This window comes from Emydura macquarii, unplaced genomic scaffold, assembly GCF_026122565.2.
Source record: "Emydura macquarii macquarii isolate MOO-44397 ecotype Brisbane River unplaced genomic scaffold, CSIRO-AGI_Emac_v2 contig_791, whole genome shotgun sequence".
NCBI classification, from domain to species: Eukaryota; Metazoa; Chordata; order Testudines; family Chelidae; genus Emydura; species Emydura macquarii.
The window spans coordinates 107,852-178,860 of NW_027130928.1; the positions used below are offsets into that span (position 1 = coordinate 107,852).

Sequence of the window (71,009 nt, forward strand, 5' to 3'; positions counted from 1 at the left end):
CTGGTCCAGATGAGCTCACTCATCCTTAGAGGCCACAGGATGACTCCAGTTGGAGTCACTGGAAGCTCATGGCCGGAGAAAATCAGTCCTTTTGTTGAAGTCCCTAAATGTGCATTTGCGGTGAAATCCTGCCCTAATGGGAGTTTTGACATTGATCTGAATGGGACCAAGATTTCACCCTTAGTGTGGGACTTTAGGCTCCCTGCTGTGAAAATCATGGTTTCAGGTCCTGCAGCAGCGAGAGCTATTCTGTTAAGGTGCTGAAAGAGTCTGAAGTTTATGTGACATCCTGAGACCAAGCATGAAAGATGGGGATTTCAAAACACAGGGGTCCTGATTTTGCTCTCAGTGATGCCAGTGTCAATCTGGAGTGAGCCACTGAAGGCAGAATGTGAGAGCAGAATCTAGCCAGTCTGTAAAACCCTGTGTGATCCATTCGCGTTCTGAAATCTCAGGTATCACATATACCCATTGAGGAGATTATGGCTACACTTCTTAACCTGGCAGTAAAGTTGCTGAATAGGAAAATTTGAGTGAACAAGAGAAAAAAAACAAACAGACCAAAAAAAGGGAGAAACAGAGACAGACAGAAGGACACAGTAACAGTCAAGGAACTGGTTTTAACAACAAATATTTGTCTAAACTATTTACAATAAATCCTTAATCTCTATCCTGGAGAATTCCTGTCCTGATTGTTCTTGACTTGAACCCTTCCCGAGCCCTTAGCACAAACTTTACTGCAGAAACAGGCAACTCACCGAAATCTAGTGCTGCAGAGAGGAAATCTTCTTACTGTGACCTGAGAATCAGTGTACGAATCTCACATCTGACACTTGCAATGCTGCACAAGGACATTTATGATTCCCCCATACAGTCCCTGCAGACTCTGACGTTGGCCAGGACTCAGGGACAATTCCTCGGACTCTGTGAGCAGCGGGAAGTGCAGAAAACAGACCCTTGAGAATTTCAACCTAAGAGCCTCTCCTGGGAGAGAAGAAATGATTCACTGATAACACAGGCTCAGATTGTCATGCCAAACTGATTATTGAAGACTTGCTAGAGTTGTCTGCACTACTAAAAGCCCAGAGAAAAAAGAAGAACCAAGGGTTGGACGTGCTCATTTATCTATCAGCATTTCTGTGCTGCTGCTCGTTGTCATAGAATCTGAGCATCTGCTGCTACTCCCGGCTGATGAACCCTGTGCTGACTCCCTGAGACCGTGACGTGCACGTGGACAGGCTCTTGTGCATTCTTGTTTCAAACGTAGGATTTCCACACTGGGTAACAGTCCCTCCCATCTGATAACCTCTCTGACAGAGGGCAGCACAGATTGCCCCAGCTTAGCCATAAACTCCTCAGGGTGCAATATCCTGCCGTGGGGAAGTGCAGCTTCCTGAGCCCTGTTCAGTGATCAGCACCTGCCCTGAAGCCCGAGGATTGACATCCTTTGTCTCTTTATCCCAGCTACAGTAACTGCACAGGCTGTCATTGGGGTAGGGAGGATGCAGGGAGATGTTCAGATGCGAGTGAGGTGCCCATTGTCCATCCACATTCAATGGGACTCTGCTGCTCACTGCCCTTGTGCCTTTGACAACCTCCCCCTGGGGTCTAGTGGATCATACGCTGGTCTGGAACTCAGGAGATCTGGTCAATTCCTAGCTTGGTCACAGAGGCCCTATGTGACCTTGGACGTGTCATCTCATAATCTATCTGGGCCTCAGTTTCCCCTCTGTAAAATAGAGAAAGCACTTCCCTTTCTCAGAGGTTGTGAGGATAAAAAAACCCTTTAATTGTTGGGCACCCATATGGGGACCAACAGTGAGGAGAGGCATATGAGAACTTAGCGGTACAGCCGTGCTTCTTTATCTCCACCTATTTCCTTTATCTTATTTCCGGACTTCACCCCACTGTGATCTGGATACTGCACAACCTTCCCCACACACTGTGCATTCCTCCCCCAGTCAGTTCAGGAACAGTTCTGCGCCCCTATTCTCCCCCTCCAAAACTCCTGCTAAATCCCCAATCCAATCTTGTAGGAACTTTATTTGCTCTACAGCTTTGAAAGTCTCCTTGTATTGTTTTCATTGGCTTCTCAGCATTCGTGCTCCCATTTTCAACTGTTCATAGAATACGGCTGTCATCCAGCCCACTGAAAAAATGGTTCCTAACCTTTCGTAACTGTTGTTCTTCAAAAGGCGTGGCTCATGTCCATTCAAATGTAGGTGCAAGCTACACACAGCATGGGTGGAAGGTTTTTCCCTTAGTGGTATCCATTGGGTAAATTCTAGTGCTCACTGAAGTTGCACACTCATGACAATGGTACATGGGACCCTACCGACCGTCCGCCTGCTCATATCCTTCTTGCCAGCTAACTCCAACATAGAAGCAGTCAGGGGTGTGGGTGTCTTCGAATGGACATGAGCAACACAACGCAAAGAACAACTGTTAAGAAAGTAGAGAAGAGAGCACATCTCCCTGGGGCTAAAATGGGGGCCCTATGAGCCTTAACAATCCTAGAGTGAGAGCCCAGACTAGGATCAGCTGGTACATTTGAGGGTACAGCCTGTCCAGGCCCTAGAAAAAAAGGCTGGCAATTGAGTTGATGAAGACAGATCAGCAGCCGATCCACAAATGGAATGCCGAATCACAGCCAGGTGGACGCTCATCGATGACACCGATAGGCTCTGCTATTTAAGTGTAGTAAGCAGTCCAGGATGAATGGTGTGGATGACTGCAGGGATAAAACGCCTTAATGCACAGGCTTGATCGAGAACCTATTCCACTTTTCCAGGTACATCACTCTACTGGATGGTTTTCTACTCCGTAGAAGGATGTCTCTTGTGGGTCCAGACCCTGTCAACTCTAAGGGGTTCATTCATGGAGCTTCCAGAACTAAAGATCCAGAAGGGTTGAGAGCCAACGTTAATGAGGCCAGACTGGGGTTTTATCACGATCATGGAAGTTCCTTCCCTCCTGACCTTTAGCAGAACTCCGTGTATGAGTGGAGTGGGCAGAAACACACAGAAAAGAAATATGGAGAAGGAATATTCCTGCAACCAAGCCCGGGATAAAGGTTCAGGAAGGAGCAGAACTGCAGACACTTACTAATGTGGCTTGTTTTAAACAAGCCAGGATGGGAAACACCCCATCTTTGGAAGATGTTCTTCACGGTGTCCTGGTGAATGTATCTTTCACGGTTGCATAAGGATCTTCTGAAATTATCTGCTGGCTATCTCTGTGTGCCCGGAAGACAAGAAGTCTCAAGATGGATTGAGGAGGTCACACAGAATTCTCACGGGAGGAGGACTTCCTGCCACTAGGGAGAGGAGCGTGCTCCACCCTGTCTGTTTATTTAGAACATCGCTGTCATATTGTCTGTAAGAACCAAAACGCCTTTGCCCAGCAGGTGGTTCTGGAATGTGTTTCAGGCAAGCCGCTCCTCTCTGAGCTCTCTGACATTGATATACAGGAAGAGCTTCGCCTGGCACCAATGACATTGGGTCCTGAAGCTCCCCACATGAACCCTCCAGCCCAGCACCAAGGCATCAGTAACTAGAGAAAGTGAAGGGTGTCGTCTCGAGAATGGGACCCCTGGACAAACTGACCTTGGGGACTGCCACCAAAAGATGGTATCGGTTACTGAGGGAGGAAGTGTGACCACCATGTCTAAGTGGTCCCTGTCTTCTCCGTAAACTGACACTAGCCAGGACTGCAGCGGGCTGAGCCTCAATCTTGCATATTGCACGACGTGGGTGCATGTGGCCATATGCCAAAGGTGTTTCACACAATGTGTTTTGTAGTGGTAGGATGGTTTCTGTGATCTTCTGTGATGGTGACCCTGGCCTGGTACTAGATCTTTGGAAGGAAAGCTCTGGCTTGGACCGAATTGAGGACTGCCCTTCTGAAACCTATTTGAACAATTGAGGGAGTTAACTTCCGCACAAATATGAGCAGGCCTAACTTTTCAAAGCTTCTCTGTATCTAGCTCACTTTGGACTCCACCTGTCCCCTGATGTGGCCTTCGATCAGCCAATTGTTGAGGTAAGGGTAAACTTGGACCCTTTCTTTCCTCAGAAATGCCACAACGACTGCCATGCACTTGTCGATTATATCAAGGACTGCTGATAGGCCAAAGGGGAGGGCAGTAAACTAGTAGTGACCCTGGTTCACAGTGAATTGGAGGACTCTTATGTGATTCGGAAGGACTGAAATGTGAAACTGTGCATCCTTCAAGTCGAGAGCAGCATACAAGTCACTTGGATGCAGAGAATGGATAATGGAGGCCAAGGAGACCATGCAACACTTCAGCTTCTTCATGAATCTGTTGGGGTTTCGCAGGTCCAGGATGGGTCTGAGGTGGCCCTTGGCTTTTGGAATTAGGAAATAACGGGTGTAGAAAGCCTTGCCTCTTAGCTCCAGAGGAACCTCCTCTACCGCTCCCAATTTATGGGCTTTTGCAACTCCTGGATTAGAAGCTGCTCATGAGAAGGCTCCCTGAAGAGGGATGGAGAAGGAGGGTAGGAAGGAGGGACCGAAATGAATTGTAGGTAATATTCCAGTCCTATTGCGATTAACACCCTAGTGTCTGAAGTAATATGGGCCGACCCCTGATAGAAGTTGGATAACTGGTCCAAAAAACACAGGGGGATTAGATCCAGATTCTGTTACATTGTGCCATTCTCAGTCTCACCTACTAAAGTTCTGATTTCACCTGCATGATTGTCTCACGAACCCAGGCCTGCGAGTTGAGGAAAGATGAGCCCTTCTCTTATAGCTCCTGCCACATCTACTAGTAGATTTTTTACTCAGTTGAGACTGGTAAAAGCGAGTCAAGGTTCGTGATCTTTTATCACTATTGACTTTGATTCTATTGAATTGTTTTGTAAAACAAATCTAAATGTGTGTAAGGCAGCTTAACTTCAAACACAGTATACTTCCTTTCCTGTTGTAAAATTACAGTCTAGTGTTAGGGGCACTGTTAAACACATCATTTTCCATCCAAGAGGTGGCTCTATTTAAGTGTCAGGTGACTTCTGTATACCTTTTGTAAATCAAATCTAAAAGATGGTGAAGAACATTATGATCCTTTGAGATCAAAGGCAGGAGTTAAATCATGTCATTCATTATCACTTTGGATTCCTCCCATGCTGAGTGATGCTGACATCAGTTAGTGTGGAAAATCCATCCTTGATGCCAAGAGTTCTGAGGATCTCAAAGCGCTTCTCAAACATGAACTCATCAATCTGCACCACATCCCAGAGAAGCTGAGTCAAAAATGTAGAAATGCTTTACCTCAGTTCCCCCAGTGAATGTGAATCTGTGGCAAAGCCAGTAATAGAAACCAGAACTCCTGACTCCCAGGCTTTAAACTCTAATGATGGTTTGTCCCTGTTGAAGTGTATTTCCTGTCTCGTCATCTGCAGTATCTTTTCATCCTGTGTAATTTGGCCATAAAGAGATATGGCCCGATTTTCAAAGGAATTGAGCATCCTTTATTCCTGAACCCATCTCCTGCTCAATATATACCCTGAAGCATGCCAATAGTTCACCCTTCTAAGCTGATCCTACCTACATTAAGTACGGGTGTGCATATTCATAGAACTGTCTCATCCTTTTCTGGAATTACCTCAAAGAAATTTCATAGCCCCCTGCACAGACATTTGAGACAGGATGCACAGAAGACGTTGAAACCCCATATTCACTGCCTTTATCTCTCTCACTTTATCCATATGCTTATTATTTACACTGGCAGCGGAAGCAATTCCAGCAGCTAGCACAGCGACTATGCCCCAAAATCATAGAATCGTAGAATATTAATGTTGGAAACGAATGCAGGAGGTCATCTTGCCCAACCCCCTACTCAAAGCAGGACCAACACCAAATAAATCATCCCAGCCAGGGCTTTGTCAAGCCGCACCTTAAAAACTGCTTGGGATGGAGATTCCATCATCTACTTAAGTAACCCATTCCACTGCCATTTCCACACCCTCCTAGGGAAAAAACATGCAACCTAGACCTCCCCCACAGCAACCTGAGACCATTACTCCTAGTTCTGTCATCTACAATCACTGAAAACAGTTAAGTTCCATCCTCCCTGGAACCCCCTTTCAGGTAGTTAAAGGCTGCTATCAAATCCCCCCTCACTCTTCTCCTCTGCAGACTAAACAAGCTTAGTTCTCTCAGACTCTCGTAAATGATGTGCTCCAGCCCCGTAATCACTTTTGTGGCCTTCTGCTGCACTCTCTCCAATTTGTCCACATCCTTGATGAAGTGAGAGATGTGAAACTGGACACAACACTCCAAATGTGGCCTCACCAATGCCCAATAGAGGGGAATAATCACTTCTCTCGATCTGCTGGTATTGCTCCTACTAATGCAGCCCAATATGCTATTAGCCTTCTTGGCAATAACGGCACACTTTTCCATAAATACTACTATTATTTTTCTGTGACGATACTGAAGTTGGATGCACAATAGCAGCAATTCTTCAAATCCACGCAAAAGTCACAATTATGGCCTGTCCCCACTTTGCTCTCTTTTAGTTATTAACGCAGGCATGGTGTATCTTTCCCTTCCTGCTTTCGCTTTAATTCCAATCTGTAGTGACCTTTATATGGGATTCAGAGTTCTTTTAAGGTTGCACTGAGCTCTCTAAAAATTAAATGGCTCATTCTCTGATTTGACCATTTACCCCACTGTCCTGCAATAGCTTTTGGGGATGGACATTTTAAGAGACACAGACCTTGATATTTTTCTCCATTGTGGAGATATCTGAAAACTTATTATCCATCTGCTCCTTTGGACTCATCCTGGGTATCGTTGTCCTAGCTGTTCTCTTTCTTGGCTTTTTTCCTTTATGTTTAATGTCATGCTGTTCTGTATTTGGCTCATGGCCTCCATGTGATTCCCCCTGGGGTTCAGGGCAACCTTCCCCTAGAGTTTAGTATCATGAGGGTTTTAACCCCTTCACTCTTCTCCCAAATATCATATTGCAGGCCTTGATGAATCAACACGAGCCTAACCAGGAAGCCCCGTCTATATCTTATCCAAGGTCCCCTAAGGTAGGCTGCAACTTCATTTAGCGCCTTTCACTTTGAAATTGTAGTTGCTAAACCTTGAAAGATCTGCACTTTGTGACTTCCTAAACTCACTGCCGTGTTCTCTGGCTCTTCTCAAAATCTGCTTACTTTGCTCAAAGTAGTGTAGTGTTAGTATCATGTCTCTTTGTATTGGGTGGGGGAATATAACACGCTGAGCTCTACCAATAAGTGTTTTTGAGGCATCTCACATCTTTAGGAAGGTACAGAAGGCATGCTTTAGGAATGGAATAGGTTCATCTTTGTCTTCACCTTAAAGGAGAGCCCTAAGCCTCATGTTAATTCTTCTTTCTTGGTTCTCTCTCTCTTCTCCCTTCTCTCCAAGGTAATTTTTTTCTTTCAAGCAGCTTAATTTTACTCTGTAAGAGTGTTCCGAATTCCAGGCACTGCCTCATGCCTTTTTCTCAGAGCTATGGGATGCTGAACAACTTGAAACCCTTCTCAAAGATTCGTTATTGGCCTGAATTATCTGACATATTTACCTAATAATGTTACACTTCTTACAGTTCTCAAGGAGTTGAAGTGTCTTTGAGAGGCTGTGGTCTTAGAAACTTAGGTGGCTGGTCTCTCTCTTTACGGGGCTAGGGAATTCCTACACTTGAACACACTTATAATGGAGTTCCTGTCCACAGTGTCACTAGAATCTCTCTCCATTTTTCCCAGCTCTGACAGGCACTTTTTTCTCCATGCCGGAGGGGTATGGAATTTGTGAAATTTTTGTCAAGATTAAGATCTTTGGCTGCAGGGCTGGATTAACCTATTGTGTGCCCGGTGCAAAGATATCTGTGGGTCCCCATGGGGAACAATTGTAAAGAACTAGGCTGTTCTCGGTGGTGGCAGATGACAGAACAAGGAGCAATGGTCTCAAGTTACAGCGGGGGAGGTCTAGGTTGGACATTAGGAAAAAGTTTTTCACTAGGAGGGTGGTGAAGCACTGGAATGTGTTACCTAGGGAGGTGGTGGAATCTCCATCCTTAGAGGTTTTTAAGCTGAGGCTTGACAAAGCCCTGGCTGGGATGATATAGCTGAGGTTAATCCTGCTTTGAGCAGGGGGTTGGACTAGATGACCTCCTGAGGTCCCTTCTAACTCTAATATTCTATGATTCTATGACAGGAGATCACACAGAAGTTGTCTTTGACACAGCACACAGCTGTGCAAGATTTATTTACAAGTTCAAGTTGCCAATGAAGGTAGCTGCCAGTAAGGTACAAGCAATAGTAGCCCTGCAGCATATAGAATACACATAAATGTACGTAAAATAAATAGAGCAGTAGCCATGTGCAGTGGTTTAGTTTTTAATTACAATAATAGAAATGTCTTCAGATTTTTCGGCATGTCTTTGCTGCACCAAATATTTCAGTTAAACTGGAGAAGTCTACAGAGTGTGCCAGCTGTGACTGAATCGATAACAGAGTACGACTAAGTTTTTCTTGAATAATTGTAGCATCTAAAGAATTTTTTGTCCTTTTTAAATGTGAAAAAGACCATTCACCACTGCAGTGTGAGACTGGAAGTGCCAGGTTAAGACGTAGATCAGTAACGACATTTGGAAAGGCTGTTTCCAAATTATGCATGTTCATTATTTTCAGCACTTGCAGTGGGGTAGGCAGAGCTTCTGATAATGGTTTGGAAGCAATTTGCTTTAAAAGTGAGAACGTCTGTGCCTATTATACAAACATCTCTTCACTGAGGTCACGTGAATAGAATTCAGTTAAGCTTCTGGGAGATTCTAACAGCAGTACTGTCAAGGTCACCTCTTAAAAATAAGAAATGGTTGTTTTATTTCTGAATATGCCTGAAATCTTGTGTTGGATGAGAAGTGAGTTATCTGTAGTGCAGAATGATTCTACTTTGAACTTCAGGCAGAACAACAGCAAGTTTTTAACAATTATCAGCCACATGCTTTGGATGATGTTGCCTCTTTAACTGAAAGTTAGATGTAGAGCTTAAGGATGTTGCAGTTTCATGGTATTTCTGATGGGGTGGACATGGTCCGGAGGCTCTGCCTCACCCTTCCCCAGGATAGAGCAGCAGAGAAGTTCTCCAGGCAGCATAGAATGGTGGCAGTGGAGCAGCCAATCAGAGGCCAGAAGGGCCAGACGCATATAAAAGTAAGCAGCAGAGGCAGAGCCTTCCTTCAGTTGCTGCCTGGAACTCAAATGGAGAGGGCACGATGCCTGGCTGGCTAGAAGATCAGCATAACTGCAGATAGCTCACTGCAGACAGATTTGAGGCCAGGGAAGGCCGCCGAAGACCGGGTGCCTGACTGGTCAGTGTGGGCAAGCTAAGGCAAGGGGACTGAGCCCAAATCTAGCCAGAAGAGGTGAGGGTACTGTGATAGGCCCTGCTGCTCTGGTTGTAGACTGAGGTCAGGAAAGGCTGCTGAAAGGACAAACCAACTGAGAGAAAAGAGATGGGCCCCTGTTGCGCTGTTTATGAAGGGAGTGCCTCCAAGAATGAAGTGTTAGTGCTAAGGCCCCATATCAGGACCATGAAAAGAACTAGAGATTGTGTACCCCGGAAGGAGGGACAGTGTGTGTGGCTCAGCCGGAGGGCTGATTCATCAATGACACGCCAAGAAAACCATTGCCCGGGGAGGGGGTGGGCCCCGTGAGAGGTGGGTGCCACCTATTGTAAGACCTAAGAAAGGCTAGGAGCCAGTAGGGATACAGAACAGATGTAGGGGGCAAGGCAGGATTCACCTCTTGGAGCACAAGTTTAGCACACAAGAAGTGGCACCTCTGTGTGTTGGATCAGTGCCATGGTATCTAGCCAGCCCATCGGGTGTAGTCCACGAGGTCTGAGATTCTGGTGATGTCCGCCAAGACCAACTCCCACCAAGCCTCGGTTATTCCAGTCTCATCATAGTTCCTTGTCTGTACCAGGATTTCTGGTTCCTTCCATTTTTTTGGCAAGCCTCTTGTGTTCATGTACAGACACCTAAGGTAACCAGCCGATTGCCCTACTTTCTCAGTATGAATCAGAAACTGAAATGCCACAGTTTCTAAGAGAGCCCTGCGCGGGACTAGCCCTCCAGCACCCCATGTGGCTGGGGAATCCCACTATCACCCCATGGCGGCGGGGCAATCCAGGTCTCTCGTTTATCCCCTTCACCTAGGTGTGCACAGCCCTTCTGCATGACTCCCAGTTGCCAGGCAACTGGGAATTCTTAAATATAGTGTAACCCCCTTCTATGTCTGGGTTACTTGGGAGCTGGCAACACTCACCAGTGTGCAAGGGCGCTAAGGTTGTTAACAACAAAGGAGATCCTGAGTATCCCAGCGGTGATGTAGGATACGTGGGAATCCTCTATCCACCCCCCTGCTGCAGTCCCTTTACTTTTAAAGGAATTTAAACTTGGCGGTGCCTCCACCTGGCTGGCCCCTGCACACGCTTAATAGAGGGCCTTGGGAGCTTCCAGGACTAAACCTAGTCTGATAATAATAATAATAATAATCTGAGACAGGTCTAACAACAATTGCACTTATGCAAACTAAACATCCAATATACTTAGAGTTAACACAACTTTACTTAACAAATTAAAGAAATATGGTATAACAGACTGAAACTAAACATCACTATTATGTTAAATCCACAGGGCAGCTGAATACATCAATTAATAAAAATAGTATAAAACAAATGAAACTTGTCTAAACTTCCATTTACACTGCCACTGGTTACCCCACCTGCAGAGTGTACACTCCCCAAGAGTTCAGAGCCCTAACCCCTTGCTTGCGTGGGCGCGCTTGAAGATCTGAAGCAGACAGCACTCTGTGGGTTCGGTGTTCAGTTCAGCCCAGTTGTCACACTGGAGGTCTGGAGCTGGCCCAATCAAACGTCTGCAGTCCTGGCCCTGCTTGAAAGGATTCTCCCTCTGCCTCTTCTCAGGCCCAGTGAAAGTCTCTGTGCAGTGCCCCTTCCCTTACACGCCCTGCCCCAAACAACAGGGGGAGGGCACTCACACCACCTTCACTGCAGGCCCACCTCAGGCAGCTCCAGGCTCATTCCCTGCCCTGGCTTGGGCAATGCCACCAACCTCCGAAGCTCCCTGCTCGATCAAGCTCCAGCAGGCTCTCAGTCGCAGCTTTGGGACCCCGGCAGCAGTCAGCAGGCAGCAGCAGTCAGCCAGCAGCTTCCAGCCTCAGCTGCACTCCACCCTAGCACCAAAATGGAGTCCCCCACATGCTATTCCCTGTCCCTCTGGAAGGGGAAGAGTCTCTCCCCTCTTCCCCAAGGCATCATGGGAGTTGTAGTCTCCCAGGCTCTTCCCAACTGTAAACTCCCAATCAAGATCCAAGGCTCCTGAAGTACAGGGTGCCTACAATAGAAACCCACACAGCTTGAGCCTCCCTTTACACTCTTCCACACCTCTCGTAGTTTGGGAACCGCTGGTCTAAACAGATCTGAAGGAAAGCCACTGCCCAGGAGAAGCACAGGAAATGTTTGTTAGAATGATTGGCCAGTTTTCCAACTCCTTCATACAGCTCCTAGTCACTCGCAGTGCAGCGTTCAGCGTATTTGGCTGAATGATGGTGAGTAGATCAGCAGCTGCCTGTGAGCGATGAAAGCAATTGGAAATCTGAGGCCTCTAAAACATGTTCTTGTAGGAAAAAATCTGTGTCGGCAAGTCATTCACCTTGTGATGGCCCTCGCTCGGGGTCTGTTGACAGGGGAGTGCGGCCTAGTAGCCAGGGCTTAGGCTGTGACGTGCAGGGGGCTGTTGGCGAAGGAGCCCAGATCCTCTTCCTGCTATTGTGGGAAACTTTCCTGGCTCACACACCACCCCTGGGGGAGTTGGCTAGAAAAGGGATCTGAGTCCTTGCTCCCACTCCTTTTCCCCAGAGGCCTGCCTGACCTTGAGGACTCCCCTCCCACTCTCCTGTCTCTGGGGTCCCTGTAACACTAAGGATTGGCCCAGGATCCCTGTGAGGCTTGATCCACAAACATGTCATGGTCACTCAGGATAGGGGCTAGAGTGGCTGTCTCCTCACCGGCCACGTCCCTGACCCACTGATGAGTACAGTTCAAGCCTGATACAATTTGTTAAACAGCCACTGTAAGAAAAATAAGGAAAAAAAGGGGAAGGCTAAAGGAAACAAGGATCCCTGCCCTGTGGGGACGGGGACCCCCAACTGACAGTCTCTGGGATTTAAAAAAACTTCACAGTCTGTGCCTTACATGTCCCACACCCGCTCCTATGCCCTGGCTGTGCTGCGTTGATGCCACGTGTAAGACACCTGCTCTAGCAATGGCCACACGCCCTCAGGCTCCAGCCAGGTCACTGTACATGTGATAAAGAAGTTCAACCTTGTAGTTTCTTCCTTTGTCTTTGACTGTCTGAAAGTGCAGCGTCAGTTCGTCAAACTGAGCAAGAACCCTGCTCGCACAGGGACCAATGGAAAGCCACCAAGAGGCAGAAAGCTGCAGTATTGTCAGTGGCTTCTTCTCCCCAGCATCGGCCCCCGTTTGTGTCACATCTCTCCCCTCCCCCACATCCAAGGCCAGCCTACAAGGCCTTCTTGTCTGGCAAGATCTCCCTGTGCTGGGCCTTGCTCTCCCCAGCTTGCTCCTCTGCCCCCAGCTCCACTCAGGCGGCTGCTCTGTCATAAGCTCTGCCCTACGCAGAGTTGCCAGATTTCTACTGTGTCCATGTCTCAAAGTCCCGTAAAACTAGCCCCAAAGTAGCCCAAGCTAGGTATTGAAACAAAGCTTTTGTTATGAACACATTGGTCTCTACATCAAATAACAAAGGAAAGCTTTAATCAGACACGCAGTATCTTTTATTTAATCCAAGCTGTGCTACAAGCCCCAGCAGGAGTTGCTCCACATGAGCCACAAAACTCTGAGTAGACAATCACATTCAAAATCAGAACCTCAGTCCTGGTACTTGTGCCCCCCCAGAGAGTTGGCAGATGTTTCAAACTAAAAATGGTGAATGACGACAGCCTGGCCACTCCAGAGCGACCCTTGTGGATAGTCCCAGCTCTCCTGAATTCAGGACCTGCCCCTCTATCCAGATTGCTTTAAAGTCCGACTCCTTCCCAGGCAGTAATGTCCTTCAAATAGTGTCCTCCACCAGCATGGGAGAAAATGGAGGAAAGTCCAAAATGTTTCCCACCTCTTCTGGGACTTCCCTTTGATGAGAACTCGGGGAGACGGATTTTCAGAGGCTGTTGGCATCACCCTGCAAGGAGTAAGTCGGCTGCTGGAAGCCAGGGTGAGACCATGATACTTGTGGGCTGGTTTGTGGTACAGGGTAGTGAGCCATAGCAGCACAGCCTTAAGGTCCCCAAGGTTACTGATTTAGGTGATGCCCAAAATGTAACAGACTGTGCTAGTCTGCAGCATCTAAGCAGGGTGCTCTCTGGGAAACACTGAATCTTCTTGAAGACAGGGGGCATGTGGGAAACTCTTCGGAGATGATATTTGAAAAAGGAATGTGACTAGTATAGATGTAGAAAGCCTGAGGTTGCATCTTGGTTTATTTTCTGTGTAACTTGTCTACATTTGCTTTTCCTCACTATTTCATCAGATCCTTTTCTGCCAAACTGCTGCCTAGCCAGTCGGTCCCTAGTCTGTAGCAGTGCAGGGGAAACTTCCATCCTTCATCTTTGCATCTGGGATTTTTCTATGAAATGGACTTTTTGTTTATTTTGTCTCCAGTCTGTGTACAATGTGTGTACCAAAATGAACTGATAATGGAGGGCAGATTTCATAGCTTTGGGGGGACGAATCAGAGGGGAAAATGTGTTTGCTAGTTAAGAATTCAGAGAGACTGATTTGAGGAGACCCAAGACTCAAAGACATTGTTGGGGACTGGTGGATGGCAGAGTTTGGGACCTTGTGATGGCAGAGAGAGAAAAAAGAGTCAAAGGTAAAGGAGAGTGAGGAATGGTGAGAATCAACAACCATCCTGTTGGAAAATAGGTCTCAGAGCATAAGAGAAACCATCAGCGCTGGCGTCTGTATGTCACAGAAAGGATGAGTAACAGGGAATGTGGGGCTGGGGAACGACAGGTTATTCTGAAAGAGATCAGATGATGGTTAGAGAGATGGAACTTAGCAGTGGAGAGGGCAGTGCTTGTTGATGGAGTGATGAGACATTAGGTGTGAGAACTTCTGAAACTGGGAAATTTCTCAAGGCTGAGTTCAACATAATTGGGACATACATCTTTAAAGTCAGTGGCCTCAGAGATCACATTCTGCAGGTGTATTTTCCCACTTTGTCACGAAGCTCTTTGGTTTTGACCGCATAAATAATAGGGTTGAACATTGGGGGAAGAAGGAAATAGAGGTTTGCCAAGAGGATGTGAACGTGGGCAGCAATGCCCTGACCAAATCTGTGTGTCAGGGTGGAGAAAAGGCTGGGAGTATAAGATATCAGTATCACACAGATATGGGCTGTGCACGTGTTGAGGGCTTTCTGGTAGGCTTTCATACAGGAGATCCTGAGGACAGACCTGATGATCATCCCGTAAGATAGGCTAATGAGTGTCAGATCTAACCCATTGATCACTAATGATATCACCAGGCCGTACGTCCGATTGACTGTGGTGTCCCCACACAATAACTTCACCACAGCCATGTGCTCGCAGTATGTGTGGGGGATAGTGCGGTTGGTGCAGAATGGCAGCCTCCGCAGAAGCAGGGTTAATGGCAGAACCAAGAGAACAGCTCGTATCAAACCCACTAGCCCTAGCTTAGCGATTCGTGCGTTGGTGAGGATGGTGGCGTATCTCAGAGGGTCACATATAGCGATGTAGCGATCGAAGGCCATTGTCACAAGAATGGCTGAGTGCGTAACAGCAAACACATAAAGGAAGAAAATCTGGGTGAGGCAGCCATTCACAGTGATGCCTTTGAAACCAAACCAAAATATGCACAGTGCCTTCGGCATGATGCAGGTAGACGTACCGAGATCTGTGAGCGCCAGCATGCAGAGTAGCAGGTACATGGGCTTGTGCAGGATCTCCTCTTTGGTGACAACAAACAGAACCATGAAATTTCCCAAGAGGCTGATGATGTAGAACATAGAGAAAGGGATGGAAATCCAGATGTGGGCAGCTTCCAGCCCTGGGATGCCATTTAGGATGAACATTGGTGGGACAGAGGAGGTAAGGTTGAAATCCTCCATGAAGTGGTCGAGTCGGCAATGACAATCTGAAATGCTCAGGGTGCCTGTGAAGGGAGAGACGCCCAGCAAGGAGGTTACGCACCTGATTACAAATAACACAGTAAATATTTTCTAATTCCAACAATCTAGAAAGCGGGGTGAGAAGTGAGGTGGCAACATTATTCCCCTCTAATCAGCACTGCAGAGGCAAAATTTAGAGTTTTCTCTCCAGTTTTGAGCCCCCCACTAAAGGAAGGATGAGGGGAAATTGAAGAGAGTCCATAGGGAGGCAACACAATTATTAGGCGTCTGGGGCACATGACGTATGAGGAGAGGCTGAGGGAACTAGGTTTGTTTAGTCTGCAAAGCAAACAATGAGGGTGGATTTGATAGCAACCTTCAACTACCTAAAAGGAGGTTCCAGGGAGGATGAAGATAGGCTGTTTTCAGTGGCAGCAGATAAAAGAACTAAGAGGAATGGTATCAAGTTTCAGTGGGGGGGTCCAGGTTGGATAGTAGGAAAATGTCTTTCACTAGGAGGGTGGTGACACACTGGAAAGGGTTATCTAGGGAGGTGATGGAATTTCCATCCCTTGTGGTTTGTAACGTGCTGCTTGACAAAGCCCTGGCTGGGATGATTTAGTTGGGGTTGGTCCTGCTTTGAGCAGGGGCTTGGACAAGATGACCTTCTGAGGTCTCTTCCAAACCTAATATACTAGGATTCTATGATTTCCAAATGGCACCAAATTATTTCGGCCATAGACCAGTCCAGAGATGTTCTTAGAGGGAGCTAACCAAGCCCAATGAACTAGAAGCATGATGGGAGATGATGTTCTATGTCAATAAGTGCAACGTATCTGCCTACTATAGGAAAAAACTTGAAGTTGTTAAACACATTACAATGTTCCAATTAACTGTATGAACTCAGGGAGGGACCTGGTGTAATGGTTTACAGCTCTGTGAAACCCTGCTCAAACTGTAAGCATGGAAAAAAACTAAGCAAAACTTTGGGATACAAGAGGAGTGGGATGGGAAATAGTACCAAAAATACAATGTCATGAGATCCATCAGTCAATGCTACACCCTTCTCTGGACTTCTCTGTACAGTACCGAGCACCCTTTTCAAACAGGATATTGCAGAACTAGAGGGGTTCAAAGAAGAGGAATGAGAAAAATCAAGGCCCTTGGGAACCTCTCCTAGGGAAAGAGGATGAAAAAACTGGGATTGTTACCTTAGAGAGAAAAGAAATAAGAGGGGATCTGAGAAGAGCTTATTAAATACTGACTGGTACATGGTATATGAAGAATGTGTTCTCCCTGTCTTGTAAAACAAGGTTAGGAGGACATTCAATTATATCGAAACATGGCAAAGCCAAAACTGATTAAAAAATGAATGCTTTCTTCACTCAGTGCATTATTAGACAGTGAAACTCATTGCCACAAGATGAAGTTGAGGTCAGGAGCTAAGGAAGAATCGGAAAGGTTTTTGGGACATTTACAGGCATAGTAAGAATCTTCCTTTACGACAGATACAGATAAATAAATATCTTGGAAAGCCTGTATGCCTCCGTGTTTCAGGGCACAAGCCAATATGGTCAGGATATCCCCCTAAAACCTTCTTCGGCAGCTCCTGGACAGTAACTGTCAGAGAGAGGACATTTGACTACAGGAACCATAGATTGGATCTACAATGCAATTCCTCTTTTGCAAATGAGCCAACTTTGCCCCATAGAAATACACATTATCATGCCAGGCTGGGACTTTGTGCTCTGTTACTTCCCTTGTTTCTTTAGGTGAGACACGTTCTTCGAGACATCTAGCTTTCGCTGAGACATAACAAGTATAGTGGTTTGGTTATTTTGCCTTGTTAACAACACTCTAGGGTTCCCATGAGACATGGCATGGATGAAAGTTTCAGACGAGAAAAATGCTTATGTGACCCTATAAATTCCCCACCCTGAGGAATGCATGTGCAACTGTCCCATTAATGGCGAGCACAGCCGGCTAACAAATGATCCCAAAGAGTGCCGCATGTACCGTCTGTGTCCCAGTGGCTCACTGTGCAGCCACTGGTCAAGGGCTCCTGAGCATGGCAGCTGTATTTACCTAGGCACTGACATGACCCAGAACTGCCAGCTCTCTTTATATACTGTGCACACTTCTCAGTTTGCTTGTTGTTGCTGTGTATCAGCCACCGAAGCCCCACCCAGTGTGTGTGTGGGAGGAAGAAGGGCAGCAGCACAGGTGCCTTGGCATCTGCTACTCAAGGTGTGATGTTCCTCACTGGAGAGAAAGAGTCACTTTTGTCCCCCTAGGAAAGGGAGCAGATGGGATATGGGCACCTCACCTCTGCAGAGGAAGAGTTGACGGGAGCTTAGGGCAGCTCGGAGGCTGTGGGGGCCATGGGTGACTGGGAAACCTGGAGAAGATGTTGGCGCCCAGCGTAGTGTTGGAGTCAGAGCAGCCTGGGATGGGGAAGGAGCTAATAGACAGCTGAGGAGCAAAGATCAATGGTTCTTTCCACTGGGGAAATGTCTGAAGTTGCGTAATTCAACAACCATTAAAAAAATGTAAAAAAATGAGAAAAGGTTGTGACACCCAGGCTGCAATTCTCTGGCTCGCCTGGGGAAAAGGAGCACTGAGAGCTGCCCAGACACACTCAGGGCCAGGATAGCTCCCAGCACTCGCCTGGGACCAACAATCAGAAGAAAAATTGAATTTCAGAAGTGCTGCCCACCTATCTCTGCCCCCCACTCCCTGCCCCCACAACTCCCAGCGCTGCCACACAGTGATCCCACTCACCCAGGACCAACACCAGGTACTCGACATCACACAGTGACAGCTCGTACACATATCTACACAGCCTGGGTTAAACTCTGGGTCTCTCTGCTCCAGGGAAAGTGGGGGATGGAGGAGGAGCAGGTTCCCCAGCCTGTCCGGGGGTGAAGGGAACCCCAGCAGCAGCTCAGCGTGTGCAGGGAAGAGGAGAGGGACAGACCCGAGGGGAGGGGAGAGAGGATGGGAGACTAAAAGGAGCCAGTGCGAGTAACTCTTCCTCAAAACGACACAAAACTTTAGCGTATTCCTGGCAGCGTATGCAGAGAAGTGCAGAAACATGCTTTTATTTTTACTGCACATTGGTGCATCTTGTCTTCTACAGAACCAGAGAGGCAGGGGAAGGGAAAGAGCAGACCGCTCCCAAAAAGTTGTCACCCTAATTGTTCTTGAACGTCTCAGCTGTAGGTTTAAACTTTCAGCTACTTTCTGCTCAGCTCTTCTCTTGCCTGAATGAGCTCACCCATCCTTAGAGGCCGTACGACGACTCCAGTTGCAGTCACTGGAGGCTCATGGCCGGTGAAAATCAGACCATTTTTTTCAGTCCGTAAATGTGGATTTTTAGTGACAACCTGGCCCTGATAGGAATTTTGCCATTGATCTCATTGGGACCAAGATGTCACCTTTAGTATTGAGCTTCAGTTTCCCAGCTGTGAAAATCGTGGTTTCAGCTACTACAGCAGCAAGAGCTATTCTGTTAGAGTGCTGAAAGAGTCTGAAGGAAGACCCCCAGTTTATGTGGCATCCTGAGGCCAGGCGTGAAAGGTGGGGATTTAAAAACACAGGGGCCCTGATTTTGCTTTCAGTGATGCCAGTGTCAATCTGGAGTGAGCCACTGAAGGCAGAAGGGGAGAGCAGAATCTGGCCAATGTGTGAAACTCAGTGTAACCCATTTGTGTTCTGAAATCTCGGGTATCACAGATACCCACTGCAGAGATTCTGGTTACACTTGTTAACCTGGCAGTAAAGTTGGTGAATTGTAGAACTTGAGTGTAGCAGGGAAAAAAACCCACAGACCAGAAAAAGAAAGATAGAAGCATACAGTAAGAGACAAGGAAATAATCTTCATGTTTCTGACAATATTAAACAGTTCAATTCTCCGTGCTGGAGAATTCCTGCCCAGATTATTCTTGACTGGATCCATTCCCGAGCCTTTAGCACTAACATTATTGCAGAAACAGGCAACTCACCAGAATCCCACTCAGCAGAGAGACGAAAATCTTGTTACTGCGACCTGAGAATGAGTGTACGAATCTCATGTCTGACACTCGCAGTGCTGGACAGGGATATTTATGAGTCCCCTGTACAGTCCCTATGGACTCTCAGGTTGGCCAGGACTCGGGGACAATTCCCTGCGCTCCGTGAGCAGTGGGAACAGCAGAAAACAGACCCTGGAGAATTTCAGCCTAAGAGCCTCCCCCAAGAGTGAAGAAATCATTCACTGATAACAGAGCCTCAGATTGTCAGGGCAAACTAGAATGGTGCTCTACTGCTAAAACCCCAGAAGAAAAGACGAGTCAAGTGTTATACGTGCTTCTTTATCTATCAGCATTTCTGTGCTGCTGCTGCTCATTGTCATAGAATCTGAGCATCTGCTGCTACTCCCGGCTGATGAGCCCTGTACTGAATCCCGGAAACTGACAGATTGCTACATCTTAGTCATAAACCCCTTCGTGCAATATCCTGTCATGGGGAAGTGTAGCTTCCTGAGCCCCCTTCACTGTTCAGCATGTGTTCTGAAGCCTGTGGACTGATGGCCTTTGTCTTTTTATCCCACCTAGGGTAGTTGCAAGGGCTGTCATTGGAGTGGGGAGGGTGCAGGGAGATGTTCAGAGGTGAATGAGGTGCCCATTGTCCATCCACATTCACTGGGACTCTGCTGCCCGTTGCCCTTGTGCCTTTGGCAATCTCCCCCCAGGGTCTAGTGGATCATGCACTGGTCTGGAACTCAGGAGACCTGGTCAATTCCTAATTCGGCCGCAGGGCTCCTGTGTGACCCCGGACCTGTCATTTCGTAATCTACTTTGGACCTCAGTTTCCCCTCTGTAAAATAGGGGGAGCACTTCCCTGCGTCAGGGGGTTCTGAGGATAAAAATTGTTTAATTGTGGGGCTCCCATATGGGGACCTGCAGTGAGGATGGCCAAATGAAGACCCAGAGGTACAGCCTTATTTGTTTATCTCAAGTATCATTCCTGCCTATCTCAGGACTCTGTTCCTCTGTGATCTGGATACTGCACACCCTGCCCCGCACACTGTGCATTCCTCCCCCAGTCAGTGCATGAACAGTCCTGCGCCCCTATTCTCCCCCTCCAGGGTCCCCACAACTCCTGCTAATATCCCCAATCCAGTCTTGTGGGAACTTTATTTAATCTACAGCTTTGAGAGTCTCCTTGTATTGTTTTCATTGGCCTCTCAGTATTCGTGGTCCCATTTTCAACTGTGCATAAAATATGGCTGTGGGAATCACATCTCATCCAGGCCAGTGAAAAAACAGTTCCTAACCTTTCGTTAGTGTTGTTCTTCCAGATGTGTATCTAATGTCCATTCCAATGTAGGTGTGCATGCGCCTTGCCGACGGAAGGTTTTTCCACTAGTGATATCTGCTGGGTCAGCTCTCGTACTCCATGGAGTCATCCCCTCATGGCCCTGGTATATGGGACCCTGCCAACCCTCCACCCACTCAGTCTGGTGCTGAATCTCCCACCTTGGTGTTTACCCCTATATTGTACCTGTCCATTATTGCCTCTCAGTGACCAGACATCCCAAAGCCTCCTTACAGCACCACTTTCTGAACCATCTGTTGATCATCAGAACTTGTCTGGAATTTGTTGTCCTCCTGTAGGGACAGGCAGAATCACTGAAGATCTCCTGAGCCTCAATTTCCTTAAGAGTCTTCCCAAACCTGGCATAGTCTCCTTCGATACATTCCAGCGAGAATCTAGCTATGTCATTTGTACCCACATGAAGGACAATCAGTGGATTCTTTCCCGCTCCCATTAGGATCCTCTTCAGCCCCAGATCCACATCCCGTATCTCAGCACCCAGCAGACAGCATACCCTTCTGTTCTCTGGATCAGCTCTGGTTACCAGCCTGTCTGTTCTTCTCAGCAGGGAGTCCCCAATCACATAGACCTGCATTTTCCTGGTAACGGTGCTATTCTCCGGCCTGTCCCCTGTTCTTTCTGGCTGCAAGTCATCTCGTCTACGATTCTCCTTTGCAATCCTTTGCAACCGTTCCAGTATCCTCCTGGGGCGCTTATTTGGTGGTATCTCCATTGCTTCATTCACTCTTTGTATAGGCTTTGTAGAGGCTGAGGGTCGCCTGCTGATTTGAAATTTGAAGTTGGAGCCCCCCAGTGGAACATATCTTTCTGCCAAAGAGATCCATCTTCTTGGCGTCCTTAACTTTAGGCATGAGCCCTTGCTGCCCCTGCCTCTCCCACTCATTTATTGCAGAAACTACTAACGAAGCTGGGGAGGATGTGTATAACCAGATCTTAAAAACTCCAGTGACGGGGACTGTACAACCTCCCCAGGTAAGCTGTTCTAGTGTTTACCTCGCCTTATTCTCAGAAATTGTTTCCTTATATCCAAGCGAAATCTCCCTTCCTGCTAACTGAGCTGATTACTTCTTGTACCACCCTCAATGGACATGGAGAACAGTTAATTATCATCCATTTTATAACAAACCTTTTCAAATTTGAAGACATGTATGTCCCTCCTCAGCCTTCTTTTCACAAGACTAGGCATCCCCAGTACCTTCTATCCTTTCCTCACAAGTCAGGTTTTCTAAACCACTTGCCATTTTTTGTTCCTCTCCTCTGGACTCTCTCCAGATTGTCCATCTCTTTTCTAAAGCATGGTGCCCAACTCTGGACACAGCACTCTAACTACGGTCTCACCAGTGCAGAGTATTGCTGAACAATTATCTCCCATGCCTTAGGTACAACACACGTGTTAATACACCCCAAAATGGCATTTGCCTTTTTCTCAACTGAATCGCTCTGTTGACTCATATTTGTGATCCACTATATCTCCCAGATCCTCTTCAGCAGTACCACTGCCAAGTCAGTTATTCCCCACTTTGGAATTAGACAATCATTGAAGATGAGGGTTGGAAGGGATACCAGGAGGTATCTAGTCCAACACCCTGCTCAAAGCAGGACCAACCCCAACTAAATATTCCCAGCCAGTACTTTGTCATGCCAAGTCATAAAAGCCTGTAATGATGGAGATTCCACCCATTCCAGTGCTTTTGCACCCTCCTAGGGAAAAGGTTTTCCCTAATACCTAACCTAGACCTCCCCCACTGCAATTTGAGACCATTTATCCTATTTGTGCCAACTGCCATCACTAGGAACAGCCTAGCTGCATCCTCCCTGGAATTCCCCTTCAGGTAATTGTAGGCTGCCATCAAACCACCCCCTCACTCTTCTGTTCTGCAAACTAAACAAGCCCAATTCCTTTATCTCCTTATCTCCTTATAAGTCACGTTCTACAGCCCACTAATCATTTTCATTGCAGAAGCACTGAGGTAGAGCCGGGCAACTGGAGCAACCCAGACCAGCTGTGCCAACAGGGAGCCTGGGCTGATCTACAACAGGGAGGTGCGGGGCCAGAGCTGGGGTAGTGGGTGCCGGCCATGCCACAAGTAACACGGCAGCCGAGCGTGGTGAGCAGCTGGGGAGGGCAAGGCGGGGCCCTGGGCAGAGGGCCCAGTGCAGGGAGAAGGCGCTAAACAAGAAGGCCTTGTAGGTTTGTGTCACACACTCTACCCCTTGTGCTCTGGTTTGTGTATCATTCATGTTCATGTAAGGTGTTTTTGGAATGCTCATGACATTCTGAATGTTATTGTTATGGTAGTTTGTTTCCTGCAATGTCATATGTATAGATATGAAACTCTGGAAGGCAATATTCCCAAATGTGTGTCTCACATGGGTTGAATAGATCCAGGCAAACACAAAGCGGAGGGTTCATGTCTCGCAGAGACATACAAACAGGAACAATGGACTGACTTGAGGACTTGATATGGTGATGCTCATTTGACTCAAGTGGAGGAAACCAGGCCCATTGCTGGCCGTGAAGAACACCTGACCCCGGGGGTGACTAGGAAATACGTTAAAGGCAGAGGTGTTTTTTGTCGCTGGAGCTCTCCCTTGTAATCCATCTATAAAGCAACATCAAGTAACTGACAGACTGCCCACAGGGGGTGGGGAGGCCTGGCTGAAGGACTCAGCTCAGCCAGCCTGTGTGGTAAGATTAAGGGGTAAGGACTGCAAGGCTACTGAAGTGTTCAGTTCAGTTTAGAATGTGATTTACCGTCTTCATTTCTTCCTGATCAATCTGACTCACATTATTCTGGCTTATAATCATTTAAAATCTTTCTGCACTTAATAAACTCATTTCTTTGTTTTTTTCTAAAGCAGTGCATGGGTCTCGGTGTGTGTAGAGATGTCACTTAGAGTGACAGAGCTGGTGCAGATCGATTTCTTTGATAAATAGACTCACCAATGAGCTTTCAAATTCCAGTGGGCAGCACTGAACTCTATAAAACAGCAGTTCCTAGGGTTGCATCTGGGACTGGTGATGTTCGCTCAGGGTCACACATCGCATAACTCCATGAGTGACTGGCCAGAAGCTCTCATTCACAAGGTCAGGGACCATTCACTTCTAGGTGGCTGGGCATCAGCTGACCCAGGAGTGGGAGCTTCACACAGCGAAGCAAGTGCAAGGCAATCCAAGTAGTGGGGGAATTGGGGTGACACAGCAATATACCACTCCAGATTGCAGACAGGAACATCACAGCTGGCCTCAGGAGGCGCTGGGTTGGGCGGGAGATGTGACCCTGATGGGGGCCGATGCTGGGGAGAAGAAGCCACTGACAATGCTGCAGCTTTCTGACTGTAGGTGGCTTTCCATCGGTCCCCGTGTGAGTAGGGTTCTTGCTCATTTTGATGAGCTGACACTGCACTTTCAGACAGCCAAAAAGAAAGGAAGAAACTACAAGGCTGAACTTCTTGATCACACGTACAGTGACCTGGCTGGAGCCTGAGTGTGTGTGGCCACGGCCAGAGCAGGCGTCTTATTTGTGGCATTAACACAGCACAGACAGGGCCCTGGAGGGTGACCTGGGATTTGTGAGGGATAGACTGCGAAGTTTTCTTTCATCCCAGAGACTGCCAGTTAGGGGATCCCCATGCCCACAGGGCAGGGCTCCTAGTTTCCTTCCTTCCATTTTTTTCCTTATTTTTCTTACAACTTCTGTTTAACAAATTGTATCAGGTTTGAACTTAATGTAGTGATCAGTGGGTCAGGGATGTGGCCGGTGAGAACAGAGTCACTCTAGCCCTTGTTCTGAGTGAGAACGATGAGGGTGGGTGTCAAGCATCCCAAGAATCCTGGGGTCCCTTTGTTGGTGTTATGAGGATTCTGCCACAGTGGAGAAAGGAAGGGAAGCCTTCGAGGCCAGGCAGACCTCCGGTAAAGGGAGCTGGAGCAAGGACTCAGATCCTTTCACTGCTGGATTTCACCGGGGCAATGCAGAAGCTCACAACTGCAGGATCATCCTCCTGCTTCTCTGGCAATAGCGAACAAGTAGCGGAGTCAGGGTTCCAGAAAATGGCGCGAAAAACTGTTTATCTATTTGTTTAGGAAAAAAAGGGAGGGCGGGAAGGAGGGAGGACGTTGCATCATAGGAGGATGAAGACCTTCCTAAAAGACCCTGTGACTAGTTGCACTGAGGGATAGCTACCCACATTGCACTGCTTTGCTTATCAATGCAAACACAGCTCTAGGGGATGCAATCCCCTGATGCAATAAACGTGGTGTGATCAATGCTCCTCTAACTTTGTGAATTCAATGGGCAGACAGATCTGGGAAGGGGCCTGGGACATGTGAGAGACAGACAGTGAACGTCCCTCCCACCTCAGAGATGCTGTATGGGGGCCCCAGGCCAGAGACACATTGGGTGTTTTCCTTTAAGCTTTCTCAAATTTTTTTTTTAAATTGGTGGCTGTTAAATAAATTGTATTTGCTTTGCACTGTATGCAATGATCAGTGGGTCAGGGAAGCGCTCAGTGTGTAGAGTCCCACAAATTGAGGACACCCCAGACCCTGTCCTGAGTGACCATGACAAGGTTCGGGGTTGAAGTCCCCAGAGATCCTGGTCCAAGCTTTGTAGGGGTTACAGGGACCTTGACACACAGGACAGTGGGAGGGAAGCCCTTGAGGTCAGGCTGGTCTCTGGGGAAAGGGCATGGGAGTGAGTTCTCAGATTCTTCTGCTAGCCAACTCCCCTGGGATTGTGTGTGAGCCAGGAAACGTGACCATCCTCCACTTACATCAGATTCTTACTCAGGTAAGGGTGATTTATTATTAGTTTCATCTCATTTAATGTTATTATGATTATGTGTTTATGGCCAGTTAAGGGGTGGGAGAGCAGGGGGGAAGTGTTTTTTACCTAGTGTTAACTAGTGGAGCTTTCACTCAGAAAGGTTGGACAGGGACTTCTGGCTCTCTCAGAGCAGGTGTGGGAAGGGAATGGGGTTAATCCCTCCTTGCTAGAACAACCCTCACAGCTGCTGATTTTCTACCTGACCTGGAAGCTGGTCCCTGGAACCAGATCCATGATGGCTGCCAATAGTGCAAACCTCCTCCTGGCCTTTCTGCCAACCCCCCCCCCCACCCTGCGCTGGTGGCAGAGGCCCCAGGACTGTGGGTACCAGGACTGGGGAGACCAACAAGGCTTGAACTTCTCCCGTATCCGTGGCCCCACTGCAGAGTAAGTTAACTGTGCCCTGGGACCATGCAGCAAGACCAAAGCTAGGCAGACAGTGCGGCTCTGCCACGTCCAGAGTTCACAGACAATGGTTTGATAGTAGGCAGTTACCATTGTTTATTGATGGGACAATGACAAACATTTGCCCCTAGGCAGGTTGATTTGTAAGTTTGTACGTGTGCAGGGCATTCGTTTGTTTGGAGTGTAACGGGCAGGGCACAGAGGGGAGTTGTTTTGTTCCACAGACACTGAATGACAAGCAGGGAACACCAGGCCTTGTGATCCAGAGGGTCTCTGGCAGCAAGAACAGAGCCAGGTTAGGTAAACCACACACAGGGCATTTTTACTATTGTTTATGTGTGCTGTGTATTTCTCCATAAACGCTGTGTGTTTTATGGAACAGGACGGCTCTTAGCTGAGTTCTCTTGGTGCAGAACCAGACCCTTAGCAGCAGGGTCACACCGTCAAGTCATCAAACGCCTCCTGGCACTGGCCATAACAGCCATCAGTCAATCCAGGATGACACTCCACAAAGAGGTTCCCTGGGACTAAGAGGCTCTGCTCCTCCGCCTTAGCTGTCTTATACACCTGGGCAGCATCCACGGGCTGCTTGGATTCCTTTTTAGGTGCAGCGGGCAGGGCCAGGAGCATTCCTATCCTGTTCGCAACGGTGGATTCCCAGTCCTGGGCCGCTAGCCCCTGGTGGATTCTGCCCACCGTTCTGGGGTGTCTGATGGGCCAGAGGATTCCCTCAACAGCAGTTTCTGACTGTAGAGATTCCTGTGTGTGACGCTGCCTCACTTGACACAAAGAGCATCCAAAGATCTGAAGCCACAGAGCAGACTGACCTGTAACAAGGCCTGGACATGACACTAACAGTCTTTACAACAGGTACATTTTACAGACTTGGAGAAGGTGTGTTTGAGAGAGCAACCCACACACAGCACTGCTCAATCAGACAACACAGGCACAGACCGTGCCCCCAAAGTTTACTGAACGGGTTCAAGGCTGCCAGGATGGGGTAGCCCTGCAGCATTTGTCCAGTACATGGGGAACCCAATTCTCATGACACCCACTGCGTGCCCCAGGAAGCGAAGGCTGCCTTGCCTCTGCCTGGCTCACATATCTCAAGCAGGATCTGCAATAGGGTGGTGCTGCAACAGGCTGTCTGACCCACTGGGCCGTGTGCCCCTTGAGTTTCCCTGGTCGCTTCCAGTGGACCTCCCCCCACTTCCCCAAGTCAATTGCTGGCCTATGACCCATGCCCAGAGAACACCTCCATGCTTGTACTGCAGACAGAGCACTTCCTCGCCTGTGGGCCAGCCCAACACCACACAGGGGTCACATTGGCACCAGGGGAGAGCAGACCTCAATGGGCCAGTCTCTACTCCCCCACCGCTGCCTCAGGGGCTTTGGTTATTGGGTCATGAATAGAACCGTGAGCAGGGGCAGGTGGCTGGAGTGGTTCACAGACACCCGACACCTGCCCATTCTGTGGGACAAGCAGAGCTCGGCTCTAACAGACCTGTGATGCGCCAGGTCACAGATCTTCTCTTGCTCCCCCAAAGCCTCCTGCTGACGTTCTGGAAGCTCTTCCCCCAACATCTCTTCCTATATGCACGCCCATGGCCCCATAAAATCTCAACCCCCTGCCTGTCTCATCAGCCTCCTGCTGGCCCTTGGACAGTGGGATCCAGGATGGGGAAGCTCCTGGCAGGGGAGATGGAGGATTCAGCGGTTATGACACCTTTCTCCCATCCCTGCGACATGTCATATGTCCTAGCAGTGTTCCCTGGGCCATGCCCACTGACTCTTCTTCTAGATGTGTTGCTTGTGTCCATTACAAGACCCCCCCACCTGCCCCTCAGCTGGAGTGACCTGGCAAGAAGAAATTGAGCAGGTAGAGGGTCGGCAGGGTCCCATATACCAGTGCCATGAGGATACGGCTCCAGGGCGCGCTAGAGCTTACCTGAAAGATACCACTAGGTACCAGTAGGCCTCCTCAGGCAGAGCACATAATGTGCACACCTACACTGGAAAGGACATGAGACACACAAGTTGAAGAACAATAGTTACAAAAGGTCAAGAACTGTTTTTTCACTGGCCTGGATGATATGTGATTCCGCACAGCAATATTTTATGCACAGTTGAAAATGGGAGCCAATGAAAATGATACAAGGAGACTCTCAATGCTGTAGATTAAATAAAGTTCCTACAAGGCTGGATTGTGAATATTAGCAGGAGTTGTGGGGACCTTGGAGGAGGAGAATGGGGTGCTGGACTGTTCCTGCACTGACTGGGGGAGGAATGCACAGTGTGCAGGGCAAGGTGTGCAGTATCCAGATTACAGTGGAACAGAGTCCTGAGATTGGCAGGAATGATATTTGAGATAAACAAATAAGGCTGTACCTCTGGGTTCTCATTTGGCCATCCTCACTGCAGGTCCCCATATGGGAGCCCCACAATTAAACAATTTTTATCCTCAGAACCCCCTGACGCAGGGAAGTGCTCCCCCTATTTTACAGAGGGGAAGCGGAGGCCCAGAGTAGATTATGAGATGACACGTCCAAGGTCACACAGGATGTCTGTGGCCAAGCTAGGAACTGACCAGTTCCCCTGAGTTCCAGACCAGCACCTGATCCACTAGACCCCAGGCGGAGGTTGTCAAAGGCACAAGGGCAGTGGGCAGCATAGTCCCATTGAATGTGGATGGACAATGGGCACCTGACTCACCTCTGAACATCTCCCTACATCCTCCCTACCCAAGGACAGCCCACGCAATTACTGTAGCTGGAATAAAGAGACAAAGGCCGTCTGTCCACAGGTTTCAGGGCTAATGCTGATCACTGAAGTGGGCTCAGGAAGCTGCACTTCCCCATAGCAGGATATTGCACCCTGAGGGGTTTATGACTAAGCTAGGGGAATCTGTACTGCCCTCTGTCAGAGAGACGCTATCCGAGGGGAGGGACTGTTACTCAGTGTGGAAATCCAATGTTTGAAACAAGGATGCTCAAGAGCCTGTCCACATGCATCTTGAGGTCTCAGGTGTTCAGCACAGGGCTCATCAGCCGGGAGTAGCAGCAGATGCTCCGATTCTATGACAATGAGCAGTAGCACAGAAATGCTGATAGATAAATGAGCACGGCAAACGCATGGCTCTTCTTTTCTCTCTGGGCTTTTAGCGGTGCAGGATCACTCTAGCAAGTCTGCAAGACTCTGCTCAGACAATCTGAGCATCTGTTATTGGTGAATCATTTCTTCTCTCCCAGGGGAGATTCTGAAGTTGAAATTCTCAAGCGTCTCTTTTCCGCACTTCCCGCTGCTCTGGGGATTCTTTGACTGAAATTCTCCAGGGTCTATTTTCTGCTGTTCCCGCTGCTCACGGAGTGCAGGGAATTGTCCCCAAGTCCTGGCCAACCTGAGATTCCACTGGGACTATACGGGGGGAGTCATAAAGGTCCCTGTCGAGCATTGTGTGTGTCAGATGTGAGATTCGTACACTGATTCTCAGGTCACAGTAAGGAGATTTCCTCTCTCTGCTGCGTGGGATTTTGGTGAGTTGCCTGTTTCTGCAATAAAGTTAATGCTAAGGGTTTGGGAAGGTTCAAATCAAGAACAATCAGAGCAGGAATTCTCCAGCATGGAGATACAAGTTTTATTGCAAATATTTTAGACAAATATTTGATTTCTTTGTCTCTCACTGTGTCCTTCTATCTGTCTGAGTATCTTCCTTTTTTTTTTTTTTTTTGGTGTCTCTGGTTTTTTTCTCTGATTCGCTGAAGTTTTCCAGTTCAGCAACATTATTGCCAGATTAATATGTGTAGCCAGAATCTCTGCAGTGGGTATGTGTGATAGCTGAGATTTCACAACACGAATAGGTCACACAGGATTTTACAGACTGGCTGGATTATGCTCTCACATTCAGCCTTCAGTGATTCCCTCCACATTGACACTGGCATCACTGAGCAAAATCAAGGCCCCTGTGTTTTGAAATCCCCATCTTTGATACCCAGTCTCAGGAAGCCACATAAACTGGGGGTCTTCCTTCAGACTCTTTCAGCACCCTAACAGAATAGCTCTCGCTGCTGCAGGGCCTAAAGCCAGGATCTTCACAGCAGGGCACCTAAAGCTCAAGAGTAATGATGAAATCTTGTTTCCATGGAGATCAATGGCAAAACTCCCGTCAGAGCCAGGATTCCATCCCAAATTCACATTTAGGGACTTAAAAAAAAGGACTGATTTTCTCAAGTCAAGAACCTCCAGGAACCCCAACTGGAGTCATCCTGCGACCTCTAAGGATGGGTGAGCTCATCTGGAAAAGAGGAACCAAGAGGAGAGTATCTGAAATCTTAAACTTACAGTTTATAGGTTCAGAACAAATAAGGTGACAATTTTTTTAGACGGGAGTGGGGTCTGCTCTCTCTGTTCCCCTGCGTCTCTGGTCTAGAGGACCAGAAGCAACAAATACTGTAAAAATAAGAGCAATTTTTCGACTTAGAGGAAACTATGCAATATCAAAATCTGGCTGGGAGAGATCCAAATATCACAATATGTACGTGTGTGGGTCGGACATGCACTATCTAGATCACAGTGGCACGGAGTCCTGAAAGAGGGCAAAATAGGGAATGGACATCCTGCCTAATTCACACACCAAAGTGCTGTAACTAGGCCTCCTGCAATCTCTGGGGCCAGAGGGGTGTCTATAATGTGGACACACTGTAGTAGATTGTCTCTGACATCTTCCTCACTCCAGACCATCCCTCCTCCTGTGACCAATCCCACAACAGTCTCCTGGCACCTTCAGTAATTGTCAACATGGAAAAGCAACACCAGGAATTTGTGTCTGTGTTTCCAACTGGCGGGAATATGCTAAAGCTTCGTGTTGTTTTGAGGAAGAGTTACTCGCGCTGGCTCCTTTTAGTCTCCACGTCCTTTCTCCCCTCTCCTTGGGGTCAGGTGCTGGTCTGGAACTCAGGAGACCTGGTCAGTTCCTAGTTCGGCCCCTCTCCTCTTCCCTGCATAGAATATAGAAAGAATAGTTCATGGGTTTTGTGCTTCAAGATAGAATAGTAAAGTGTATAGCTTAGGAAAAGGACTGGAAGGACCTGATAAGGGCTGTCTGGCCACTAGCACAGCACAAATGGAGGGCAGACATAAAAACAAAAGCTGACCAGAACTGACTATACCTGGCTAAGTAACTCAGCGGAAATGCTCACTGATTGGTTAAGTTGACCACAAAAATGACACTGTTAACTGCTTGGTTACATACTGATTAAGCTGATCAGTTTGGTGATCAGACTGTAGGTACTTAAACCCAGAGTGTGAGTTGCACTTTGTACTTTAACCCGCTGGAATCCTCGGTAGCTGGACTGAGCCCTTCTATGAACCAGCAGCGTCCAAGGGACGGCTAAAACTTATCAGAGGCGACTCAGCCCAAGGGGCTTAAGAAAGAAACACTTTTGGTAACGTATGAAAGTAGCACTTGCTTTAAGATAACAAACAGACAGATGTCCGTTTATCAGTCTTTGAAGAGTAGCAAGGATTTTACAAGTGACCATCTGTCTGTAAGCATTGAAATAGCTGAGAGTTTGCAAGCGACCATCTGTCTGTAAACCTAAAATGAGCAATAGTAGAATTGTATACTATGAGAAATGATTGCATGCATAGAAAAAAATTAGGCCTTTGTATCCTTCTTTGATTTCATGTTTGTACTGTTTACATTTATGCTCTTTACTTAATATTAATGAGTAAATAAATGAGTCATATTTCTTCAGTTAAAGCCCTGTTTGTATTCTTGTTCGATCGCCCCCGCCCCTTGGCTGAGGCAACTTCTCTGCTCCCGGAGACCCGTGATCATAAAGCTAAGGCCTTCCAGGCTGCTCTGAGTCCCCACGCTGCACACGCTGAGCTGCTGCTGGAGTTCCCTTCACCCCCAGACAGGCTATGCAGGCTGCTCCTTTTCCATCCCCCCCGTGTCCACGGAGCAGACAGACACAGAATTTAATCCAGGCTGTGTAGATATCTGTACTAGCTGTCACGGTGTGGTGTGTTTGGCACCTTGTGAAGGTCTGTGTGAATGGGATCACGGTGTGGCAGGTCAGAAAGTTGTGGAGGAGGGGGTGGGTACACAGACAGTTGGGCAGCATTACTGAAATTTAATTTTTCTTTCTGATTGTTGGTACCAGGCCAGTGCATGGAGTTTTCCTGGACTTGCATGTCACTGGGCTGCTCTCAGGGCCTGTTTCCCCTGGTGAGCCAGAGAATTGCAGCCTGGTTGTCACAACCATTACTCATTATTTTTTCCAGACCTTATAGAAAAACATACGGCCTTGGTTTAGAAATTCTCAGTGATGGAGAATCTGCCATGAGCCTTGGTAAATTGCTCCAATGGTCAATTTCTCTCTCTTTTTAAAAAGTGCACACCTTATTTGTAGTTAGAAATTGTCTAACTTCAACGTCCAGGCATTGGATGGTGTTAGACCTTTCTATGCTAGCCTGAAAAGCCCATTATTGAATATTTGTTCCCTGTCTGGGTACTTGTAGAATGTTGTCAAATCACCCCTTAACCATCTCTCTTACACTGAATAGACTGAGCACTTTGAGTCTGACACTGTAAGGCAGGATTTCTAGTCTTTAAATATTCCCTTCCAACTGTAATCTTCTATGATTCTAACATCAATAACAGAAACAAACATACTGACTTTACCCAGCATGCACTGAGCTGGAGCGAACACTCTCAAAGGACCCGTCATTTCTAGACAACATTCGTATGAACGGTTGGTACTTTCTTGAGACAGAGCCCGGCCTTGAAATTGGCCATAACTGTAAATTTGAGAACTAGTAAACAAACTGGTGTGTGGGTTAATGTGATCTACCTGACTGACTGTGGTGCAAAGACTTGCCCAGACCCAGAGCTGTTAGCAAAGGAGACACACCTAGACAGACAATGGATTCTGTTAGACCACAGAGCCCAGGTTTCAAACCTCCAGGGAAGGGAGTAAAATGGGAAAATGTTATCCTGTAAATGAGAGGCACAGGTTAACCCAGTAATATCAAAACCCGAGAATGTAATTAAAACCCTAGGCTACAAAGAATACTGAGGTAAAATGAAGGCAACTGGTTAAGTGTTCAAAAATCCGGAAGGGTATTAAACAAACTGCCCCAATGAAAAACTATCAGGATTAAAGGCATGGCATAATGAAAAAGATTGCAAGCACACCTTAGTACTAATTTGGATATAAATATTAATGCTGATGTTAACTCTTGTAATTAATTTGTAGCTGATGCCATGTCAAGACTGCAGGTCCCTTGAGGTGTATTCAGGAGCTCTGATTACTCCCTCCTACACCAATCTCATATTAGGAGTATGATGCTAAGCACAAAAAAACCAAGCAACTTTGCAAGTTGCATGGCCCAACACTGACCTTCCAATTTTTTATTTTAGGAAAATACAGTGGCGGTGAGGTTCATTCCTTATAAGTAGATGAGAGCTTTGATATGAAGTGTATAGTTGGTAGGTATTTGATGTTATTTACATATCTCTGTTAGAGGTTGGCAGTGTAGATAAACTGCTTTCCTGTCTGTCACTGTTCTTTTGATTACGAGTTGAAAAGGAACATATGAGCATTTAGATAGAGCTTTGAAAGTAACAATACTATTCTTTGTATTTCTCTTTGATGTATAAGTAGTAAATACGTGTGAATGGTTGTAAATAACCAATCACCTTGTGCTAATGCAACTAGTTACAGGTGTGCTCAGTACACAGGAGAGGTACTTCAGTGTCTCAAGTAATCATCTATTAATGTTTCAAGGAGATACCTGCTGTCAAGAAAATATCGGTCAGCCTGCATGGCTCTATAAAGGACTCTAGTGGACTGATCCTTTTATCTCAAATCTGTCCAAGCTTGTCAGGGAAAGTTTGGATTGCAAAACTGAGATCCCAGCGTCAGCCTGGAATCACCCTGATAATTCACATGGGAGAATTTGAACAAACTCTGCACATGGACTATTTAGTCTTCATTCCTCTGGATCAATTCATCTACAACTGAAGCTGTGAATCGAAGGACTGAAACCCATCAAGATACTGGAAGTACATCAGAGGGACTGTACAAGCCTGCAAAGTCCACAATTCTACTGGAAACCTGATATATACGGGCTTTCCAATCATTTGTATGTATCTGATTGCTTTAATCATGTAACATTTCTCTTACAGTTTGTTTCTCTTTTTTTATATTAAACCTTTAGCTTTAGTTACTAAAGGATTGGCTGGCAGCGTGATATACTGGATAAGACATAAATTCATATTGATCTGGTAATCTGCCTGACCCTTTGGGGTCAGGAGAAACTCTTGATAAAGAGCATAGAGTTTTAAATAATTTATCTCTTCACTGGACCTAGTGGCTTATTGGGAGCCAGAGACTGATACGCTGTAAAGGAAACTGTGTATACTTTGTTTTAGCTTCTTGATAACCAGTGTGGGGAATCAGAAGCATTGTTTGTGGCTGGTTGGGAAGTCTGACTTGAGTGTCACCCACCAGTGCTGGGAGAATCTGCTCTCCTTTTCCAGCCTGCCCTGACCTTGGCATTTTCAGGTGGCAACCCTAGGCACGGACAGGTCACAATAGGCCAAAATAATTTGGTGTCATCTGCAATGGTTGACACCGCACTGCTCACCCCGCTTTCTAGATAGTTAGTAACAATGGAACTTTTACTGTGCTATTTGTTCTCAAATGCGTGACTCTCCTCCCTCTACTCCTCTCCCTTCACAGGCACCCAGAATATTACTGAGCCTGATCAGTGTCTCAAGCATCTCATGGCAGCTTTCAACCTCACCCCCTCCAAACCGTCAACATTCATCCTAAACGGCATCCCGGGCCTGGAAGCTGCCCACATCTGGATTTCCATCCCTTTCTCTATCTTCTACATCATCAGCCTGTTGGAAAATTTCACGGTTCTGTTTTTTGTCGGCAGAGAGCAGACCCTGCACAAGCCCATGTTCCTGTTGCTCTGCATGCTGGTGCTCACAGACATCAGCATGTCTTCCTGCGTCATGCCGAAGGCACTGTGCATATTTTGGTTCAGTTCCAAAGACATCACTGTGGATGGCTGCCTCACTCAGATGTTCTTCCTTAATGCGGTTGCTTCTATGCACTCAGCCATCCTCGTGATAATGGCCTTCGATCGCTACATTGCTATATGTCACCCTCTGAGATACGCCACCATCCTCACCAACGCACGAATCGCTAAGCTAGGGCTAGTGGGTTTCATACGAGCTGTTCTCTTGGTTCTGCCAGAGCCTCTGCTACTGCGGAGGCTGCCATTCTGTGCCAGCCGCGTTATCCCCCACACGTACTGCGAGCACATCGCTGTGGTGAAGATGTCGTGTGGGGACACCAGAATCAACAGGATGTACAGCTTGGTGATATCACTAATGATCATCCTGTTAGACCTGACACTCATTGGCCTGTCCTATGGGCTGATCATAAGGGCCGTCCTCAAGATCTCCTCCAAGGAAGCCCACCGGAAAGCCCTGAACACCTGTACAGCCCACATCTGTGTAATAATGATGACTTATACTCCCACCCTCTTCTCCACCCTGACACACAGGTTTGGTCAGGGCATCGCTGCCCACGTTCACATCCTCTTGGCCAACCTCTATCTCTTTGTGCCTCCCATGTTCAACCCTATCATTTATGGGGTCAAAACTAAAGAGCTTCGTGAGAAATTGGGAAAATACACCTGCAGAATGTGATCGCCTGGGGCTGCTGACTTTAAACCTGCTTAACAGGAGGGGGAATGGATGTCTCCTCTTTAATCAAGGGTGCTTTGTCCCAATTTGGCTGAGCTCAACCTTGTTGTGATAAACAATTTGAAAAGTTCCTCACACCTAATGTCTTGTTGTCTGTGAAGAGTTTCCCATGTGTCCTCTGTCTTCAAGGAGATTCAGTATTTCCTAGACAGCACCCTGCTTAGATGCTGCAGAGTGGCACAGTCTGTGACATTTTGGGCAGCGCATAGATCAGTAAAGGGGTCTGTCAGCACCTGCCTTATAACCTTTGGGGTCTTAACACTGTCCTGTTACGGCTCACGGTCCTGCACCAGTAACCAGCCCACAAGCATCATGGTGTCACCCTGGCGTACAGCAGCCAACTATCTCCATGCAGGTGATGTCAACAGCCTCTGCAAATCCGTCTCCCTGAGTTCTCATCAAAGCGAAGTCCCTGAAGGGATGGGAAATCTTCTGGGGTTTACTCCATTTGCTCTCATGCTGGTGGAGGACATTATTTGAAGGACATTACTGCCCGGGAAGGAGTGGGAGTTTAAAGCAATCTGGCTGGAGGGGCAGGTCCTGAATTCAGGAGAGTTGGGAAAATCCACAAGAGTCTTCCATCATTCGCCGTTTCTAGTGTGAAACATCTGCCAACCCTCTGACGGGGCACATGTACCAAGACTGGGGTTCTGATTTTGAATTTGATTGTCCGCTCATAGGTTTCCAGATAATGTGGAGCAACTCCTGCTGGGGCTTGTAGCACAGCTTGGATTAAATAAAAAGAGCTAGTCTCTAATGAAAGATTCAGTTTGTTATTTGATGTAGAGATCAATGTGTTAATAACAAAAGCTATGTTTCAATAAGTAGTTTGGGCTATTCTGGAATGGTGAGTGCTGGCCGTCCACAAGTAACATGGCAGCTGAGCATGGTGAGCATCTGGGAAAAGCAAGGCAGGGCCCTGGGCAGAGGGCACAGCGCAGGGGGATGTTGCCAGACAAGTAGGCCTTGTAGGCTGGCCTGGACTGTGCACTTTCAGACAGCCAAAGAGAAGGAAAGAAACTACAAGGCTGAAATACTTGATCACACGTACAGTGACCTGGCTGGAGCCTGAGGGCGTGTGGCCACCGCCAGAGCAGGCGTCTTCCTCATGGCATCAGCGCAGCACAGCCAGGTCCCGGGATGGAGGCCTGGGTGTGTGAGGCACAGATTGTGAATTTTTCTTACATCCCAGAGACTGTCGGTTAGGGGGTACTGGTGCCCACAGGGTAGGGCCCCTTCTTTCCTTTAACCTTCCCCTTTTTTTCCTTATTTTTCTTACAGCTTCTGTTTAACAACTGGAGGACACAGGCAGAAGGGTTGGGTCTTGGGAAGGCAGGGGCAGGACAGTGGGGAAGGAGAGGACTACCTTTGAGACAAGACCCCACTGGTGCCCAACAATGGCGGCCCTGGCTCCCTCAGCACTCGAGCGGGGTGACATCATGCGATGGAGGAGGAGGGGCGGCCACAGGGACTGGACAGCCTTGTCGGGCCAGGGCATAGCCTGGCAGAGGTAGCACCGTGCCTCCCCTGCCGAGTAGAGGACCCGATATTGAGCCCCTTGATGGGGCACCAGAAACAGCCCCTCAAGTGCCTCACCGTGTCGTGCGGGCCTTGCAGCTGAGGCAGCTCAGAAGAGACACTGCAGGGCTGGGCAGGATGGGGGGTGAGCTGCCCTGGGTAGCCCTGCCGGGAGAGGAGGCCAAGCTCTCTGCTAAGAGAGGGGGCAGCAGCCGGGCAGGGACCCGTCTGTGCAACCAGAGCAGAGCTTGGGGAGGGGCTGATCGACGGAGGGAGGCCAGAGGAAGGTGGCACAGGAAGAGTGCCAGGGAAAGAGAGACGGCCAGAGCTGGGGGACCAGGGGCAGACAGCCCGTCTGTGCACAATGGCCACAAGCACTCTCTACCCTGGGGACTGAGGGAGAACCTGACCCCACAGAGGAGACACCAGAGATCCTATTGGATCAACAAAGGCTCACCGCACCCCCACGCTGGGCAACGACCCGGGGCAGGTCATCTCCTGAGGGGACTCCTTCCTACCTCAGTGACACCAGCAACTGCCTGAGGGGCCACCCACACAACCCCCTGGGATACCCTGCTGTGTCCCTAGGCCCAGAGCCACCTCCTACCACCATCTGGGGCCTCGTGGGACTGGGGGCACTTGTCGGCAGTGAGCTTCAGCCCAGCCCTAGTAGCCATCCTTGGTCACTGGCCGGGAAATCATGGCTGCCCGGCTGCCCTGACTGAGGCAGACTTGGGCAGTCTGAGGCGTGGCTCACCATGGCTTAAGAGAGGCTGGGGCTTAAGAGAGACACATCCCCCTGCCACGCATCCCCCCACCACAGCACCCTCTCAGTCCAGTGAGCTGCCTGGCAGGATGGAAAAGCAGCTCCACAATGGCAGGGACTAATTTGGTGGGATGTCACCCCCTGCGGTTACACATGGGGCCGGCCTTTACACCACCACCCCACTCAGTGCCAGACACCACCCCTCTGCACCGGAGCCGGGCCCACAGTGCCTGGAGAGTGCTGGTCTCACGCCAGGGCTGCTCGGTCATTGTGGGGATCAGAAGAAGGCCCTGTGGTAGCCACACGTGGGGTTCAGTCTCCAGTTTGAGCTCACCAGCGGGCACCTGTGATCCCAGGGGTGAGTCCATGAGGTGGTGACCAGCGTGGCCAGGGTGGGGGCTAGCGCAGGGATGGTTCATGTCAACACCACACATCTGCGGCACTGTGGTACATCAGCCATGGCCCAGCCTGTGTGCCGGCCTCACTCCACGCCCATGTCCCCACACACCGCCAGACTGGGAGGCACCTGTCTGCTTACGCCACCTAAAATTAGCTATCCTCACAGACACCGAAGGAGAGCACAAGGGCCAGTGAGCGCAGCAGCCCTCTAAAGGGACAGGCTGAGAGGAGAGGGATTAGTGGGTTCCCGCTGACTGTCCTGGGAAAGCAATGACTGTGGTAGGGTGACCCCAGCCATCAAAGCAGTCAGGAGTTTGTATCTGAGGTGGTTGCTGGACTGGGGTCACTGTGCACGGAGGGTCTGGCTGGGTCTTGGCTTCTCCACGTTCTCCACATGGGAGGGGCTGCAGTAGAGATTTGATTTTTTTTTCACCCAGACTTTGATCACCTGGGGCAGAATGAAAAAAAGACCTTCAATGCTGGGCACTCCCTAGGCTTGGTCACAGGTAAACAGTTGTAGTATAAGGAAAAGCCAACCTACAATTCCAGCATAGACAAGCTACCACCAGCAGCTCAATTCAGAGTCCCCAGCACCCGTTTGTCTCCACCAGAAGTCTCTTGATTACCATGTCCTCCAGGAAGGTCAAAATCCCGCATGCCCGAAAGGGACAGACAGACAGACATCGCTGGTCTCTCCCCCACACTCTGTCTGACGATGGATAAGGAGTGAGCCCTGACTGAACCTTTTCCCACATCAGTCAGTGCCCACCGGGGTTAGATTCTCCCGGTCTAGACGTCAGAGAATCCACAGGAGAGAGTCCCAGGCAGCGTGAGAAGTAACTGTGGGTCTTGCACGTGCAGGTAAAGGGGCCTGGATGAGCTGTATTTGCTCTGGTTGTGTCACTGAGGGCCGCGTGGCTGGGATTCCTGGCTCTCTCAGTCCAGGTGTGGGAAGTGAATGGGGTTAATCCCTCCTGGCTAGAACAGACTTCGCAGCTGCTGATATTTTACCTGGATCTGGAAACTGGTCTCTGGAACCAGGTCAATGTGGCTGTCAAAAGCACAACCCCCCCCCCCAGCCTTTCTGCTGAACCCCCCTCTCCCTGCCTTGGCAACAGAGGACCCCTCACCAGAGGTCAGTCCTATCTTGTGTCAGCCTGAGACCTTTGGGACTCTGGGTACCAGGACAGGGTAGCCCAACAGAGATTACATTTCTCCCACTCTGTGGCCCCACTGCAGAGAAAGTTAACTGTGCTCTTGGACCGTGTGCAGAGACCAAAGTTATGCAGACAATGCAGCCCTGACATGCCCAGAGTTCATAGACAATGGTTTGATTGAAACAATATGGCTGTGTTAATAACTTAAAGTCAGTGAAGTAGGGAAATGCCATAATCATGATTTCAGTGAGGACATGAAGAATCGCTGCTATTCTGGATCCCACTTCGGTTTTGTCACAGATGAATAATTGTAATATTTAAGGAAAAGCCATTCTACACTTCAGAAACAGAGGCACCAGCAGCAATATCCCAGCTCAGAGCCACTGTCACCCTTGTCAGTCTCTGAAGTCTCTCTTTGTGTCGGGGTGTACCATACCGCAAAAACCCCTCTGGAGGCCTCATAGAACTACCACACCCTGCCCTGGAAAGAGCAGTAGAGGTGAGTCCTCCAGGCTGCCTAGAGTGGCTGTGGGGAAAACAACCAATCGTGGAGAGGCTGCAGGTAACAGCTAATCAGAACACAGCAGGCCCCACTAAAAGGAGCTGCAGTAGCTGAACACAGTCAGTTGCTGCATGGAGGCAGAGGAGCAAGTTTGGTACTGCTGGCTGGACAAAGGCACTCCAAGTGCAAGGACAGAGCAGCTGCTTGCAGGACCTGGGGGAGCAGGCCAGAGCTCTAGGATGGCTGCTGGGATGTGGTGCCTGGCTGCCATGAGGTAAGGGTGAAGCCTGAGGTGCAGGGGCCCATAGGAAGTTTCTGAGAAAATCATAGGAGAATAGTGAGAATCAAAAGGGACCCAGCAGGAGGCTACTAATTGTAGGATCTCTGGGCTGGGATGAGGTGTAGTGGAAGGACCTGGGTCCCCACACTGGCCACAGGGAGTGGCCTACTCATAAGGAAGGAGTTGAACCAGGCTGAGTCAGAAAACCTGCCTGAAAGTCCACTGACAGGGCTCACCGCAGACAGAGAGGTGCAAACACACACCCAGCCCAGAGGCACTCGCGGGAGGTGAGTGCCTCCCTGTTACAGTCCTGATGAACCGTTCAGTCTGCCACAGAAGGATAAAACCCTGACTGCCGAACAAGAGAGATGGCCGGGCTCTGCCCCACATGCAGTCTCTGACGGCCATTAAAGGTGTGAGCGCACACTGAACTTTTTCCCACATTCAGTGCATTGCTGGGGTGACTCTCCCGTGTGGATTGTCTGACTTGTAGAGCACTGTTTCTGGCCTAGCTCCAGGCTTGTTCTGCTGAGCCCACAGGTCTTCCCCTAACTTGATTCCCTGTTTCACCACCGTTTACTCTGGCTTTGAATCTTGGCTCTGGTTCTGATTGTTGGTTCCTGTTAAACTGTAGGATATTTTTTTTTTCTTGTTGAAATCAGGGCTTCCCATTGCAATCCAGTTCTAAACATTTTTATAGATTTATAGTAAAGCTGTTGAAATGGTTAATGGATCAAACATTTTGTTAAAAAACCCATAAAGGTGGATATAATATTTTTAACTAGAAAAAATGAAATCAGAAAATAATAAATCCAAAAGTCCACAATAATACAACACATTTCATAGGGGTCTAGGTCTGGACTTCCTGGGGTGGCGCAGAGTGGAGCATCTGCAGGAACAGCTGTGGTATTCCCACGGGAACAGAGCTAGTCACAGTAATGCAAAACCTGGGCTCCACCAGGATGAGGGGCAAAGGGGAAGGAAATGAGGCAGTTCTACCAACGTGTTCAGGAGAAGCATAGAATCATAGAATCAAAGAGTTGGAAGGGACCTCAGGAGATCATCTAGTCCAACCCTCTGCTCAAAGCAGAACTAACCTCAGCTAAATTCTGTCTGGAGTAGCCTGTCCCAGGGTTGCCCAGGGCCAAAGCATAATTTTTTCAGGGTCAGTAAAAAGGAGTAACATGGACCCCCTCCCACACACATACCACAATCCCTCATTCCATACCTACAATCTCATGAGACATAAAAAAAAATTTCCTCATGGTAAAGGTGGTCACAGCCAGGACCGCCGGGCCCTGGTAATGTGTACCCTTTCCCCACCCATGTGCAGGCTGTTGGCAGTCCGGGCAGGCTTCGGAAGTCATAAATAGACCACAGCCTCTGGGAAGACATGTCTGCCTCCGAGAGCAATTACCCCCTGACTGAGCTGCTGGGCTGGGCTTTTATACTTCCCTCCTCTGCCCTGGCTCCACCCCTCCGTTTAAGGGTGGTTTGGCTGTTCTGCCCAGTAGGGGTGTCGGGACCCTTCCTTGGGCCCAGGCTCCGAGGAAGGCCCCGGCACCTTGCTACAATCCCCAAATGGGTGCCCCAAAATTAAAGATTTTTTTTCTTCATAAGTCCCTGAGGCAGGGAAGTGCTCTACTTATTTCACAGAGGGGAAACTGAGACCTAGAGTAGATTACAAGATGACACTTCCAAGGTTACACAGGAGCTCTGTGGCCGATCCATGAATTGACCAGGTCTCCTGAAATCCAGAGCAGCGCATGATCCACTAGACCCCAGGGAGAACTTGTCAAAGGCACAAGGGCAGTGGGCAGCAGAGTCCCATTGAATGTAGATGGACAATGGGCACTTCACTCGCCTCTGAACATCTCCCTGCACCCTCCCCACCCCAACGACAGCCTGTGCAGTTACTATAGCTGGGATAAGGAGACAAAGGCCGTCAGTCCACAGACTGCAGGTCACCTGCTGATCACTAAAGGGGGCTCAGGAAGCTGCGCTTCCCCATAGCAGGATATTGCACCCAGAGGAGTTTATGACTAAGCTGGGGCAATCTGTGCTGACATCTGTCAGAGAGGCTATCGGCTGGGAGGGACTGTTACTGTGTGTGGAAATCCTATGTTTGAAACAGGGATGCGCAAGAGCCTGTCCATGCGCATGTCGCGGTCTCAGGGATTCATCACAGGGCTCATCAGCCGGGAGTAGCAGCAGATGCTCAGATTCTATGACAATGAGCAGCAGCACAGAAATGCTGAGACATAAATGAACATGTCTAACCCTTGCCTCTTCTTTTCTCTCTGGGGTTTTAGCAGTGCAGGACAACTCTAGCAAGTCTGCAAGACTCAGAGCTCTGACAATCTGAGCCTCTGTTATCAGTGAATTGTTTATTCACTCCCAGGGGAGGCTTTTAGACTGAAATTCTCCAGGGTCTATTTTCTGCCCTTCCCACTGCTCACGGTGTGCAGGGAATTGTACAACACTCCTGGTCAGGGACTGTACAGGGGAATTATAAATTTTCCCGACCACAATTGCAAGTGTCAGACGTGAGATTCGAACACTCATTCTCAGGTCGCAGTAACAAGATTTCCTCTCTGCTGCATAAGATTCTGGTGAGTTGCCTCTTTCTGCAATAAAGTTAGTGCTAAGGGCTTGGGAAGGGGTAAAGTCAAGAACAATCTGGGCAGGAATTCTCCAGCACGGAGACTTGAACTGTTTAGTGTTGTCAGAAACATGAAGGGATTTAAAATTGGAACTAAAGATTTATTGTAAATAGTTTAGACAAATATATTTTTAAAGATAATTTCCTTGTCTTTTACTGTGTCCTTTTATGTGTCTGAGTATCTTCCCCTTTTTGGATTCTCTGTTTTTTCTCTCTTTTTTCAATTCAGTGACTTTACTGCCATGTTAAGACGTGTAGCCACAGCCTCTGCAGTGGGTGTCTGTGATACAAGATTTCACATCAAGAATGAGTCACACAGGGTTTTACAGACTGGCCAGATTCTGCTCTCACATTCCGCCTTCAATGGCTTATTCCAGATTAACATTGGCATCACTGACAGCAAAATCAGGGCCCCTGTGTTTTCAAATCCCCACCTTTCATGCCCAATCTCAGAGTGCCACATAAACTGGGGGTCTTCCTTCAGACTCTTTCAGCACCTTAACAGAATAGCTCTCGCTGCTGCAGGACCTAAAGCCAGGATCTTGACAGAAGGGAGCCTAAAGTCTCACACTAAGGGTGAAATCTTGGTCCCATTTAGATCAATGTCAAAACTCCCACCAGGGCCAGGATTTCACCCTAAAGCCACAATTAGGGCCTTAAATAAAAGCGCTAATTTTCACCGGCCATGAGCCTCCAGTGTCTTCAACTGGAGTCATCCTGCAGCCTCTAAGGATGGGTGAGCTCATCTGGACCACAAAAGAACTGAGAGGAGCGTTGCTGAAATCTGAAACTCACAGCTTAGAGGTTCAAAATAACTAAAAGAACAACCTTTTTCATGAAAAGTGTGTGCTCTGTCTGTTCCCCTGTGTTTCTGGTTCTACATGATATAGGAAGTACCATAATTCAGTAAAAATAAAAGCATTTTTCTGGCTTAGAGGAAACCAGGCAAGGTTGGAAATCTCACAGGGCGTGATCCAGCACAGACAGTGTGGGTGTCGGAAGGAGGGGATGCGAGGGGGTGTGTGTAGTATCCAGATGGCAGAGATGCAGAGTCCTGAAACAAGGTGAAATAGGGACTGGACATCCTGCCTAATTCAAACACCAAAGAACTGTAACTTGGCTTCCTGCAATCTCCTGGGGCAGGGGGGTGTCTCAGACTGTAATGTAATGTGGACTCAGTGTAGGAGATTGTCTGTGACACTTTCCCCATCCAGCCCATCCCTGCTCCTGTGACCAATCCTACAACAACTAAAGCTTTGTGTTGTTTTGAGAAAGAGTTACTAGCGCTGGCTCCTTTTAGTGTCCATCTCCTCTCTCCCCTCCCCTCAGGTCTATCCCTCTCTCCTTCCCTGCACACGCTGAGCTGCTGATGCGGTTCCCTTCACCCCCAGACAGGCTGTGCAAGAAGTTTGTCCTCCATCCCCCCTTTTCCCAGTGCAGGCAGACCCAGAGTTTAACCCAGGCTGTGTAGATATTTGTACGAGCTGTCGCTGTGTGGTGTATCCGGCACCTGGTGTTTGGCCTGGGTGAGTGGATCGCTGTGTGGCAGCGCTGGGGGTTGTGCAGGTTGGGAGAAGGCTGTATATGGACAGGCATGGGCAGGTTGTGGCGGGAGTGGGGGGTACACAGACAGACGGGCAGCACAGCTGAAATTCAATTTTTCTTTCTGATTGTTGGTCCCAGGCCAGTGCTGGGAGTTTCCTGGCCCTGAATGTGCCTGGACAGATTTCTGCGCCTCTTTCCCTCCGTAAGCCATAGACTTTTTCCCCCTTTGGCTAAATTCAGCACTGTCATGAGTCGAAAAAAAATGCCTTTGGAAAGGCTCAGGCACCAGCTTGCAGGCAAAATGCCTCCAGCTGACTCCTGTGTGTGGTGCAGGAACGTGTTCACAGAGCCCCAGGCCAGAAGGTAGCACTGTGATCATCTAGTCTGACCTCCTGCATATCACAAGCCAGAAACCTACTCCCAAAGCATTCCTAGAGCACAGCTTGTAAAGAAACCTTCAATCTTAGTTTAGAAATTCTCAGTGATGGAGAATCTGCCTTGAGCCTTGGTAAATTGCTCCAGTGGTTAATTACTCTCCATGTTTAAAAAGTGTATACAGTATTTGTCTATCTTCAACTCCTAGCCATTGAATGGTGTTAGACTTTTCTATGCTAGCATGAAAAACCCATTATTCAATATTTATTCCCTATCTGGGTAGTTATAGACTGTTATCAAGTCACTCCTTAACTATCTCTGTGTATCAACATGAATCTCTAATTGTGGACATCAGAATTGGAGGTAAAACAACTTCTCTCCCCCTACTTGAGATTCCCCTGTTTATCATCCCAGGATCACATTAGCCCTTTTGGCCACAGGGTCACACCCTGGGAGCTCATGTTTAGCTAATTACCCCTTCCTGCCCCCAAATCTTGTTCAGAGTCACTGCTTCCCACGACGATGTGTAAGCATCGCCTACCTTCTTTGTTCTTAGAACACACATAGTTTGTTTTGACCCACTGTACCAACCAATCCAGATCGGTCTGAATCAGCGACCTGTCCTCTTCATTATTTAGGATCTCCCAATTTTTGTGGCATCTGTAAATGTTATAAGTATTCAAGTATGAGAAGGGTAAACAACTGGGTTGCTGATGGGTGTTTCAGCTAAACAAGGCAGAATAACGAAACCACTGTACTTGCTTTGTCTCAGAGAAAGCTGGGTGCTTTCAAAAACGAGTCTCACCAAAAGAAACAGGGGAAATAACAGAGCACAAAGTCCCAGCCTGGCATGATAGTGTCTGTTTCCATGGGGAAATCTTGGCTTCTTTGCAAAAGAGGAATTGCACCTTGGAGGAGATCAATGATCCATCCAGTCCAGCGTCCTCTCTCTGACAACGACACACCACAACTGCTGAAGAAGGTGTTAGGGGGATAACCTGACCTTCATAACGGTGTCACATTCACTCCTAACAACCAGAGATCAGTTTTTGCCCCGAGAAACGGGGATTTACAGGTTTTCCAAGATATTTATTTAGCTCTATCTATTGTAACGGAATGTTCTGACTTTCCATTTAAAAGTCCTAAACTCTGATTCTTTCTTATCTCCTGACCTCAACTTCATCTTGTGACAATGAGTTCCTCTGTCTAATTATGCACTCAGTGAAGAAAGTGTTCTCTTCACTGGACCTAGTGGCTTATTGGTAGCCAGGGACAATAATGCAGTAAATGAGAGAGTGTATATTTTGTCTTAGCTTCTTGGTAACCAGTGTGGGGAATCAGAAGCACTGTTTGTGGCTGGTTGGGAAGTCTGACTTCAGTGTCACCTACCAGGGCTGGGAGAATCTGGTCACCTTTTCCAGCCTGCCAGAAACTTGGCATTTTCATGCGGAACCTGAGGCACTGACAGATCACACTCGGCCTAAATACATTGGTGGTTTCTGCAAAGGTTGCCACCTCACGGCTCACCCCCCTTTCTAGATAGTTAGTAACAATGAAATATTTACCGTACTATTTGCTCTGAAGTGCATGACCCTCCTCTCTCTGCTTCTGTCCCTTCACAGGCACCCTGAACATTACTGAGCCTGATCGGAGTTTCGACCATCTCATGACGGGTTTCAACCTCACCTCCTCGGATCTGTCAACATTCATCCTAAACGGCATCCCGGGGCTGGAAGCTGCCCACATCTGGATTTCCATCCCTTTCTCTACGTTCTACATCATCAGCCTGTTGGGAAATTTCGTGGTTCTGTTTGTTGTCAGCAAAGAGTCGACCCTGCACAAGCCCATGTTCCTGCTGCTCTGCATGCTGGCGCTCACAGACATTGGTGGGTCTACCTGTGTCGTGCCAAAGGCACTGTGCATATTTTGGTTCGGTTTAAAAAACATCACTGTGGATGGCTGCCTCACCCAGATGTTCTTTCTTTACTCAGTTTCTGGTACGCAATCAGCCATCCTCGTTATAATGGCCTTCGATCGCTATGTTGCCATATGTCACCCTCTGAGATACGCCACCATCCTCACCAACGCACGAATCGCTAAGCTAGGGCTAGTGGGTTTGATACGAGCTGTTCTCTTGGCTCTGCCAGAGCCCCTGCTACTGCGGAGGCTGCCATTCTACGCCAACCGCGTTATCCCCCACACGTACTGCGAGCCCAGCGCTGTGATGAAGATGTCATCTGGGGACACCAGAGTCATCCGTATGTACACCTTTGTGACATTATTAGTGATCATCGGGTTAGACCAGACACTCATTGGCCTGTCCTATGGGCTGATTATAAGAGCCGTCCTCAGGATCTCCTCCAAAAAAGCCCACCGGAAAGCCCTCAACACCTGCACAGCCCACATCTGTGTGATGCTGATGTATTATACGCCCTTCCTCTTCTCTGCCCTGACACACAGATTCAGTCAGGGCATCAATGCCCACGTTCACATCCTCTTGGCCAACCTCAATCTCCTTGTGCCCCCCATGTTCAACCCCATCATTTATGGGGTGAAAACCAAAAAGCTTCGTGATAAAGTGGGAAAATACACCTGCAGAATGTACTCGCCTGCGGCCACTGACTTTAAACCTGTGTGACAGGAGTGGGAAAGGATGTCTCCTCATTAATTAAAGGTGCTTTGTCCCAGTGTGGTTGAGCTGAGCCTTGTGGCAGTTCACAGTCTGAGAAGATCCTCATGCTTATTGTCTTATCACTCCATCCCCAAGCACTGCTCTCTCTGTTACTCAGTTATATCTCTCCAACCATCACTTGATCTCTTTCAGTGTGACCCGTCATCCACTATGCCACACCCCCGGTCACACAGCTTTTCTGTAACTTGAACACCACCAGCGCCGATGATTTCTTATATGCTCACAGACCTATTTGCCATCAGTATGTTTGTTGATTCTCACCATTCTTTACTCTCCTCCTTTTTTTACTCTTTTCCCCTCTCTGCCATCACAAGGTCCCCAGCTCTGCCCTCCACCAGGCCCCAATAATCCCTTCCAATCCTGAGCCTCCCCAAATCGGTCTCTCTTATTTCTTAACTAGCAATAAATTGGAGTTTTCCCCTCTGGTTTGTCCTCTTTGAAAACATGAAATCTTCCACAATTTTCTGTTCATTTTGGGACACACATTGCACACAGACTGGGATCAAAATAAACAAAAGTCTATTTAATAGAAAAATCACAGATGCAAAGATGAAGGATGGAAGAATCCCATGCACAGCTACAGACTGGGGACCGACGGGCTAGGCAGCAGTTAGTCAGAAAAGGATCTGGGGGTTATAGAGGATAAGAAACTAGATATGAGTCAGCAGTGTGCTGTCCTTGACAGGAAGGCTAACGCCATACTGGGCTGCATTAGTAGAAGCATTGCCAACAAATGGAGTAAAGTGAATATTCCCCTCTACTTGGCATTCGTGAGGCCCATTTGGTGTATTGCAGCGGTTCTCAACCGGTGGTACACCGAAGAAGGCTGGGTGGTACGCGAGCCGTACCGCGCCGCTGCCGGAAGGGCCCTCCCACCCACCCTTGCAAAACTCTGGCTGAAAAGGGAAAACAGCGGAAGGGTTTCAGAGGAGGGCAGTGTTCCCTCCATAGCCTGCTGCGAAACCCCGCTGCCGCCTCAAGCCCCGGCCCGCCGCCGCCACGAAACGCCGCAGCCGCCAAAAGTCCCCCCCCCTTTTTTCCCAAGTGGTATTCGGGTCAGGTACAGTCAGGTCAAGTGGTACTTCACCTGACTGTACCTGACCCGAGTGGTACTCGGGGAAAAAAAGGTTGAGAACCGCTGGTGTGTTGCATCCAGTTTTGGGCCTCCCGCTATAGGAATATGTAGACAAATTGGAGAAAGGACAGAGGAGGGCAACAAAATAATTAGAGGGCTGGAGTACGTGACTTATGAGGAGAGGCTGAGGGAAGGGGGCTTTTTTAGTCTGCAGAACAGAAAAGCAAGGCAGGATTTGATAATATCCTAGAATTACCTGGTGGCAGATGACAGAACTAGGAGCAATGGTCTCAAGTTGCAGTATGGGAGGTCTAAGTTGAATATAAGGAAAAAGTTATTCACTAGGAGGGTGGTGAAGCATGGGAATGGGTTACCTTGAGAGGTGGTGGAATCTCCATCTTTAGAGGTTTTTAAGCTGAGGCTTGACAAAGCCCTGGTTGGGATGATTTGATTGAGATTGGTCCTGCTTTGAGCAAAGGGTTGGACTAAATGACCCCCTGAGGTTCCTTCCAATTCTAACCTTCTAGGATTCTATGCAATAATGAGGAAAGCAAACATAGACGAGTTACACAGAAAATAAACAAAGACACAGGAACATCGCAACCCAGGCTCCGAGGAAGGACACAGCGCCTTCCTACAAGTTAATTTACATTTGAGTTTACTTCAGGAGTAGGTCACTTATCCAACTCAAAGGTGTTTGTGACAAATCAAATTCAACAAAATAAAGCAAACGCTGGAGGAAATGTAAGTTTAGGCTGGCACTCCCACTGCGTAGCTCTGTTAGGGTGTTCAATGCTGCAATTATACACTGATGACAGACCGTTCTTTTGGACATGCTCCGTCTGCCCAGTAAACATACATGCCTTTGGTAGGGCACATTGGGAATTGTTCAGGGGATGGACGATCTCCAGGAGACAGACCCAGTGCTGCTTTACCACCCAACACAGGATCCACAGCTACTCCTGAGATGCCCCTGTCTTTGTCTCCTACTGTAGATGTCAGAGAATCCACACGGGAGAGTAACCCCAGCAATGCACTGAATGTGGGAAAAGCTTCAATCTGAGCTAACACCTTTAATGACCGTCAGTGATGTCACATGGGACAGAGTCCAGTAAATTCTCTCCCTTTGCGGCATTCAGGGTTTCGCCCTGCCCTGGCAGATAGAGAGACTTCTGGCAGACAATTGTTCTGAGCTGGGCTATTGTTGCTGGCATCTTTGTTTTTTCCATAACTAGAACAATTATTTTCTGTGACAAAACCCAAGTAGGATGCAAAATAACAGCGATTCTTCATGTCCTGAGTAAATTCACAATTATGGCCTGTCCCCACTTCACCCTCTTTTAGTTATTAACACAGGCATATAGATACTTTCCTTCCTCCTTATGCTTTTATTCCAATCTGTAATGACCTTTCTATAAGCTTCAGGGGTCTTTTATATCTAAGATAGCTGTACTGAGCTCTCTAATAATTAAATGGTCCATGCTCTTTCTTGATAGTTTACCCCTCCCTCCTCTGAGAGCATTTGGAGGCGTACATTGAAAAGGACACACTCCTTTATATTTTTCTCTGTGGTGGAAATAGCTGAAAATCCATTACCTGTCTGCTCCTCTGGACTCCCTGGGTATTGTTGTCCTAGCAGTTCTCTTTCTTGGCTTTTCTTCTCTGTTTAATGTCTTGCTGCTCTGTATTTTGACTCATGGCCTCCATGTGACTCCTCCTGGGGTTCAGGACGACCTTCCCCTAGATTTACTATCCTGTGGGTTTTAACCCATTCATTCTTCTCCCGTATGCCGTATTGCAGGCCTTGATGAATCAACATGAGCCTAACCAGGAAGCCCCGTCTATATCTTAACCAAGGTCCCCTGAGGTAGGCTGGGTCTTCATTCAGTGTCTTTCTCTTTCAAGTTGTAATTGTGAAAGCTTGATAGCTCTGCACTTTGTGCCTCACTAGACTCACTGCCGTGTTCTCTGGCTCTTCTCAAAACCTACCTACTTTGCTCAAAGTAATGTGCTAGTATCACATCTGTTAGTATTGGGAGAGGGCATATAATGCTCTGAGCTGTAGCAATAATTGTTTCTAAGTCATCGCTCATCTTTAGGAAGGTACGGAAGGCATGTTTTAGAAATGGAATGGGTTCATCATTGTTTCCATCTTAAAGGAGAGACCTAATCCGTATGTTAATTCTTCTGTTATGGCTCCCTCCATCTCTCTCTCTTCTACATTCTCTGTCCATTTTCCTTTCAAGCAGTTTAATTTCTCTCTGTATCCATGTTCCACATACTGCCCCATGCCTCCTTCTCAGGACTGTAGGAGACTGAAAAATTTCAAACCCTTTAAAAGACTCTCTCAAAGTCTGGATTATCTGACAGACTTGCCAAATTATGTCAGACTTCACTTCTGGCAGTCCCCAAGAAGTGGAAGTGCCTTTGATAGGCTGTGGTCATAGAAAGTTAGGTGGGTGGGTTTGCCGTATAGAGACACTCGGGAATCCTGCACTTGAGCACACTTATAAAGGAGTTCCTGACCATGTGGTCACTGGAATCTGTCTCCATTTTCCTTTCCACTTTAAGAAGCACAGACTGCCCTTGTTTACTCATGGAGGCAAGGTATGGAAGTTGTGCTACTTTTGTCGAGACTGGGCGCATTGGCTGTCAGGGAGACCATCTAAGAAAACCTTCTGCATGTTCGTTGCCAAGGTGAAGTGATTCCATTGTGTGGGCAACCTCTGGCTAAGTAACAATGCCCCGGTGTGCCAGGCGCACTCTCCTGAGAACTACTGTCGAGGAAAAATCACTCTGCTATACTTTAGAGTTGGATCGAGTGCAGCTTTAATTGTGACACACACACATATACAAAATACTTTAGCTAAAGGGAAGCCCAGGCAGCATGTCTTGATGCTGGACACTGGCACTTCACCTGACTACCAAAAACAAAAGGCTTATATAGGGGTTGCGTAGGTTCAGTTACATGTTGATCACATAGTGGAGTTTGATTAACAGTTTATACTTAACAGGATACACAATCACAATGCACAGTGGGGCACACCAGAAGCCCTCCTAGGAATGCCCAATGAGTTACTTGATTATACAATGTGGTTTTCAGGGACACTGGCTAACACCCGAAGATGGGTGGTTACACAATACCTGTTCAAAAATGCTAATTTGTATGGAATGGGGCCGGTAAGACAAAGGGGGGCAGGTACTGGTACTTATTGAAACAGGTGAAGTCTGTTCACAGACTTCAAAAGACTTAAGGCTCATGGTATAAAACTTGCATTTGGGGTGTGGTTCAGAGACCTCTTGTGGGATTTTAGCATCTTTATCATAATTTCAGTTGAGGCATTCTGTTAATAGTTTAGTCTGCGGCTTCTATTTCAGTCTCAGGTTACATCTTCAGGCCAGGCCTTTTATGACCATTTTCAGGCTAGGCATTCTATTAATCAATTTTATGATTAATTCTTTGGCGCCACACTACCAATGAACTGTTGTCCTAGAAAACCAGAGGATGATCCATTTCTGGCTTGTCCTTGCCCTCCTCTCCACTTAAACCCCAGGCACAGGGAGTGGGGCTTGCACCTAGAGACTTATCGCAGCCTGATCTGCCTTCTGGGGCGTGCCATGTTTTAGCTTCTGAGCACGCACAAGCACTTGGCACCCCTAGGACAGGCTACTCCAGACAGCAAGTTGTGTTTCTCCTTCACACGTCGGCAGGACTGCCTCATTTCCTTTCCCTTTGTCCCTCGTCCTGGTGGAGCCCAGGGTTTGCATTGCTGTGGGTAGCTCTGTTCCCGTGGGAATGCCACAGCTGTTCCTGCAGATGCTCCTCTCCGCACAAGTCCAGACCTAGGGCCTATGAAATGTGTTTTGTTACAGTGGATTTTTGGATTTATTATTTTCTGATTTAATTTTTTCTAGTTAAATAAAATTAATTCCATTTTTATGGGGTTTTTAGTCAAAATTGTTCGATCCATTAACCATTTCAACAGCTTTACTATAAATGTATAAAAATGTTCAGGATTGGTTTGCCATGGGAACACTGATTTCAACAACAAAAATCCTACAATTTAAACCAAACATCCTGCAGATGAACAGTCTATGGTGAAAGGAACCATTTAAATCCCGTTTCTAAGAAGCACTCGGTCATGTTACCAAACAGATGTTGCAGAACTGTAACAAAGTGCAAAGGAGGAAGAGCCTCTTCCAGTGTCAATGTAACTGGTTCATATTTGAATTAAAAAATAAAAAAAAAACGCACTAAAGATAAAATCATTCTTCCTTGCAGCACTCGTTGCTATTTTAAATTACACTCTGCACCTTCAAGGTTCCTGTCTTCTGAAGGAATGCTGAAAGGCAGGAGTGGGCAATTTCCTAATGTAGACCTGGCCCACAAATCCCTACGGAACTTGCAATCCTCTTCCTCCTCACACTGTCAGGCTGGGGCTGTGGGTGGTCTGGCCTAGTGGCTGGAGCCAGAGTGAGGCAGGGCCAGGAACCACCAGCAACAGTCAGAGCCGGGGTCAGGATCCAGAGCCAAGGTTCAAAGCCAGAGTAACCTGGGCAAAACAGGGAATCAGGTTAGGGCAAGGCCTGTGGGCTCGGCAGAACAAGCCTGGAGCTGGGCTAGAGATGATGCTCTACACGTCAGACAATCCACACGGGAGAGTCACCCAGCAATGCACTGACTGTGGGAAAAGGTTTTGTGGGGGATCACACCTTTAATGGCCATCAGAGACTGCATGTGGGGCAGAGCCCTGCCATCTCTTTTTGGGCAGTCAGGGTTTTATCCTGCCATGGCAGACTCAATGGTTCATCAGGACTTAGAATTTAGAATTCAGTTTTGGGCCCCCCACTACAAAAAGGATGTGGACAAGTTGGAGAGAGTGCAGCGGAGGGCAACTAAAATGATTAGGGGGCTGGAGCACAGGACTTATGAGGAGAGGCTGAGGGAACTGGGCTTGTTTAATCTGCAAAAGAGAAGAATGAGGGGGATTTGATAGCGGCCTTTAACTACCTGAAAGGAGGTTCCAGGGAGGATGGGACTAGGATGTTCTCAGTGGTGGCAGATGTCAGAACAAGGAGCAACGGTCTCAAGTTGCAGGGGGCAGGTCTAGGTTGGACATTAGGAAAAAGTTTTTTACTAGGAGGGTGGTGAAGCACTGGAATGGGTTACCTAGGGAGGTGGTGGAATCTCCATCCTTAGAGGTTTTTAAGCTGAGGCTTGACAAAGCCCTGGCTGGGATGATATAGCTGAAGTTAGTCCTGCTCTGAGCAGGGGGTTGGACTAGATGACCTCCTGAGGTCCCTTCCAACTCTAATATTCTATGATTCTATGACTGTAATGGGATGCCACTCACCTCCCATGAGTGCCCCTGGTCTGGGGGTGTGTTTGCACCTCTCTGTCTGCAGTGACCCCTGTCGGTGGCCTTTCAGGCAGGTTTGGTGACACACACACAAGCCCTGGGTATCCGACCCAATCAGACCCCTAATGGGGCATAAGTCCAACAGAGCCTGTCTCAGTGACCTCAGTAGTATCCTTTCAAAGCCACTTTCTCTCTAGGTTACGGAGCTGTGTCACCTTTGACCCCAGCTGAGTCACTGTGGTCCTTCACTTCATTCGATCCCCTTCCAGGTTGTGTCAAAATTCTGTAATTGCTGACCCTCTTTGGGGTCCTCAGTTCTCTCTCTGAGCCTGGTCCAACTCCCTCCTCCTGAGTAAGCTACCCAGGTCCTCCCACTACAGCAGTTCCCAGCCCAGAGACCCTACAATTAGCAGCTTCCTGTTGCATCCATTTTGACTGCTCACTATTTCCTACAATTTTCTGGGCCACTTCCCAACAGGCCCCGGCACCTTCAGCTTCACCCTTACCTCAGGGCAGCCAAGTACCAAGTCCCAGCAGCCAGTCAAGAGCTCATTCCTGCTCCCCGGGTCCCTGCCAGCAGCTGCTCTGTACCTGCTTTTGGAGCGCCTTTGTCCAGCCAGCTGTACCAAACTTGCTCCTGTGCTTCCATTTAGGAACTGACTCTGTTCAGCTACTGCAGCTCCTTTTAGTGGAGCCTTCTGTATTCTGATTGGCTGCTACCTACAGCCTCTCCCTGATTGGTTGTTTTCCACACAGCCACTCTAGGCAGCCAGGAGGACTCACCTCTACGGCTCTTTCCGCGGCGGGGTGTGGTAAGACCATGAGGCCTCCAAAGTGGGCTTTGAGCCATGGTACACCCTGACACAAGGAGAGACTTCAGAGACTGACAAGGGTGACAATGGATCTGAGCTGGGCTATTGCTGCTGGTACATCTGTTTGGAAGTGTAGAATGGCTTTTCCTTAAAGATTACAGTTATTCATCTGTGACAAAACCTAAGAAGGATCCAGAATAGCAGCTATTCTTCATGTTCTCATTTAAGTCACAATTATGACGTGTCCCTACTTCACCATCCTTGTGCTCTCCTTCGGTGTCTGAAAGGATAGTGAATTTTAGGTGGGGTAAGTAGACAGGTGCCTCCCAGTCTGGCAGTGTGTGAGGACATGGGCGTGGAGTGAGGCCGGCACACAGGCTGGGTCGTCGCTGATGTACCACAGTGCTGCAGAGGTGTAGTGTTGATATGAACCATCCCTGCGTTAGCCCCCACCCTGGCCACGCTGGCCACCACTTCATGGACTCACCCCTGGGATCCCAGCTGCCCGCTGGTGAGCTGAGAGTGGAGACTGAACCCCACGTGCGGCTACCAAAGGGGCTTCTCCTGATCCCCACAATGACCGAGCAGCCCTGGTGTGAGACCAGCACTCTCCAGGCACTATGGGCCTGGCTCCAGTGCAGAGGGGTGGTGGTGTAAAGGCCGGCGCCATGTGTAGCCGCAGGGGGTGACATCCCACCAGATTAGTTCCCACCATTGTGGAGCTGCTTTCCCACCCCGGCCAGGCAGTTTGCTGGGCTGAGAGGATGCTGCGGTGAGGGGATGCCTGTCAGGAGGATGTGCTTGTGGCAACAGCTCACCCCAGCTGCTCTTCAGCCATGGTGAACCACGCCTCAGACTGCCCCCATCTGCCTCAGTCAGGGCAGCTGGGCAGCCATGTTTTCCTGGCCAGCCACCAAGGCTTAACACTAGGGCTGGGTTGAAGCTCTCCCCACTGTGCTATCCAGGGCAGCTCACCCCCATCTTCCCCATCCCTAGAGTGTATCTTCTGAGCTGCCTGAGCCACGGGCTCTGTGACCTACTGTAGAACTTGGACTGTCCGCTGTCAAGTTTTGTACCCCCGACATTATGCCCCCGAGAGTGTGATGTTGTGGGAAATGCTCCAGTTCCATAACTTTACTGCTTACACGCAGAGGCAGGGCGGCCTGGCTCCTCCTTGCCGATGTACATAATACGTACGTGCTATGCTGTCTTTCAATACTCTTGTGTGAGTTCCCTTGATCAGTGGGAGGAAATGGGGGCAGGCATTCCTGACCGCCCAGAGTTCGAGGAGGTTGATGTGGAGAGACACCTCCGTGAAAGACCATTTGCCCTGGGTTGTAAGGGCATGTAGGTGTGCACTTAGCCTAGCAGGGATGTGTCGATGGTGAGAATTAACATCAAGGAAGTTTGTGAAAAGAGGTTCCCCTTGCAAACATTTGCTGCGTTTTTGCAGCAGTGCAGGGAATTATTGACCTTGGTGGGTAGTGACAGAGGTGTGTCTAGTCTCTCTGTTTGGTCGGGAGAGCGAGATGAACCACATCTGAAGGCACCACTTTAGAGATCAGTACAGGTGTCAGAATTATTAATTTTCAGTTCAAAACCAGCACAAATGGAAGCAGCTGAAATAAAACTTCACAAACATTTTAGGAAACATGACCCCGGATAACGAGACATTCATTCAGTAGAATATTCACCAGTCCTATCTTATCAATGGGAGGGGTGTGTTTATTTCCTCGCAGTATGAAGTAATGGAATTGGGTTGAAGTGTAGAAGGAAGAGACAGAAATCATCTTACACAGAAAGCTGGGAGCGATCCTTGGTTTTGACTGCAGTGAATGCTGAGAAGCCTGACTGGCATAGGTAGGAGAGTGAAAAAGGAAGGAGCTCTCTAATAGCCCAGTGTGTTACGTCACGAAACTCAGATCCCACCGATAATCAAAAGTCTGCAACTGACATTTGTAAAAATGTGTGCTGTGCTGCCTTGTTGCTTGACAGGTCAATAAGGCTTTCGTCTTCAGTTGATGACAGCGTCTCTGTGTGGTTTGGCTAGAAAGTAAACAGGTTCCTGGTCCAATGATTGCATTTGTCATTGCCCACTTCAGGAGAGTATTCACAAAAGCGCCCCTGAAGGCCCTCTAAGTGCTTGTCGGTTATGTCATCTGGTGTTGAAAAGATGCAAACAGATCTCTGTTGCACACGTGAAGACCACAGTTCATGTTGCTAATGGTCGTTAGCAATGAAAACATTCACATCTCACCCCTGAAATAACACATTTAGAGAATTCAGTCGCTCTCCACTTGTAAAGTGTGTCAGTGATGCTCACTGGATATCCTTGTTATCATACCTGGCTGCCATATTCATGTTATCGGCAAGAAAAATATGGACGGCTTCATGCAGTTCACAGAGATTTGTCAGCACCTTGCCCTGGACAGCCAAGGAACTTCTGCATGTAACAACAACTGTGTGAAGTTGCTCCCAACTCCTCACATAAAATGGTAAAAGCCCTTGAATTAACCAGGCGCAACTTTATAAAGTTTGTCTTTTTTACTGCAGCTGACAGAACATGGCCGAGCTCCTCTGGCATCGTCTTAGCTGCCAGTGCCAGTCTGTGGATCATAGAATGATCCCAGGTTGCTGTAGGGGCACTTCCTGCAGCCTTGTTACAAGCCGGCTATGCCATCCTGTCACGGACCGTGCTCCAATGCTGCAAATTCCAAACCAACGTCCCCAGTCAAGGTCTGTGTCTCGAACAAAATTATTTAATAGTTTCAAAAGCTCTTCCCCAGTTGCTCATGTTGGAAGTGGACAGCAAATGGGAAATGTCTCATTTAATTCTATGGCTGTAGCAAAGCGAATACACACAAGTATCTGTGCAGCATTTGATGTATCTTTGAACTCATCCATCTGAGTGGAATAAGATGGGCTCTGTCGAACACTTTCTAGGAGCTGCTCTTTTACATCAGTGGGCCTCTCCGCAATGCTGCATGACACTGTGTGGTTAAACACAGCTAGCTGTCTGGCTGTGATGCTGCTTTCTCTCCTTCACCTTACGCAGAACCTGTGCTCCCCAAAGTGACACATTTCTGCTTTTATCATTGATGTGATGGTTTCACAATTTACACGTCAGTAAAATCCAACCCATCAGTCTGTTTCGGTCCCTAATGGAAGCGTGGGGATGATCCCGATGTTGTGAGCGTCTGCATTGCCCTGGTGGGATCTCATAGTGAAAGGATCTGCGTCCTCGCTCCAGCTCCCTTTACCCGGAGGCCGGCCTGGCCTCGAGAGCTCCCCTTCTTCTCTCATCTTTGGCAGAGTCTTTGTAACCCCAACAAGGGGACCCCAAGATTCTTGGGATGCTCGACACCCACCATCATCGTGCTCACTCAGGACAGGGGCTAGGGTGACTTTCTCATCACCGGCTACGTCCCTGACCTGCTTCTCACTACATTAAGTTTAAACCTGCTACAACTTGTTAAACAGAAGCTGTAAGAAAAATAAGGAAAAAAAGGAAGGTTAAAGGAAAGAAAGAGCCCTGCCCTGTGGGCCCCAGAAACCCCTAACCAACAGTTTCTTGGACTAAGAAAACTTCACAGTCTGTCCCATACACATCCCCCTGGACCCTGTCTGTCCTGCGCTGATGCCACGAAGAAGACGCCTTTCTGGTTGTGGCCACATGCCCTCATGGTCCAGCCAGGTCACTGTACGTGTGAGAAAGAAGTTCAGCCTTGCAGTTGCTTCCTTTGTCTTTGTTTTCGTCTGTCTGAAAGTGAAGCATCAGTTCGTCAAACTGAGCAAGAACCTGGCTCACACAGGGACCGATGGAAAGCCACCTAGAGTCAGAAAGCTGCAGTATGGTCAGTGGCTTCTTCCCCCCAGCATCGGCCCCCATATGGGTCACGTCTCCGCCCCCCCACCCAAGGCCAGACTTCAAGACCTACTTGTTTGGAAACCTCTCCTTGCACTGCCCAGTGTCCCGCCTTGTTCTCTCATGGGACCATGATGCTTGTAGGCTAGTTACTGGTGCACGACGGTGAGCTATAACAGCACAGTGTTAAAGCCCCCAATTTTACAAGGCAAATGGGGACAGACCCCTTTATTGGTCTAAATGATACCCAAAATGTCACAGATTATGTCACTTTGCAGCAGCTAAGCGAGGTCCTGTCTGGGAAACACTGAATCCCCTTGATGACAGAGGGCCCGAGGAAGACACATGGGTTCAGAGACTCTAGGGTCAGAAGGGACCAATATGATCATCTAGTCTGACATTCTGCACAATGCAGGCCACAGAACCTCCCCCATCAACTCCTGTAATAGACCCTGAGCTATTACGGAGTTATTAAAGTTCTCTAAAATCATGCTTTAATGACTTTAAGGTACACAGAATCCACTAGCAAGTGAGACATGCCCCATGATACAGAGGAAGGTGGAAAAAAACCTAGAGCCTTTGCCAAAACTCTTCAGAAAATACAGGTAACTTGTACTAGTTAAGGGAAATTAACCAGTAGAAAGGTGGAATGTCGGGTTCCAATGCTGATAGCAGAGGACGAGGGAGGATTCCACTGCTGATGGCAGAGGATGCGGGACGGATAAAGCACAACAACCAATATGATTGCAAGCAGAATCGTTTATTCCATTTTGCTTTCCAGCTTATATACCTTTTAATCACCTTTGCTTACAATAACCACGCAATTGCTGATTGGCTATTATATGATTTCACACACTTAGCATGGGAACAGCTTACATATTATTGGTAGCTTCTTAGCTTACATAGCTTTCTTGTTTACGACCTTGGATACTTTCTACTATCTAGTGGATGGCGGCCAAGTCCGCGGAACTCGCCGCCAGTGAGGCGCCTGAGTGAAAGTGGCCACCTTCCAGCTCCCTGTAGGCAGCCTCACTTGACCCGGTGTCCACCACCAGGCCTGCTGTAACTTTCCACTTAAGTAGGCATCAGGTCAGTGTATGGATAATACACTCCCACATCTCCCCCCTTTCTTTTAAATAGGCGCTCAACAAAACGCTCCAGACTACCTTGCAATAAGCAAATAAAACAGGGGACACAAATAAGGAAGAAAAGTACAATTCCCAAAATGATTATCCCCATATAACAAAATAAAACAAACCAAGAGGGCCAGCCAAAACTGCTAAGCCACTCCCATAAGGGATTATAAATTTGCATAATCTTATGCATATGATTTGCAAGGCACTGCAATAAAGCATGAACAAAATATAAATGATCTAATAAATTCATACAACACATGCCTTCAAAATCCTCACAACCGTGTCCCTGTGCCAACAAAAAAAATCGATAGCTGCACGATTCTGCAGCCGATTCCCACAGCTCCCCCCTTTCTTTTACACTTCCCAGCATGTGGTCAGTGTGAGACCCCGAAAACATGCTCTTTTACATATTTATACAAACAAAACAAAACAAAACAAAAAAAATACATATACATAAATTCTTGATGCTTATAGGTATATTCAAAGTATTACTACTATTACTATTAACTTATACGTTTCTATTTTTAAAAATATACATAACAAATACCATAGTAACAAAAAATTTCTACTTTTCTATCAAAATTGTCTAATCTCTCTCTCAGAAGGCTATATGACTAATTAAAACTAGTTGGCTCTCTCCTTGCCCGTTCTCTGACCCTGGCAAAAAATCAAACACTATGGAAAAAGGAAGGGGGGTGATTTCAGCAAAAAGCAAAACACTCAAAAAACTAAAATAAAGTGACTATAATCAAGCAGACAATTATTTTCCTTCAATCCCCCCTTTGAGCCATACTGTAATACCAGTGTGGCTCACTTATAAACCTGAGCTAGCTTTTGCTTAAATTTAATAATTTCAACTTAAGTTAACATTTGCACGACAGGCACTCTGGCCTTAACAAACCAACTAAAAACAGAGCAAACAGAGGGCAAAGTACCCAAACACTAAAAACAACAACAGGTAAAAATAACAATAAAACAAATTATACACACAAACAATTACTTAAGCCAGAATAAATTTGGTAGCCATAAAATTAAGGCATAAAATAAATCTGTGAAACCCCATGACATATCATCTTGGGAAATGGTATGGAATAATGATGCGATTTGTAAAATGTCATGTGCATTAAATTAGTAGTTCTTTTAGTAATTTTGACTGAATTGTCCATATTCAAATGATTTAAATCAGATTGTCTATCAGCCTGCAGCAATTAATTACAATTGATTATTTACATATTTACAGACCAATTATTTGGGAGAAGGGCCTGTTTTTTCTTCAGAAGGCTGCAAAAAAAAATTCAAAAATTCTCTTCCTATAACACTTTTCACACTTTCAACTGTCCCTCCAAACTCTGTAGTGTTAACTTCTCAATCTCTTTACTACATGGTGTTTAACACAATCAGAACCACGGGTATACCTTCTTCAAAATGCAAGGGAACATAACTACAAATCCAACAGTTAGACACATTTAAATCTGTTTGTAATTGATTAATTAATTATAAAGATGTGTCTGTATAGTCCAAGAAGCATTGTCTTTTATGGTTTAGTTGCTTGGGTTGTAATTGTACCTCAAAGTCATCAGGTTGTTGGTCTTCTTCCCCATGGATCTTGGGGATTTCCTCGACAGGTGTACCGTTAATCAGGAACTTGGATCAAAATAAAGTCATCCAGATAAGGCCAATACAGAACATCCAAAAGATCACTAGCCATACCCATTTAGGGAACCAGTGATCTGGGGAGTTTTTAAGTCTTTGGTGGTAGGGATGACATCGTGGTATATCCTCTTCGCTCTGGAGTGGTTTCAAATCCTCTTCGCTCTGGAGTGGTTTTAAATCCTTTTCACTCTGGAGTGGCAAATCCTTTTCTTGAGCAGGGGAGAGGTTACAAGCACTTGCACCCTGTTCCACTGACCTTGTCATTACAGGTGCAGAGGTTCTTTTACAGTGTCAGGCATGTATTCAGGACTGGTAACCTTGGCACTTTACAACAGTGTTGGTGGTGAGAAGTACCTGGAGTGGGCCTTTCCAACACAGTTCCAGGGCTGTCTGTCTTGGTGGACCCTTTACGTGAATCCAATCACTGGGCTGTAGATCATGACATGCTGTTTGAGGGTCTTGGGGAAGGGCTTCTTGGACCTGTGAACGAAAAGCCTTAACACACTTCATTAATGCTTGACAATAAGTCAAGTCAGTTTCATCAGCTAAATTAATATCCATTAGGTGAGTTGATACTGGTAGAGAGCTAGAAAGCCTCACGGGTCAGCCCATTAGGATCTTGTGTGGTAATAGTTCAGTCTTTCTGTTACATGATGATTTTATACTTATAAGGGCTAAAGGCAGGGCATCTGGCCATTTGAGGCTGGTTTTATGGCAAATTTTGGCTAGTTTATTTTTCAGAACACCATTCTGTCTTTTCACTGCCCCTGCAGACTGAGGGTGATGTGAGCAATAAAAGTTCTGTTGGATATCAAGAGCCTTGCAAACTTCTTTTATAACTTGACCTGTTACTGTTGGTAGACAGAGGGATCCCAAAGCAAGGGATAAGTTCCTTCACAAGCCTTTTGCTGACTATAATAGTGTCAGCCTTTGCACATGGGTAAACTTTTACCCATTCAAAAATAAACATACAATTACTAATACATATTAGACTGGACCAATATAAACACAAAACAACATAAATATGGCCTAAAATGCAGAAAGGACTGCAGCCTTAACAGCAGAGTCTGTTACAACATACCAATAAACTAAACATTTAACAACAACAATAATAAAAAATAACTATACAACATTTATAAAGCAGCAACATAAAATTCATTTAATATGGAAGCCTCCCAAAGTGGGGAAGCCTTTTTGTTTTTAGAATTAACCATAATTATGAACAACACCAAAGGCATAATGGGAATCATTAACAAATTTACCTTCGGTCAGGATACAAACTGTAGTTACAGGAAAAAAATTAGCTTCTTGATCAGGGTTCACAGAAGGGAAAGGGTTACTTTTAATTACCTCATGTTAAGAACAAACAGCATAATCAGCCACAAGAATACCTTTAAAATTTCTTTGACAGGAGCCAATAACATAGAAAATCAATTTTGGGTTCTACAAAGGGTGGATAACAATGAGGCAGGATCAAAAACTGGACATCGGGTGAGTATAATATGACCTGCAAACAACAAAAGAATTTTATATTTTGTTAAACAAATATGAGGTACAAAAATAATAAGTGGAGAACCAAGAATCAAAGTTTCCGAGGTTTTACCCAAGGCAGCTACAGCTGCAATGGCACGGAAACAAGGTGGAAGCCCTGCAGCTACAGGGTTCAGGGCATTACTATAACAGGCAATGGTCTTATGCTTATCCCCACACAATCTTACACAAAACAATAAATATTTTCCAGGTTTCCTAACAGGAAAAATTGGGGTGTATCAGAGGATTCAAGTAGGCACAATGATTCCTTGTTTAAGGAGAGATGTAATCACAGGACATATTCCTTTTGTATGCTGGATATTTCAAAATCCTGTCCCTATTCAAGAAATACAGCCAAAATAGAATTTTCATTTTCACAAGGAAAATAACAAATTAATCCCATCTGGTAAACAATAAATAATACAATCAAATTTTCCAATGTAAATGTCTACCTACCAGGTTAACTGGAGAATAAAAACTTAAAAAAAAAAAAGACATGCTGATTAGAAATAGGTCTCAAAGAAACAGATAGTGGTTTAGACACTAGATGCGGCATTAATTGGTTTACATTCTTCCTTGATAAGGGAATAGAGAAAACTCCTAAACTTTTAAGGTGGATCTGCTGACTTCAGTGTCTAGAAAGTGTTTATAAAACATTTTACTGGTTTTCCATCAATAAAACAAAACACATAAAAACCTGATTAATCTATTAACAAAAAGGGTGCATTAATAAAGTTACCATTTCTCAAACTGTCCTAATATAAAGGTTGAGTCTGGTCTCGGGGAGGAGGTGGTGGTGGCCCAAATGTCCACTCCGACTGGCCAGATCGTCTTGGACATTCTGCTTTCCAGTGTCCCAACTGTCCACAATAGTGGCAGGAGGAATCCCCTGGGGCCAAAAAGGTACCACGTCCTACTCCCCAACCCCGGCCTCAACCTCTCTATATACTCTTTATCTAAATTTTCACTTTTTCCTTTTTGGAGTCCTTTAGACTCCTTACCCGGGACTTATGCAGTCTTTCTTTAGAGTTTTCACCCTGTTTGCATTTTATCTTTGGCCCCCCTTTCTCCTTTTGGCCATAAACCATGTTGTTCGAACCAAAATGCTTAAGGGCCCGATCCTTATTTTTTGCAATTTCCCATTATGTTTACCCACTCCCTCCCCCTTTCTCAAAGGTTTTTAGAAACAAGAGAAGAGAAACGGAGAGAGAGATAAGGAGAGAGAAACAGAGAAGAAAAAGAAAGGAAAAAAAAATCTCCTCTCTCTCTCTTGAAACACTTAAGGTAGCACCTAATTACAAACAGTTTTTAAGATCCTTTTCACACACTTATTATACCACATAAGAGAAGTCTGACTGCCACTCAGTACTTCTGTACTTCTTCAGAGAAACCTGCCACTTAGTATTTCTTTCATTTCCCATGGTAGAGGTCTCTTTAGGAGTCTTATTTTCCTATGTGCCAGTATTTATCACACGCTTTGGCCGTCACCGACCAATCTCCTCGCGGAGGTATGGAACTGCGGTCCAGGTCTCCACACTCACTTCGTTCCCTACTGGCAATACATGAGGCGTCTCATTTCCCACTTGAAATATTTCTCTCACTGCCGCTTGTACCCCCGCTTCAGCCGCAAGGTTCTTCACCATCCTCCTTGCCTTATTCCAGGTCTGACTTAAGGCAAAGGCTTCCTTGTTGCCATGGGCTACCGACTCCCATAGGTCGGAGCCCAAGTATTCCCAGACAGTCTTATCAAATACAGTACTTGATTTTACAAAAAAACCCTTCTTAGTTCCCACTTCAATAAGCAAGATAATTCATCCGGGGACACCTTTTCCCCTTGGCGCTCTGCGATACATATAAAAAATTCAAGCACCGTTTTTTCTTCAGCTGATGCAGCGTTTCCCATACTTAATTAATTAGCCGCTCACCTTTGAGCTCAAACACGTCCCTCTCGGACGACCACGCCTCTGGACGACCACGTCTCTCTCGGACGACCACGTCTCTGGGCGAACACGTCTGCCTCTGGGCGACCACGCCTGCCTCTGGGCGACCACGCCTGCCTCTGGGCAACCAGGAGCTGCCTTCACCGCAGTATCTCCTGTGATCTCATACACGTCCCTCTTGGACGACCAGGAGCTGCGTCCAGCGCAGTACCTCCTGCAGCGGCTATAACTCCCGCGTTTCTTCTCCCTGCCCGACGCACAATCCAATCCACTTGAATTGCAATCACGTCGGGGTCACCATTTGTCGGGTTCCACTGCTGATAGCAGAGGACGAGGGAGGATTCCACTGCTGATGGCAGAGGATGCGGGACGGATAAAGCACAACAACCAATATGATTGCAAGCAGAATCGTTTATTCCATTTTGCTTTCCAGCTTATATACCTTTTAATCACCTTTGCTTACAATAACCACGCAATTGCTGATTGGCTATTATATGATTTCACACACTTAGCATGGGAACAGCTTACATATTATTGGTAGCTTCTTAGCTTACATAGCTTTCTTGTTTACGACCTTGGATACTTTCTACTATCTAGTGGATGGCGGCCAAGTCCGCGGAACTCGCCGCCAGTGAGGCGCCTGAGTGAAAGTGGCCACCTTCCAGCTCCCTGTAGGCAGCCTCACTTGACCCGGTGTCCACCACCAGGCCTGCTGTAACTTTCCACTTAAGTAGGCATCAGGTCAGTGTATGGATAATACACTCCCACAGTGGAAGCCATTATTTCATAGAATCCTAGAAGATAAGGGTTGACAGGGACTTCAGGAGGTCATTTAGGCAAACCCTTTGCTCAAAGCAGGACCAATCCCGATTAAATCATACCAGCCAGGGCTTTGTGAATCTGGGCCTTAAAAACATCTAAGGATGGAGGTCCCACCACCTCCCTCAGTAACCCATTTCAGGGTTTCACCACCCTCCTAGTGAAAAACTTTTTCCTAATAACCATCCTAGACCTCCTGCACTGCAACGTGAGACCGTTGCTCCTAGTTCTGTCATCTGCCACCCCTGAGAACAGCCTAGCTGCATCCTCCCTGGAACCCCCCTTCAGGTAATTCTAGGATGCTATCAAATCTCCCCTCATTCTTCTCTTCGGCAGAGTATACAAGCCCAATTCCCTCAGCCTCTGCTCATAAGTCATGTGCTACAGTCCCCTCATCATTTTTGTTCCCTTCCACTGGACTCTCTCCAATTTGTCCACATTCTTCCTGTAATGGGATGCCCAAACCAGGACACAATACTCCAAATGTAGCCTCTCCAGAGCCAAATAGCAGGGAATAATCAATTCCCTCCATCTGCTGGCAGTGCTCCTACTAAGGCAGCACAATATGCTATTAGACTTCTTGGCAACCAGGGCACACTGCTGACTCATATCCAGCTTCTTATCCATTCTAAACCCTAGGTCCTTTTCTGCCGGACTGCTGCCGAGCCACTCGGTCCCCAGTCTGTAGCTGTGCATGGGATTCTTCCATCCTTCATCTTTGCACCTGTGATTTTTCTATTAAATAGACTTTTTGTTTCTTTTAATATCTGTGCAATGTGTGTCCCAAAATGAACTGATAAGTGAGGGCAGATTTCATGTCTTCAGGGAGGACAAACAGAGGGGGAAACTCCAAGTTATTCCAAGTTAAGAAATAAGAGACCGATTTGGGGACACTCAGCAACAGAGAGAGCAGTGCTTGGTGATGGATTGATAAGACATTAGGTTCTCAGACGGAACTGCCACAAGGCTGAGCTCAGCCAAATTGGGACAAATTGATTAATGAGGAGACATCCTCTCCCCCTACTGTCACGCAGGTTTAAAGTCAGTGGCCCCAGGCGATCACATTCTGCAGGTGTATTTTCCCACTTTGTCACGAAGCTCTTTGGTTTTGACCCCATAAATGATAGGGTTGAGCATGGGGGGCACAAGAAGATAGAGGTTCGCCAAAAGGATGTGAACATGGGCAGCGATGCCCTGACCAAACCTGTGTGTCAGGGCGGAGAAGAGGTAGGGAGTATAAGATAACAACATCACACTGATGTGGGCTGTGCACGTGTTGAGGGCTTTCCAGTGGGCTTTCTTGGAATTGATCCTGAGGACGGCCCTGATGATCAGCCTGTAGGACAGGCCAATGAGTGTCAGGTCTATCCCAATGATGACTAATGCTGTCATCAGGCCATAGGTCCTGTTGACTCTGGTGTCCCCACAAGACATCTTCACAACAGCCATGTGCTCACAGTACGTGTGGGGGATAACTTGGTTGGCGCAGAATGGCAGCCTCCTCAGTAGCAGGGGCTCTGGCAGAACCACAAAAACCGCTCGTGTCAAACCCACTAGCCCTAGCTTAGCGATTCGTGCGTTGTTGAGGATGGTGCCGTATCTCAGCGGCTCACATATGGCGACATAGCGATCAAAGGCCATTATCACGAGGACGGCTGAGTGCATACCAGCAACCGCATGAAGGAAGAACATCTGGGTGAGGCAGCCATCCACAGTGATGCCTTTGAAACAGAACCAAAATATGCACAGTGCCTTCGGCATGACACAGGTAGACAGGCCAATGTCTGTGAGTGCCAGCATGGAGAGCAGCAGAAACATGGGCTTGTGCAGGGTCGACTCTTTGCCGACAACAAACAGAATTGTGAAATTTCCCAAAAGGCCGATGATGTAAAACATAGAGAAAGGGATGGAAATCCAGATGTGGGCATCTTCCAGTCCCGGGATGCCGTTTAGGATGAATGTTGATGGATCGGAGGGGGTGAGGTTGAAAGCCCCCATGAAATGGTCGAAATGCCGATCAGGCTCAGTAATATTTAGGGTGCCTATGACGGGAGAGAAGCAGAGGGAGGAGGGTCATGCACTTGAGAACAAATGTCACGGTAAATATTTCTTTGTAACAAAATATCTAGAAAGGGTGGTGAGCAGTGATCTGGATTGGTTGGTAAACTGGGTAGAAGCAAAAAATATGGGGGATTCTATCGTGGGAAGTAGTGACTCTGAACAAGATTTGGTGGGCATAAAGGGGTAATTAGTTAAACATGAGCTCCCTGTGTGACCCTGTGGCCAAAAGAGGTTGTGTGATCCTGTCATGATAAACAGGAGAATCTCAATTAGAGGCAGAGAAGTTATTTTACCTCTTTCTTTGGCACTGGTGCAACTCCTGCTGGAAAATGTGTCCAGTTCTGGTATCCACAATTAAAGGTACATGTTGATACACAGAGATAGTTAAGGGGTGACTTGATAACAGTCTATAACTACCCAGATAGGGAACAAATATTGAATAATGGGTTTTTCAGGGTAGCATAGAAAGGGCTAACACCATCCAATGGCTGGGAGTTGAAGTTAGACAAATACAGAATATAAATAAGGTGTGCACTATTTAAACATGGAGAGTAATTAACCACTGGATAAATTTACCAAGGGTCATGGCAGATTCTCCATCACTGAGTATTTCTAAACCAATATTGGATGTTTCTCTGTAAACTCTGCTCTAGGAATCCTTTGGGAGTAGGTCTCTGGCCTGTGCTATGCAGCAGGTCAGACTAGATGATCACAGTGGTGCCTTTTGAACTGTGTATCTGTGAACACGTCCATGCAGCACATAGTTGCAGCACACACTCGGGACCAGGAAACTCCCAGCACTGGCCTGGGAGCAACAAGCAGAAAGAAAAATTGAATTTCAGCAGTGATCCCCGCCTGTCCATGTACCCCCCACTCCCTGCCGCACAACCCCAGTGCCACCTGCCTGTCTATGTACAGACTTGTCCCAACCTGCACAATCCCCAGCCCTGCCACACAGTGATTCTACTTACCCAGGAACAAAGCCAGGTGCCAGACACACCACACAGTGACAGCTCGTACAAATATCTACACAGCCTGGGTTAAACTCTGTGTCTGGCTGCACCGGGGAGACAGGGGGATGGAGGGGCTGCCTGCACAGCCTGTCTGGGGGTGAAAGGAACCCCAGCAGCAGCTCAGCGTGTGCAGGGAAGAGGAGAGACACAGACCCGAGGGGAGGGGAGAGAGGACGTGGAGACTAAAAGCAGCCAGCATGAGTAACTCTTTCTCAAAACAACAAAAAGTAGGAGGTCTCGTTACACCTCTTTGTTGTGTGAATTAGGCAGGATGTCCATTTCCTATTTCACCCTGTTTCAGGACTCCGTGCCTCTGTAATCTGGATACTTCATGTCCCACCCCACACTCACACCGTGTGTGGTATTTGGATCTCCCCCAACCAGATTTCCGACACAGCCTTGTTTCCTCTAAGTCAAAATCTTCCTCTTATTTTTACTGTATTTTGGGCTTCTGGTCCTCTACAGAACCAGATGCAGGGGAACAGAGAGAGCAGACCCCCCCTACCTGAAAAAAATTGTCACCCTAATTGTTTTGAACCTCGAAGTTGTGAGTTTAAGATTTCAACTACTCTCCTGTCAGTTCTTCCCTTGTCCGGTTGAGCTCACCCATCCTTAGAGCCCGTAGGACGACTCCAGTTGGAGGGTCATGGAGGCTCATGGACGGTGAAAATCAGGCCTTTCATTTAAGTCCCTAAATGTGGGTTTGCGGTGAAATCCTGGCCCTGATGGGCGTTTTGCAATTGATCTCAACGGGACCAAGATTTCACCCTTGGTTTCAGATCCTGCAGCAGCGAGAGTTATTCTGTTACGGTGCTGAAAGAGTCTGAAGGAAGATCCCAGTTTATGTGGCACCCTGAGACCCGGCATGAAAGATGGAGATTTCAAAACACAGGGGCCCTGGTTTTGCTCTCAGTGATGCCAGTGTCAATCTGGATTGATCTGGAGTGAAGGCAGAATGTGAGAGCAGAATCTGGCCAGTCTGTAAAACCTGTAAAACCCTGTGTGAAATCTTTGGTATCACAGATAGTCACTGCAGAGGCTCGAACTTCATGTGTTAATCTGGCAGTAAAGTTGCTGAATTTGAAAATTTGAGCAAACAAGAGAAAAAAAAGGAAGATACTGAGACAGATAGAAGGACAGTATAAGAGACAAGGTAATTATCTTAAAAACAACTGTTTGTCTAAGCAATTTACAATAAATATTTAGTTCCAATTTTAAATCCCTTGGTGTTTCTCTCAATACTAAACAGCTCAAGTCTACATGCATGAGTATTCCTTCCCAGATTGTTCTTGACTTGAACCTTTCCTGAGCCCTTAGCACTAACATTATTGCAGAAACAGGTGACTCACCAAAATCCCACGCAGCAGGGAGAGGAAATCTCCTTACTGTGACCTGAGAAAGAGTGTACGAATCTCACGTCTGACACTTGCAATTCTGGACAGGGACCTTTATGATTTCCCTGTACATTCCCTGAGGATTCTGATGTTGGCCAGGACTCCGGAACAATTCCCTGTGCTCCATGAGCAGGTGGAAGGGCAGAAAATAAACTCAGGAGAATTTCAGCGTAAGAACCTCTCCAGAGAGTAAAGAGAAAATACACTGATAGTGGAGGCTCAGTTTGTCAGGGCTAACTGAGTCTCGCAGACTTGACAGAGTTGTCCTTCACTGCTAAAATCCCAGAGAGAAAAGAAGAGCAAACGGTTAGACATGCTCATTTATTTCTCATAATTTCTATGCTGCTACTCTATTGTCATAGAATCTGAGCATCTGCTGCTACTCCCAGCTTCTGAGCCCAGGGCTGAATCCCTGAGACTGAGATGTGCACGTGAAAAGGCTCTTGCGCATACTTGTTTCAAACGTAGGATTTCCACACACAGTAACAGTCCCTCCCATCCGATAGCCTCTCTGACAGAGGGCAGCACAGATTGCCCCAGCTTAGTCATAAACCCCTCCGGGTGCAATATCCTGCCATGGGGAAGCGCTGTCCATAAAATATGGCTGTGGGGAATCATGAGCTTCCAGGCCATGAGATGGATCGACTTCAGATTCAGATGATGTAGGTGACCTTGGTCCTGGGTAATCAGAGCTGGGACCTGAGGGTGTCTAATTGGAGTCTCCACCAAAAGATCCAGATGGGCGGTGAACCAATGTTGACGAGGCTAGTCTGGGTCTATCAGGATCATGGAAAGTTTCTTCCCTACTGACCTTCAGCAGAAC

General features: G+C 47.4%; 4 protein-coding genes and 1 long non-coding RNA gene across 5 annotated transcripts; 2 read left to right on the forward strand and 3 right to left on the reverse strand.

The window, feature by feature from the left end:
* Positions 1–14,293: 14,293 nt before the first annotated feature.
* On the reverse strand, positions 14,294–15,232 carry LOC137149621 (olfactory receptor 52P1-like). The gene has a single exon (XM_067543149.1). The coding sequence runs from the start codon at positions 15,230–15,232 to the stop codon at positions 14,294–14,296; it is 939 nt and encodes a 312-aa protein (XP_067399250.1).
* A 19,404-nt stretch (positions 15,233–34,636) lies between these two features.
* On the forward strand, positions 34,637–35,575 carry LOC137149630 (olfactory receptor 52P1-like). Its single transcript, XM_067543158.1, has one exon. The coding sequence runs from the start codon at positions 34,637–34,639 to the stop codon at positions 35,573–35,575; it is 939 nt and encodes a 312-aa protein (XP_067399259.1).
* A 9,783-nt stretch (positions 35,576–45,358) lies between these two features.
* On the forward strand, positions 45,359–47,474 carry LOC137149622 (olfactory receptor 52P1-like). Its single transcript, XM_067543150.1, has 4 exons — positions 45,359–45,362; positions 46,459–46,606; positions 46,658–46,722; positions 46,984–47,474. Exons 1-4 carry the CDS (start codon positions 45,359–45,361, stop codon positions 47,472–47,474), a joined length of 708 nt encoding a protein of 235 aa, XP_067399251.1.
* A 13,600-nt stretch (positions 47,475–61,074) lies between these two features.
* Positions 61,075–65,662, reverse strand: LOC137149623 (uncharacterized). Its single transcript, XR_010918815.1, has 2 exons — positions 64,885–65,662; positions 61,075–62,936 (listed from the first exon to the last, which is right to left on the reverse strand). It is a non-coding gene; the product is annotated as an uncharacterized lncRNA (long non-coding RNA).
* A 1,115-nt stretch (positions 65,663–66,777) lies between these two features.
* Positions 66,778–67,716, reverse strand: LOC137149631 (olfactory receptor 52P1-like). Its single transcript, XM_067543159.1, has one exon. The coding sequence runs from the start codon at positions 67,714–67,716 to the stop codon at positions 66,778–66,780; it is 939 nt and encodes a 312-aa protein (XP_067399260.1).
* Positions 67,717–71,009: the final 3,293 nt, after the last annotated feature.

What these genes read in the sequence shown, in the direction of transcription:
- LOC137149621 (XM_067543149.1), bottom strand. Translation starts at nt 15,232, where the DNA reads ATGGAGGATTTCAACCTTACCTCCTCTGTCCCACCAATGTTCATCCTA.
- LOC137149630 (XM_067543158.1), top strand. Translation starts at nt 34,637, where the DNA reads ATGGCAGCTTTCAACCTCACCCCCTCCAAACCGTCAACATTCATCCTA.
- LOC137149622 (XM_067543150.1), top strand. An exon ending in ATTTCCATCCCTTTCTCTAC is followed by an intron (nt 46,607 to 46,657) that starts GTTCTACATCAT and finishes GTTTGTTGTCAG; the next exon opens with CAAAGAGTCGACCCTGCACA. An exon ending in GCTGGCGCTCACAGACATTG is followed by an intron (nt 46,723 to 46,983) that starts GTGGGTCTACCT and finishes TGGCTCTGCCAG; the next exon opens with AGCCCCTGCTACTGCGGAGG.
- LOC137149631 (XM_067543159.1), bottom strand. Translation starts at nt 67,716, where the DNA reads ATGGGGGCTTTCAACCTCACCCCCTCCGATCCATCAACATTCATCCTA.